The sequence below is a fragment of the Silene latifolia genome, chromosome 6 (assembly GCF_048544455.1).
Source record: "Silene latifolia isolate original U9 population chromosome 6, ASM4854445v1, whole genome shotgun sequence".
In the NCBI taxonomy this organism is placed as follows: domain Eukaryota; kingdom Viridiplantae; phylum Streptophyta; class Magnoliopsida; order Caryophyllales; family Caryophyllaceae; genus Silene; species Silene latifolia.
Genome location: NC_133531.1, coordinates 4718795 through 4789427, shown reverse-complemented (window position 1 = coordinate 4789427; position 70633 = coordinate 4718795). Strand labels below are relative to the sequence as shown.

Sequence of the window (70633 nt, the reverse complement as noted above, 5' to 3'; positions counted from 1 at the left end):
GTTGGTATGTAGCTCCGGCGTTAATCAATCCGAATGGCATTATCAGATAGCAATATGTTCCCCATTGGGTGACGAATGCGGTCTTGTGCATATCTTCCATGGCCATCTTGATTTGGTTATAACCCGCATATCCATCCATGAAGGATAGTAATGCGTGGTCTGCAGTATTGTCCACCAATATGTCAATGTGAGGTAGAGGGAAGTCATCTTTCGGACTCGCTTTGTTTAAGTCCCTGAAGTCAACACAAACACGGATTCTCCCATCCTTTTTGGGCACGGTACTATGTTAGCTACCCAAATGAGTACTCGAAACTTTGATGAACCCGGCTTTGAATTGCTTATCAACTTCTTCCTTAATCTTTAGAGCCCATTCTGTTCTCATTCGTCGAAGCTTCTGTTTCACAGGTTTGAAACCCGGCTTAATCGGGATCCTATGTTCGGCGATATCCCTGTCGATCCCTGGCATGTCTTTGTAGGACCAAGTGAAAACGTCTTTGAATTCATTTAGGAGGTCTATGAAATCGGCTCTTTCGGTAGAATTCAAGGTAGTCCCTATCCTAAGTTCTTTGGGTTCTAATTCGGTTCCTACGTTGATGGGTTCGGTATCTTCTATTACTGGTCCCCCTTCCCCTTCTTGTAATATTTCTTTGGCTACGTAGGGAGGTATTTCGGTCAAGTCTGGGTCTTGGTCATCCTCGCATCATCGTAAATGTAAATTGCACTCGAAAGAACACAGAGAGTAAGCAGAACCTGATTTATTCATATTAAGATTTGAGTAAAGTTGAAACAAAGAAGCCAACTGATCCATGGTCAGTGGCGGCAAAGGAACAGTAATTGGGGCATTCCCCGAACTACCGTGACTACTCGAGGCTAAGCTAGGAGAAACGAAGGGAGTGGGGATGACAACAGAAGTAGACTCTTGATGAGCGGTATTTTGGTAGCTTTTACCCCGCATTTATACCTGATTCCGACTCGATTTTGCGTGCTTAATTGTCTAATTAGCTCATTTATTTACTAATTTATAATAATTAGTCCTCGTAGTTATATTTAATATTTAGTCGGGTTTTATACAATATTAGTATTATTCTGTCATTATATTAATTATTTTATTAAATTGATATGTAGGTGAGACGGAATGGCAAGGCGGAAACCCGAGGTCAAGACGAAAATCAAGCAAAGAAGCTCAAAGTCAAAGATTGACTTTTATAAATCAGTTGACTTGACCCTCCGATTACCCATCTTCTTCCTTTGTTTCCCATAACTTTCAATCATAACCATTTTCGTCCTTTTTCAAATACCCACAAATCCACCATCATCCAAATTGTAATTTTCCTGCTAACACAAATTCAACCAGCCAGCATCACCTCCATCATCAAGCTGCAACAACCAACGCAGCACATCACCCGCAATTCAAACCCGAAAACCCGACTTCATCCCATACTCACCCGCATTCCATCAACCACCATTTTCATCCTCACCATTAGCACCTCACACCTCAGAGCCCCAACCACCAAGCCTTCAGCTACAACCAGCCCCCTCCTCGAGCCCAGTACAGACCCGTCACCAGCATCAACCCGCACCATCATCGTTTTCAGCAATCATCAATTGGAAACAATGGTTTCCCAGCCGGTCAACCGACCGACGACCCCCTACCGGCTGGGAATACATGTATATTCCCTCCTATTTCCAGAGAAATCCCTGCCGGCAAGCTCACCGGTGGCCGGCCAACCGGCTCGCAACACAATCGCATCAAAAATTCATCCCCAGCCGGGTCACCGACCGCCGACACCCCCACCGGCTGGGAGAACCATTAAATTCACTTGAAGTTTCCAGGGGATTCCCAGACGGTCACTTGACCGGTGGCCGGTGGGCCGGCCCCCAACCCCTCTTTGCGTGTTTCCTTCTTTTAACTTCCTTTTTGTCCTTTTGTTTGAGAATGTGTCGTGCAGTTGGAAATTAGGTGGAGGATTGTTATTTATTATTAATATTAGACTAGTAGTATAAAGAGTCACATTACCACATTAGAGAACATTACACTCATTACACATTACTACCTTAGAATTAAATTAGACTAGTTCATCTTATTCTCTCTCAATATTGTAAAACCCTCATATTTCTTCTCTTATTTTCATTGAATAAAAGGTTATCTTTCTTTAATTATTAGTTTAATTCTTCTTTTGTTCATTCAAGTTCTTCTTTTTTCATTAGTTTAGAATTAGTAATTTTGGGTTGTATTTGGAGAATTGAAGAATCCTTCCATATTTCAATCCAAGTTCCTTTCTTTGCTATTGAGTTGGTATAATTTCTCTTCCTAATCTCATTTGTTTACATTTATTTTTCTTTCAAGTTTAATCTTAATTGTTTTTGTTAGATTGTTGTTATTCTCTCTCTTGTTCATCTTTTCTCTTCTCACCATTGTTGTTTACAAGATTGAATCTTTGATTTCTCATGTTAAAGATTGAGTCTTTGTGTTTATTGACTTAAAGTTTGTGCCTTTAGTTTAATCTTCATTGTTTCTTGAATTAAATTGTCTTTCCTTATAATTTAAGTTGGATTGTTGCATGATTAGTAATAGAATTTGTACTTCCATCATGATTATGCATAAAGTTTCCATCTTTGTTGTTTCTCTTGCAATTAGGAACATGATTAGTGAGTAGTCTTCCACTAGGACTCGGTTTGACCCAATATGAGTAATTTCACTAATTGAATCTCATAAAGGCTAATTATTTGGGGAAATTGGTGAGGGTAGTTTAGAGGATTGATTTGGGTTTATGGATTGATTTTTGGGTAGTGTCGATTTATGACCCTTGTCCACCAACGAGAGTTGGTTAGGTTGTGATTTGGATACCCTAATTCGACCCTATTGCTAACCTTGGTTGAGACCGAAAGGGAGAACCGGGTAGGGCACCTCTAAATTAGCGTTTGAAATCGACCCTTGAGAGAGGGAGTGGGATGACCCGGATTATGATGAGTACTTAATGACCTTGACCGATTTTTGACCTCCTCGGAAAAGTGCACATTTTGGGGTTGTTGGGTGTTGAGTTAAGGATTCCGACCTTCGAACCCGAGAGGGGGGTTGGTGGGTAGTGCTAGTGTCCTACTTCGAACCCGAGAGGGGGGTCTTAGGCGAATTAGAGCCATCTCCTCCTTACTTGTCTACCCGAGTGATTAGCCTAGGGAATTAGTATGTGGAATTACGAATTGTTGTGGGAGAACCGAGTTCTAGGCCTTTTAATTATTTGAATTACAACTTTAATCCTCTCTTACTCATTTATCATCTTTTGTTAATTTGCATTTTATTTTATTTAGTTTAGTTGTTTAGTTTTAAACCTCATCCAAATATTTCCGACTTAGCTAAGCATAAGAATATAGACAATTAGTAATCACCCATGCTCCCTGTGGATTCGACCTCGACTACCCTACTACATTAGTTGAGTTATTTGTTTGATCGGGGGAGTGCGACAAACCCCGCTTATCAAAATGGCGCCGTTGCCGGGGAGCATTGGCATGATATTAGTTGTCTTGTTCTAGTTTAGACTAAGTCTTAGTTGCTTTGCACACCTTGGTGTGCCGTTTGTCTTTTTAACTCTCTCCTTCAAGTGTATAAGCTTTTTGCATGAGAAGATTGAGTTTGAAATCAATAAGTCCATGAAGTTTTCCTCTATGAGTGACTCTTGTTATAGAGTGGATGTATTGGAGGTTGATATGAAAGAATATTTGAATGAAGATGGTTTGGGGGAAAGTGAGTTTGAACCTCAAATTATGAAGGAAATTGAATTGTATTTGAACTCCTCAAAATCGTTACTTGATGTTGGGTCTTGGTTAGATGACTCTTCAAATGATTCTTGGGAAGCTCAAATTGATGCCTTGGAGGCGGCTCTCAATGGAAATGGTTTGGTTGTAAAGGAGAGTCAAGGAAATTGGGATATGAATAATAGCATTATGAACCTCAATGTTGAGAAATTGACTCCTCCACCTCTTATTCTTTACCATTCTCCTTCCTTTGATGACAATGAGGAAATTTCCTCATTCGATGAGATTTATGAGCTGCCGATCCCTTCACATCCTAGCTACTTCTTCAAGAAGAAGGGTCCAAACCATCAAAAGGACCCAAGAAATGATGCAAAGAAGAGTAAAAGGAAGAATGGCAAGAAGTGTTGGAGAAGAGGTCGGGTGCGGTTTGCTATAGCTTGGCACTACTTGTGTCTAGTTGAAGGTTTTGATAGAGCATTTGACCGTCTCCTCCGTGCCTTGAGTGACATGGATCATGCTACTTGGAGTTTCAAACAACAAAATTTTGCATGAGAGGTTTGGTGGAGTCCCTCAAGAACCACTAAATTGTATATATTCTCTTCCCTTACTTACTTATATTTTACTTGCATTTTATTTCAATATATAAAAACCACTAAAAATTTGAAAAATTCAAAAAATTCAAAAACATGTATTTCATTTCCAAATTTCCTCCACACATTTATTCCCATTTGAAATATGTAAATAAATAAGTGTGGGGAGGAAATTCCATCATTTAAAAATACCAAAAACATGTTATTTATTTTCAAATATTCAAAAAATCAAAAACATGTTCTTACATTTTGGAAAATTCAAAAAAACCAACAAAAATATGTTATTTAATTTTCCATTCTCTCCCTATGCTTTGTTCCATTGAGGACAATGTAAATCTCAAGTGTGGGGAGGGAAATATCCACTTTGTGCATATTGTTTATAATTGTATATATTTGCTTGTTAATTTGAGAAAAATACAAAATGCCTAAAAATTGAAAAAATTGAAAAATTTCAAAAAAATTGCATTGTTTATATTATATTATATATATTGCATTTGTTCTAACCAATTTGATTGACAACACATGCAAGCATCGGAGAAGACGCTTGGTAAAATTCTTCCAATCCTTTCTCCTTTATCCTTCCTTTTCTTTTTGTATATATAAGCATGGAGGAGGACGGGATATGTGATGTGGGTGTTCCTTTTGGGAACCGTTTTGGATATGCGTGTGTTGTTGATGTGTTGTTAGGACTAGAACTTGTATGCATTTAGATTAGACATGAATATATGTGTTCACTTTTGCATTCACGTAGCTTGTTCATATGTTTAGTTACATTTCATACACGTTGCATCTCGTATGTAAATATTTGCATAGAGGAGTCTAAATGTGGAGGGCATATGTTGCCAATGATGATAATTTGTTTTGCCCGTGTCATTTCCCTCTTGATAGCTCGTGCCTTTTGACGTCACATGTTAGGGTTTTTGCTTGCAAAAACCCGGAAGTCTAGCTTAACAACCAAGTAACGACCACCTTGTGAGACCGTATTAGGCCCGAGACTTGACCTTGGTCCGACATAGCTACTAAAATGTGAGGATAGAGCCTCCATATGGCCGGTCCATCAAACCGGTCCTGTTTAGGTTATGAGAGTAGTTCTCCTTACGTGGTATGTCATGTCAAAACGCACAAGTATGGTGCTCATTTCTTACCGTAGAAGTGTCGGTGTGCATATTGAGACAATTTTGTTCAAATAAAGTAGCCTCTCATAGCCAAATAAGCTTATTTTTCACCCATTTGATCATCTTTCCCTTTTGTTTACCCAATTTGTGCCTAAGCCTTGTCATTTCATTTGCCAATAAAATAACTACATTCCATAAACATCTCACCTTTGTTGAGTAGTTCGTCTTTGTGGTTGTTTTAAGGAGTATAATTGGGAAGGAAATATGATTTTTATTGAGGTGAACGGTCCGAATTATCACAAAAGTGAAATGAAGCTTGATGGTTGGCCAATTTTGCAATTGTTTAAGAGGCTTACAAGAAAAAGAAGAAAAGAAAGAAAAAAATGAAAATGAAGGAGAAAAACAAATAGAAAAAGAGAAAAATGAAATGAAAAAGAAAAAGAAAAGAATGTATATTTTGTGTCAAATAAAGGGTTGGTAATTTGCAATTGAGTCTTATTTTGAAAAGAATGAAATGAATGATTTTTGGAAGTGGCACTATTTGCCAAATTTTGTGGAAGAATTCTTTTTGCATTGGTTGAGTTTAGTGAATTGGTTAGATGTGGCGACTACTCGATCTTTAGCCCCACATTTCCTAAAAACGGTGCTTGCACCAATCCCTTTTTACCTAAACCAAGCCCCATTACAACCCGGTTGTCTCTCTTGTATGTGCATCATTTGACATTTCTCTTGCGGATATTGGATATAGTACCATATTAGATTGCGGGCATGCTTCGCAAGTTGAGTTAGGAGAGTGATTTTGGTTACTTTTTATCACAAAAATCACCCCGTTCTTTCATTTGAGTGACTAGTGAAACCCGTGAGAGTCGGGCTTTGGTCTCCGTTTGGTCAAAGGTTTTATATGGAGTCGAATCTTGAGTGTGTCGTGTCATTCTTGGGAGTATAGCGAAGTACTTCCTCTTTCCCGCCTAGAATTTGTTTCTTAGGCACCCCGTGTTGTCAATTTTGGTTACTTGAGCTAGAATTAGGGAGTTGACACCTTGGTAAGACCCGGAGATGACATCCTCCACTAATGACTCTCTTTGTTCGATTTTTGAAAGTAAAACGGCCGCTTAAATGAGGAAAGCGGTTTGACTTTTTGTGATGCATCTTATATGTTGAATCGTGCTTAAATGTTGGATGTATCAAAATTTTCCGCAAGCCCCCACTTGCCTTGCATCGGGATGCATACCTCATTGTGTTTCGTTGTGAGTTGAAGGGACGGAGAAGGCCCGTTAATTGCCTCTCATCGGTTATTAGTAGTTTAGTTAGTCATTTTATATTAAGGGTCTTAGTTTATTTAATGAGCTTACTCGAGGACGAGTAAGGTTTAAGTGTGGGGAGATTTGATGAGCGGTATTTTGGTAGCTTTTACCCCGCATTTATACCTGATTCCGACTCGATTTTGCGTGCTTAATTGTCTAATTAGCTCATTTATTTACTAATTTATAATAATTAGTCCTCGTAGTTATATTTAATATTTAGTCGGGTTTTATACAATATTAGTATTATTCTGTCATTATATTAATTATTTTATTAAATTGATATGTAGGTGAGACGGAATGGCAAGGCGGAAACCCGAGGTCAAGACGAAAATCAAGCAAAGAAGCTCAAAGTCAAAGATTGACTTTTATAAATCAGTTGACTTGACCCTCCGATTACCCATCTTCTTCCTTTGTTTCCCATAACTTTCAATCATAACCATTTTCGTCCTTTTTCAAATACCCACAAATCCACCATCATCCAAATTGTAATTTTCCTGCTAACACAAATTCAACCAGCCAGCATCACCTCCATCATCAAGCTGCAACAACCAACGCAGCACATCACCCGCAATTCAAACCCGAAAACCCGACTTCATCCCATACTCACCCGCATTCCATCAACCACCATTTTCATCCTCACCATTAGCACCTCACACCTCAGAGCCCCAACCACCAAGCCTTCAGCTACAACCAGCCCCCTCCTCGAGCCCAGTACAGACCCGTCACCAGCATCAACCCGCACCATCATCGTTTTCAGCAATCATCAATTGGAAACAATGGTTTCCCAGCCGGTCAACCGACCGACGACCCCCTACCGGCTGGGAATACATGTATATTCCCTCCTATTTCCAGAGAAATCCCTGCCGGCAAGCTCACCGGTGGCCGGCCAACCGGCTCGCAACACAATCGCATCAAAAATTCATCCCCAGCCGGGTCACCGACCGCCGACACCCCCACCGGCTGGGAGAACCATTAAATTCACTTGAAGTTTCCAGGGGATTCCCAGACGGTCACTTGACCGGTGGCCGGTGGGCCGGCCCCCAACCCCTCTTTGCGTGTTTCCTTCTTTTAACTTCCTTTTTGTCCTTTTGTTTGAGAATGTGTCGTGCAGTTGGAAATTAGGTGGAGGATTGTTATTTATTATTAATATTAGACTAGTAGTATAAAGAGTCACATTACCACATTAGAGAACATTACACTCATTACACATTACTACCTTAGAATTAAATTAGACTAGTTCATCTTATTCTCTCTCAATATTGTAAAACCCTCCTCATATTTCTTCTCTTATTTTCATTGAATAAAAGGTTATCTTTCTTTAATTATTAGTTTAATTCTTCTTTTGTTCATTCAAGTTCTTCTTTTTTCATTAGTTTAGAATTAGTAATTTTGGGTTGTATTTGGAGAATTGAAGAATCCTTCCATATTTCAATCCAAGTTCCTTTCTTTGCTATTGAGTTGGTATAATTTCTCTTCCTAATCTCATTTGTTTACATTTATTTTTCTTTCAAGTTTAATCTTAATTGTTTTTGTTAGATTGTTGTTATTCTCTCTTGTTAATCTTTTCTCTTCTCACCATTGTTGTTTACAAGATTGAATCTTTGATTTCTCATGTTAAAGATTGAGTCTTTGTGTTTATTGACTTAAAGTTTGTGCCTTTAGTTTAATCTTCATTGTTTCTTGAATTAAATTGTCTTTCCTTATAATTTAAGTTGGATTGTTGCATGATTAGTAATAGAATTTGTACTTCCATCATGATTATGCATAAAGTTTCCATCTTTGTTGTTTCTCTTGCAATTAGGAACATGATTAGTGAGTAGTCTTCCACTAGGACTCGGTTTGACCCAATATGAGTAATTTCACTAATTGAATCTCATAAAGGCTAATTATTTGGGGAAATTGGTGAGGGTAGTTTAGAGGATTGATTTGGGTTTATGGATTGATTTTTGGGTAGTGTCGATTTATGACCCTTGTCCACCAACGAGAGTTGGTTAGGTTGTGATTTGGATACCCGGAATTCGACCCTATTGCTAACCTTGGTTGAGACCGAAAGGGAGAACCGGGTAGGGCACCTCTAAATTAGCGTTTGAAATCGACCCTTGAGAGAGGGAGTGGGATGACCCGGATTATGATGAGTACTTAATGACCTTGACCGATTTTTGACCTCCTCGGAAAAGTGCACATTTTTGGGGTTGTTGGGTGTTGAGTTAAGGATTCCGACCTTCGAACCCGAGAGGGGGGTTGGTGGGTAGTGCTAGTGTCCTACTTCGAACCCGAGAGGGGGGTCTTAGGCGAATTAGAGCCATCTCCTCCTTACTTGTCTACCCGAGTGATTAGCCTAGGGAATTAGTATGTGGAATTACGAATTGTTGTGGGAGAACCGAGTTCTAGGCCTTTTAATTATTTGAATTACAACTTTAATCCTCTCTTACTCATTTATCATCTTTTGTTAATTTGCATTTTATTTTATTTAGTTTAGTTGTTTAGTTTTAAACCTCATCCAAATATTTCCGACTTAGCTAAGCATAAGAATATAGACAATTAGTAATCACCCATGCTCCCTGTGGATTCGACCTCGACTACCCTACTACATTAGTTGAGTTATTTGTTTGATCGGGGGAGTGCGACAAACCCCGCTTATCAACTCTCTAATAACTTCTCTAGACTCCGACTCTGACTCCGACTCCGACTCCGACTCGAACTCGTCGTCTTCTGGTTCTCCTTTGAACATCTCTCCTTCTCCAGTGGTGAACTTGAAGAGCCTTCCTTGGTTGTTGGTCCATTTGATAGATTTTCTCCATCCTTTCTGCTGCTTTGTGTCGATTTCTGTGATCAACGCGGTGGGGTTGAAGCGATCGTCCTGAAGTATCATAGTAATGATCTCATCCTGCGCGGCCCTAATGAATCGGTCTTCTCCAAACAATAGGCTAACAGCTTGTTCGTCGAAGCAAGGTGCTTGACGGGTTTTGACGGTAGGAACCGTTTCTGGAGGAATGAAGTAGCAATCGTGAAAGATCTCGATTCCGGCTAACTTCCTCTCAAGATAATGCCAAGGTTCGGGAAATCCATGAAAGGGTTCTGAACTTCCTTCTTGAACGAAGTATCCATTTAGAGTGGGGAGATATGGTCTCATTTGGACTCCCACGTGCTTGCGATTTTGGACTTGAGCGAGCATTTCGAGAACTTCTTCTGTTGTGGGTTGGTACCCTAGTCCAAGTGGTATCCTCGTCGAGTTGCCTTTTTTGTATGGTGCGAAGGTGTTCTTCCGAATTGGGTTTAAAGGCATTCCAGGGAAGTATCCCTGGGATTTGAGTATGTGGTTGACCACCAAGTTGGAGTAGGGATTATAGTATAAGGGTGCCAACTCACTTTCTATGACATTCACACTTTGGAAGCCCCCAAGTTCGTATATGGGATCCGCAAGGACTTGATTGTTTGATTGCTTCTCTATTATTGCCTTGATGGGTGACGAAGTGATCGTCACAACTTTGCCGTTTAGTGGGATCTTGATCTTTTGATGAAGGGTGGATGTTACCGCTTTGGAAGCGTGTATCCAAGGCCTTCCCAGAAGTATGTTGAATGAAGCTTCGATGTCCACTATTTGGAAGTTAACTTTTCGTTCGATTGGTCCCGTGGCTATGGTTAGGCTAGCAAGTCCAACCACTTTTCGTCGTGTACCGTCATATGCACGTACACCTTGATTGGTGGGAGTCCAATCCGACTCTTTCATGCCTAGTTTGTATGCCGTTTTGAGAGGTATGACGTTGATCATGAGCCATCATCTACCAAAGTCATTGGCACATTCTTCTTTTTAGATAAAAATGACAAGGTGATGTATAGAGTAAGGTTGTGACTAGCGCCAAAAGGTGGCAAGTCTTCATCTGAGAAAGTAATAGAATTACTTAGCCTCGGTGATTCTTGGAAGACCAAGTTGACTACATCTTCGGGAGTAGAGTTATGCGCTACATTCAATTTGGCCAAAGCTTGCAGTAAAGCTTGGCGATGCGGAAATGAGCTTGCCACTAGTTGCCAGACTGAAAGATTAGCCTTGGTTTTCTGTAATTGCTTGAGCAAATGATCAGTGGGGTCATCTTCGTTGTCATTTGGTGTGATGACGTTGGTTGGACCGTTTTGAGTAGTGCTTTGATATGGGCGACCTGAACGAGTTAGGTGATCCACATCTTGGTCTTCACCATTTTGGACTATTTCCTTGACTAAGGAGTTTTCAATGAGATATTCGTCTTCATCATCATCGGCCCAAACCCCATTGATTGCAGCTAGTTCCTTCATTCTCATGATATCACTTTCTAGTTGTATGATTTGATCGACTAGTTTATCAACCACGGCGACTACTTCTTGCATAGTGGCATTTTGAGAGAAGATCAATGGTACGCGTTCTTTAGGCATTGCATTGGGATGGCTCAAGGCCGTTACCATGTTTTCTAGTTCCCACACTTGTCTATCTACACTCCTTGCCCATGCGATGAAGTCGGAAATGGTAGGGGAGATGGTAGAGTAGAGCCTTTCTTTCTCAATTGCATGAATTTCATTTTCGGTGGGAGAAATGAGGTGTGAGCAATCTAAGGTAGATTCGTCATTTGTAATCACTAGAACTCCAAGAGGATTCTGAGTGTTGTTGGGCTTACCTCCTGGTGGAATTGGAAGTCGACCATCTTCAATCATATCTTGAAGCACGTGTTTCAACTTGTAGCATTTTTCTGTGTCGTGCCCTTTGCCCCTATGGTATTCACGAGTGGAGTTTTCATCCCGAAATTTGGACTTCTTTTCGGGTTCGGGAGTAGGTCCAATGGGTTGGAGTTTACCTTGCTTCATTAGCCTTTTTAGAGCGTTGGAGTACGTATCCCCAAGGTTTGTGAACTTCCTTGGTGGGCTAGTTTTCTTGGATGGCTCGAGAAGGTTAACTTCATCGGTCTTGCTAGTAGAGCCGTATGAACGACTTGTGGACCCTTGATATCCTCTACCTACCGTTTTGGACAAGAGTCCTTTACGGATGTCATCTTCAATTCGCGTCCCTAGTACGGTTAAGTCTTTGAAAGTCTTGATGTTTTGATATCTCAAATGGTTGGCATATATGGGCTTGAGATTATCCACGAACTTTTCCACGAGAGTAGCCTCATCCGGGCGTTCAACTAGTTGAGTACTAGTCTTCCTCCATCTACTTAGGAAGTCGGTGAATCCTTCTTTGTCATTTTGGGTAAGAACCTCTAGAGTACGCATGTTGACTTGGATTTCGGCATTATCCGCATATTGTTTCGAGAACTCGATTGCGGCGTCCTCCCAAGTAGCGACCTTTTTGTGATCTAAAGTGTAGAACCATTGCTTTGGGATGGTGTCGAGAGATGAAGGAAAGATCCTTAAGAACATCTCGGGTTTGATGCCTTTGATAGACATGTAGTCTTTGAAGGCACGGATGTGGTTCAAAGGGTTCTCATGTCCTTTGAACTTAGGGATATCCGTCATGCTAAAGTTAGTTGGTAATTTGGAATTGACGGCTTCATATTTGCGATTGTTTTCCCTATAAATGTCATCCCCCTTAAGGTACATCAATTGCTCCTCTAGGTATTGAAGTCTCTTCTCAGCTGCGGTTGTCCCTAAGACAGGATTCTCATCTTTAGACTCGTCATCGGAAAATTGTAGTACTTCACCTTTAGGGGGAGGCAACTTCCCCTCTACATCAAAGATACGGCCTTCGATAAGTTCAAGGCGGTCATAGGTTTGTTCTTGAGTGATTTGCATTTGGGTTATCGCGGCTAGGATTCGATCATTACTTTCTTGAATTTGCTGGAGGTTTGTTTCATCACTTGATCCGGGCATCTTGAAATCGGATAAGAGATCGGCGACGAATCAAAACACGATCGACCATTCTATCACACTTGCTAAAAGAGGAAAAGTTTTGACTCGTGAAGTGGGTGTGTGCCACTTGTGTTGAGTGAGTTTTGAAGAAAGACAAGGTCTTTGAAAATGTGTGTCCTAGTCAACTGTAGTTGCAGGAGTGGACTCGAAGTGAGGTTTTGAAATGGGCTTGTGGCCCGAATTTTGACGCGACAAACGGACGGAGTTTTGACCGGACTTTGCGCTAATTAAAGGCCTATTTCGAAATTCTTGTTTGAAAATAAGGATTTTGATTTTTGAAAATTCGTCATGGTTTTGTTTAGAAACGGTGATCACGTAGGGTTTACACATTTATACAAGCATTATAACGGGATGCTGAGTGCATTTAAAAGGGTCTTGGTTTAAAGGGTGGGTTGCCATACCGAACCATCAAACCCGAAGTCTGTGGAGAGGCTCGTGCCAAACAAGAGTAAAGCCGATTCCTAGTCCATTTCCTCAAGTAGTGAAGGCCCTTGATACAAACAAGAGTAAGCATCATGGTATGGATGACGTCAATCGCTATCCATCCTTAGGCCCAAATAAGAATTAGGACCATTTAGACGGGACGATTGGTCGAATGGGTTGGGTTGGGCCTAGGAAGGCCGAATAAACGATCTAGGAAGACCGAGTTATGAAAACCGACAATTGTCTTGTACAAACTTATTCCCTAACCTTGTTCAAGTTTCACCCTTGCTACACGTAAGTGTATTTTCCCCAGCGGAGTCGCCAAACTATGGACAGCGGGCCGCCCACGGGGGCGCTTGGTAAGAAACGGGGACAAGCGTTTACATTTTGTATGGAGTCGCCACCAATTTTTATGGGAAATTGGAACCGTTCGAATACCTCGTGTCATGTCAAGACACAAAGTAGTGACATGAACACTAAGCAATCGTTACCCTTAGCATTCTATGTCTAGAATGACTCTCGTGGATGCCAATGAACACGGGTGCTCACGGAGATCTGGAGTAAGGGGTGAGGGTACGTATTAGGAAGCTCTTTTGATCAAACACCTAATCCCGCCCGCCTCGATAGCGGCCTCTACTAATGATTAGGGAAGTTATTCGTACTTGATATATCGTCGGCTATATGCATGCAATGCAACATCCATAGATTAATCCTAGCATGTGAGAATTAACTAAGTCGGTGAACAATTAATTAGCAAACAATTGGGTCGAAGTTGGAGTTAATATTGATTACATGTGAAAACATACAAACAATAAAAGAAATACAATAATTATAAATACAATAATGAAAATTACAATAATTACAACGGAATAGGCGATTTATGTCGAAAAATACCTTTAAAACGGATAATTTGATAAAAAAAGGAATAAAAGAATAAAAATTAAAAGAATCAAATAAATTACGAACAGGAATTAGCGATATTACGGATAATAGTAGATTAATATGTAAACTAATTAACTATGTCAAGGCGAAAATGAGAATTCGGGGACAAAATCATCTCGAACAGCGCAGCAGAGATCGCGCCCTCTGAAGAGGCGCGGCGATTCTTTGCGTCTGTTCCAAGGGTGAGTTCTGGCCGTAGTTTAATCGCAAGTCGTTAATGTCGATTGATAAATTTAATGAAGGATTAAAATATTTACTCGGATGGAAGTGATTAACAGATTAATTATATGTGAATGATGGTTATAAAGGCGATAAACATGAATGAGATGGAATTAAATGAATTAATTACATGATGAAGGAACGATGTTAATGAATGAGTCCTCTGTCGAAATAAATTAACTAGTCTAAACATGATGAATATACAACGAATATACGACAAACATGTGAGTAAACAAACGAAAACTATATCAATGACGAATCTCAGAAACCCAATATGAACAAAATGAATCTCTGAAATCCGGGTTTGAATTTAATGACGAAAACCCGCAAATATGAGATTACTTGGGATTTAAGTCGGATTTATGATGATTAAAACAAGTTAATGATGATTAAAATATACATGTGAATTATTAAACTACTGTGATGAACGAATTAAAGAACAAACATATGAAAACGAATAAGAACAAGAACGAATTGCGAGAGGGATTTAAGAAGAAGAAAAGAAGCGAGAATCTGCGGCCCTCACGAAGAGGCGCAGGCAGAATCGCGCTCCTTCAAGAGGCGCAGCGATTCTTTGCGTCTTTTCTCGACGTCCTCTTCATCGGAAATCCGCAAAAAAACAGTTTTAACAAAGGGTTTTAGAAATCGATTTTAACGGTATATTCGACATAAATCTTACAATGGTGATTACAATAAGATAAAATACAATAAATAAAAGGAATTATACACCCTCAGACTTACATGTTGACGAAACGAGAAGGACTAAGATATCGACTAGTGAATGCTCGACGCGAATGCAAAGAGAGTGCCCTCGTAAGAGGAAAACGATTGATTAATTAAGGTTGATTGAGTGTAGTTGGTCAAATTGGTCGGTCATGCAACGGAGAGGCTGGTACCCGAAAAGATCCGAGCTTACGTGGTCGGAAGTCCAAGCACGTAGGCGCCAATTAGTAAGAACGGAGTCTAGAATGCAAAGGGAGAAGAGAAGGGCGGACGCTCGCGTGAGAAATATGAGGAACGAAAGCTCCTATTTATACTAATCACGTGAAGGAATTAGGGTTTCGGAGACTCTTTGGAAGTGAATCTCGGAAAGATATGAAAAAGATACGTAAATCATGCAAATAAGGGCACGGGAAGAGGCGCGGCCCATGCGTCCCTTGGAAGAGGCGCGGCGCTGCTTTGCGTCTATTCCCGGAGGTTTCCTCTGGCGAGAAAGATTTCCGCGTTTGAGTTATGGTAGGACGGAAATAATTCGATTATCTTATGAATATTACGGGATATTATTTGTCAAAAGATAAAATTTATAAAACATGAAATAGAAATATCCGGAACATTCCAGAACATTTCGACTCGGGATTTAACAGTTATCAGAAAATGGGGACGGTTTTTGACCCGGACTCCGAATGTACTCTAATTACTGCCAAAACGACCGTATCAAGACGTAGATGACAACTAAGAGGTTGACATTAATATTTGAGCAAACACTTGACGATAATCTTACGAATTGTCACAAATCGTTCCGCGAATCAAACATGCGGCCCAATCATCACCGGGTGGTTTGCGGGAGGTGCAGAAATGAGGTGTCTACACCAACACGAAAAAAAGGAATGCGAAAGAGGATCAGGAAAAGAAGGGGTTGAAGCAGCCTCGCCGGCGACCTAAAGAGGCGACGGGGAAGTCGCCGGCGAGGAAAAATCGATTTGGGGATTTTTTGTTTTTAGGGTTTTTTTGGACTTTCTCTCTCCTCTGAATCTTTCTGTGAGTATTACTTTTAGGGTTATTTGATGTGAATAATCCCAACTATACATGTTCTGCCGAAAATAATCCCAACTTTACAATAACCTAGAAAAATCCCAACTATGCCATCATTTAACTCTAATTGCTATCCTCCTTCAACTTACCTATTGTCATCGGTAAGTCTAATTTTTTAGCAGGTTATCTTTTCTGTGTTCTTATAATCTTCATCTCTTTCCTTCGTTCTTAGAATCTTCCACCATTTCTATTCCTCTAAATTCTTGCTCCATTTCATTCCTCCAATTTTCACCCCTTAACTCCTCCAATAGTACAATCATCCATCACCAACCAGTCACCAAGCACCAAAACCACCCCACCAAGCTCCTGCCACCACCATACCACTACCAACGCCAACATTTCACTCTAATCAGCATATTTGCTTCCTCACAAATTTTCAATGATTCCTCATATATGTTCCCTCACAAAGTAATCGATTTGAACAGTAGAAAATCGTTGGAGATCTGGGTATGTTGTAAAATTGGGGATGATGAACCCTAATTCTGGAATTTGGGGGATTTTGATTGTTAGCAAAATTGGGGATGTTTGAACAGTAGAAAATATTTGTAAATATTTTTGATTTTGATTTTTATTTTTTAAAGGATGAAGAATTGGGGATGTTTGAACAGTAGCAAAATTGGAGATTTTTGGAGATCTGAGTATGTTGTAATCATGGATGAATCTTGATTATTAATTGCAAAGAGAAAGGAGGATAAATTGTATGTTCTATTGGGGTTAGAATGCTGAATTAGGCATTAGGCGAAAAAGGGCCACATGAACTTCCGTCATGAATGGGATATTTAAGTTGCTGACATTTGTGAGGAGCAATGTGTGTTTCCTTAGCCACTGAAGAACTTCCTCCAGCTTCAGTGTGTCTCGCATGTAGTGGAGACATGTTGTTGATTGTATTTGATGTATTTGTATCAACCGTAATTCCCTTTTGTTTTCTTGATTCCTTATTTATATGAAGAATGAGGTAGAAGGAGGTTGATGATGAAAAAAAATGAAGGGTGGTGAAGAAGATGGATGAATTATTAATGGAGGTAATGACCAAGGAAGGAGATGAAGATTGTTATTAGAAAATAAAGGGAAATAAGTAAACGGAGGTAATTTAGGTAATCTAAGGTGTTTAATCTAACTTAAGTTGAAGGAGTGACCTGTTGAACAGGTTGCCCTTCACTTAAGGCACTAAGAGTTAAATGATGGCATAATTGAGATTTTTCTGGGTTATTGCAAAGTTGGGATTACTTTGAGCAGGACGGGCATAGTTGGGATTATTCCCATCAAATAACCCTTACTTTTAAATGTTTTGGCTTTGATTGAAACTTAAGGTCATGTATTTTCCGGCTTAGTTTTAGCACTCATTCAACCCACTTCAGCTCAACTCAGTTCATCTCAATTTATTTTAGCTCTATTCACCCCTGTTAAATTTCAATCAGTTCAGCTTACTTTATCTCATTTCAGTTCACTTTAGCTCAATTCATTTCAGTTCAGTTTCATTCAGCCCAAAACAACTGAGCCTAAACTATGTCAGTTGTGCATTTGTGTTGCCTGCCCTCGTTTTTTAAATTGAAACTTTCTAAATTAAACTAATAAAAATAAAAATGAAATAAAACAATTTTTTAGATATTCGATCAAAATAAATTGAACTTAACTAAACTAAAAATCAACTAACTGAACTAATAATGAACACAAACACAAACCCAACAACAAAGCAATAGGTCTTCCTTAAGCCTATCTTAAGACAAAACGAATTAAATAATACCCAATTGGTGTAGATGAGAGTATGAAACACACCTTTTGCTACTTAATTTTATCTTTTTATATATTACAATTGAGAATTTGTGATAACAAAAACATGTCAAAAATTGAGAAAACCTCAATCCAATCAAAATATACCTCACACGATCAACAATCAACATTAGTAGATCACCAACTCATACACGATACACATACATCCATCAAAGATCCTTTCATTACCCTCACAAATCCAACATAATTACACCTCATACCCCTGCATACTTTGCTGTCAAATCTGTCATCTTTACTGGACGAAAAAGTCAAAAAAGTAAATTAACCCCACACTTTCTCTCTCTATCTCTATCTTTTTCACCCTTTCAAGTTTCAACAAACAAAATTCCTTGAAATCATCGCAATCTACCAAAATTCCCCTCAATGAAGCGAAAAACAACCTCTGTGTTTTTTCCCTGCAAAATTTCTGTGTGTCTTGTCTTTTTACAGAGGTAATAAAAACATTAAAAAAACATAAAAATAATCATAAAGTTTGTAACTTTGATGATGATTCATGGTGGGTTCACTGTAATTTCACATCCCAAGTAAAAAAGAAGTGATTTTTTTTAGGTTGGTCATTGACGATTTTAAAAGATGATTCATATCCGTTAATAAATAATATTGCGTTTGTATTGCTATCATGGTCGATATTAAGTTATTTTGAGATTAAGACCCTGATGGTTGCGGAAAATTCCACTTTTTTGCTAATGTGATTACATTTACCTTCTGTTGTGTAACAGGCCGTGACGGTTTCAAAGAGTGTTTCATACCCGTCATATTAAGCTATTTCGAGAGTAAGGCTTTGATGTCGAGAAAAATTCCGCTTTTTTGCTGATTAGATTACATATATCTTTTGTCGTGTAACGGGTCAATGACGGATTTTAAACGGTATTTTAGTTACTCGTATTATTTTGGGATTAAGGCTCTGATATCGTCTAAAACTTCCACATCACTTCTCTTCTGATTTGATTAGATTTTTAAGTGGAGGGACCCATATGTTAACAAAACATATAACCAGCTATGCCAAACATTTGTCAAGTTTTCACCTTTCTTCATTTTTTCCCATCAAATTTATACCTCTCTCATCTGTTTTTTCCACTATAATCAGACTTTAATGGTAGCTATCCACATGGGATTTTGCAACATTGCAAAAAATAATAAAACCCTTCACACTATTATTTGGGATTGTGACCTCTTTATGGTCTGTTTAGTTTAAGAATAAAGTGAAAGTTATTTGCAGAAATTCTTACAGCAATGATTACAGTCTGGAATTCCTTTTTTGTTTGAAAGGTGGTGGTAGTGATTTGTTTATAATTGTGGAAATAAATGTTGGAATTTTGAGGAATTCCCTTTATTTGTAGATTATAATTGATCAATTTTGTTGGGATTTGGATGTTTAATCCTAAATATTGATTGATTTGGTTTGGTAGAATTATTAAGCAAGATTTAATTTTGGGAGTTTTTTTCCCCAATTTTTTATTATTTTGGTTGAATGTGTCTTTTTTCTTGGTGGGGTTGAAGATATAAAGTGGAAATTGAAAGAATTGGGTAGTCTGGATTCGAGTCGGGTAGGACCATCAAGGCAGTAATTGGGAAAGTTTGGAGTGAATAATATTGCAAGAAAGCTGAAATCTTTTTGTGTAAGTGAAGATCAGATTGCCCAATTATAGGGTTTGGCATCGTTTTTTTTTTTTGGAGTATGAAAGTACACAAGGGTGAAGGTGGAAGTTGTGATTCCTTAGCATCCAGGCAATAAAGATTAAAGAACAGCTAGCTCTTGGAAGAGGTTTTGTGATTACATTAATGGTGGAATTTTATAATCATTAAAATTCAGAGATATTTGGAAATTAATTAGGTAATGTTACTTCCTGTATATCTGGCTGTGTTTTAATTTTTATTGTTCTTAATTCCTGAATCAAATCAGATATTTTGGTTCCATTGTGTGTGTATTACTCATAGTGGGAAGGTGAGGGGGGCAGGTAAGTTTTTTTTTTGTCTTTTTTGGGTGTTTTCTGTTTTGATCTAAGAGCATAGATTTTCTTTTTTTGTGACGGTTTCAAAGGATGATTCATGTCGGCCGACTCCAAAGTATTTGATTTAAGACTCTGATGTGGTTGTTGTTGCTGATATAAAATTAATTTGTGCTTTTACTTTAATTCACTGAAATTCTACAGTGGTAATTACTTTGTTTTGCTCCTCAAATGAAGAACTTAAGATGCATGTGATGTTTCAAGTGATATGCTTGAAGGACATGCTCTTAGTGAATATTAACATCTTCAAGTCGAAATCGTCTGCCTCAATTTACTTTTGTTGTTGATTTCATCGATCTGCTGATATTTTTTACTGATTTTGTTTGCAATGAGGTATCATTTCTTGATTTTTTTCAAAAACATTGTCAAAATTTTGAGTCATTGCCTTCTGTGCTATACATGCAGTATCCAATTAGTCTACAAAGTAATTTCAAGTCTACTTTTCTTAAATTTTTCCTGAAGATTTGTTTTGATAGTTTTATCTTTATTGATTGAAGGTTTGGGCTTTGAAGATATACTCTACATGATATATTAGTTGGTCAACAATGGCAAAGAAATCAAAAAAGCGAGTTGGCCGACATGATAAAGATCAGGCAGGATGTATGTGGAGTTTGATGAACATCTTTGATTTTCGTCATGTTCGCTCTTCTCAGAAACTGCTTCTAGATCGGAAGCGTGGGAGTAAGCGTTTAGATGGTAAGATATCTATCTGCTTATGTTTAGTTCTGTTAGTTATAATTAATTAGCACGAATGACGTGTTCTAAATTTTTCCGTTTGGAAATTATATAGTACAGTTATGTTTTGTAAATGTACAAACAAATTCAGGTTGTTAGAAGTTCTTTTTTGTGGAATCTAAGTTCTACCTTGTCATCTGTGAGATCTATGCAATTCGCTATCTAAATCCGTTAGCTATGACAGGGAAACAAGTTTGGGAACTGCATTTGAATGGATCATTTTGTTTTGGATTTAGTCATGTTTGTATGATTTTTATATGATTTAAGCTGGCCTTTATTCTCATGAATGAGTGTTTCATGGCTGTTTACGTTTACGTTTCAGGAGCTGTGTTGGCTAACATTGAGCTAGAATCGTTGAGTGATTCTTGTCATGTCTGTAATGAAAGCAAAGTAAGCTTTTTTTGCCTTGTCTCTTTTTCCTGTTACATTTCTGATGAATTTTGTTCTCTTTGAGACGAAGATGTTACTTTCATTACATGAGAATATGAGATGTTATGCAGAGTGGACTATATGGATCTGCCTTCTCATGTCATGCTTTATTAAAAAATTGCATCTTCGCTTGCCTATTTTATTAGCTGCAATTTACAATCTAGGTTTCTTTTGAAGTGTCCGGTAAATAATAATTTTGCTAATTTCTGGGAAAGGTTGAGGTTCAGGAGATGGCTGTTAGCAATTTTATAATGTACAAAAGTATGATGCAGCCAGTACGGCCAGAGTCAGTAACTGCTGCATGGTTCCTTGTTTGAGCCTGCTTAATCACGGAGTCAGCATCATGTGCTGTTTTTTTTTTTTTCCATCTGTAACTCATTTTTTTCTTTTTGGTTCACTAAATTGGCTGCGTCTTTTTTCTGTTCTTGTGAAAATGCAATTCTCGACACATTTTTCATCATGGGTCATCTGGAAGTAGTCTTTGTGTGTCGGTTGTTGTTGCTGTCTACCGTTATTCTTTTCATTGTCTGGTCTAAGGTGCTACCCGTGCTAGTGGTGCTGGTTAGGCTTATGATTTGAATTCTCTTTTCAGGAAACCGTGCAAAATGAAACATCCCCCATTGACACTAGTAAGATGAGTGTGAAAGAGTTAATGATGGAAGAGATGTGTGGTGAGCAGGATAAAGAACAAGAAGGGACAATTTCTAGTGAATGCGAGAAACTAAATGTCGTAGATGATAAGCGCCCTATAAAAAAGAACCGCAGATGGACAAGAAGCAAGATGTCGCTTGATCTAGAAGCCGATGGGTTTGTTGTAGCTGGGGACTTGGTTGAAATTGAAAGACCTATCCACAGAAAACACAAGTCTTGTAGTAGTGTTGATTTAAACGAAGTAGTCGAAGAACTCTGCAGCCAAATACAGCAGAAAGATAGAGAAATTTCTGTCAAGCAGGTTGGAGATTCTCCTGTGGTGGAAAAACAATTGGCAGAGGCAGCAAAGGTGTTAGTAAAGCATTTCACTAACGGCAGAACCGGCACTAATGAAAGGAAAGTTCAACCGTCAAAAGAACTGACGGATGCACTTCAGATGCTTAACTCTAACAAAGAAGTGTTTTTGAAACTACTTCAGGATCCAAACTCGCAGTTGGTAAAACACTTGCAAAATTTGCAGGATATTCATGTCGAGGAAGGTAAATTTAAAGTTCTAACCGGGTCTGACTTGTTAGACCAAGATATTGGCACTGCAAAACAACCCAACTTTTTCTGGAGAAATTTTAAGGGTTCGGAGAGAAATTCGTCAAGAAAAAGTGATACTACACCTGTAGATTTAAGTAGAATTGTTCTTCTCAAACCAGGGACACCTAGCACAAAAAATTTAGACATGGCCAGCAACCGTAGTTCATTGCCAGAATCTCCAAAAACCGTCAAAGAAAAAGATGAAATTCAAAAGCCTTCTTTTCCATTTACATTTGCCGAGTTTATGAGAAAGTTAAAGCATGTTATGAGAAAAGAGCAGCGTGCGATGTCGCATCAGCCTTCGGAGATGCAATCCAATCTAGGAAATCGAGACACTAAAGTTGGTGGAGAACCTATTGCAATGGCTTCACCAAGCAGAGATCATTTCTTTATTGAAAGAATTCCAAGATCTTCAGTTAGCTTTAGGAACATGGACAAGACGGGGAAGGTGAAAGACAGTAAAATACAGATGGAGCATGAGCAGGGACTTACTCCCGAGCAAAGGGTGTCTAACATCTATATTGAGGCTAAAAGGCATCTTGCTGAGATAGTCGGGAACAATGATGTGGATGTAGTAGACACTCATGGCAGAAAGGTACCCAAGTCCCTTGGGGGAATTCTGTCATATGCGGGTTATAATTCTCCTACCATCTGCAGTCCTAGACCATGTGTCGATGAGAAATCATCTTCCGATATGCAACAAATTAATGATGCCCATCCAAACCAGTTGAAGCAGGAGCCCGAAAATGAGCCATGCGTACCTTCTGACAAACCTGTTTTTGAAGAAGAGATCCCGACAATGGAATCTTGTACTGATAGTCTTCGGCGCCAAAGTGATGTTGATATACCTATTCATAAATCTGAGCTTCCTTGTCCCGAAGGTATTTTTTTTGTTTTTAAGATGCTCATACTTCATAGTGATGCTTTTCCACTGTTAGGAAACTTTATATCAAATCTCAAATTTCTTATTTGTTTCAGATATCACGAGAGTATTGGATGTTGCATCTCAAAAAGAGAGCAACTTGCTGGAAGTTTCAGTTGAATCATGTTCCGTGCATGACATTATCAAGACTGAGCATGTTGATTGTTGTGTATGTTCTGAGGAGAACACTCACCAGGTGAATCCTTGTTTTCAGAGTGCACCTTGTCGCTGTAGTCTGTACTGCAGCATAATCTGGAAACATCATCTTTTTTACGCTTTGCTGATAAAATATAGCACAAAAACATGTTCTAGACAAAATGAAAGACAGGGTTACTTGTTGAAATATGAATCCGTGACGGGTACCACAATGGTTGACATTTTTAGACATTGTTTTTGTATTGCAGTACACAAGCGAGGAGTACGAACATTCATCATGTCCAGATTCATCGACACTTAATTGTTCTTTCAGTGGGAAGATAGATGACCTAGACGCCATAAGCGATGCAACAAGCAGACCTAGTCCCATATCTGTGCTTGAGCCGTTATTCAACGAAGATGACATCAGCCCTCCTGGCATTAAAAACTTCACTGGTAAGATTACATCATGACTCCTGAGTATTATCTTACTACAGCTCTGTTAATTTTCATTAAATATGTGTTCACTCATTGTCTACTTTACCCTCAAAAAAATTGCAGCTACTGAGCCTATTCGGCCAAGACAAATAAAATTTGAAGAAAAAATTTCAGCGCCTATTGGAAGAGTTCCTAGCAGTATATCTAGTGTTGATTTTGACAAGTATACGCTTGAATTCGTGAGAGATGTTGTTCAAATGTCGGGATTAAGCTGGGATGAGCTTCTTACGAGGTCTATTTTCTCAGACCACTTTATAAACCCATCGTTGATTGATGAAGTTGACTTTCTCCCTGATAACCTTCCGTGTGACTTCAATCTCCTGTTCGAGATAATCAATGAAGTTGTTATAGAGCTTTGTTGGTTGAATTGTGGTTGCATGCTATCACTTGCAATACCATTTGCTCAGCTAAGTCCAAAGGGAAAACCCATCTTTGACGAGGTTTGGAAAGTAGTTAGTTGGTACTTGGCGTTTGAGGGACCTACAAGGACATTAGACCAAATTATTGGTAAAGACTTTGCGAATCCTGTTGTATGGGGTGATTCACGGCTTGACTGTGAAAATATCGGGATTCAGATTCAAGAGGCCATTCTCGACGAGTTAGTGGAAGATACCATTTCCGACTGTTTCCTAGGGAGCCTAGAGGAAGAGGTAATCGTCGAATCATAAGACTATTGCAAGTCTCAATGGCAGAAGTGTAGTCTTAGACTTCCAAGGGAAGATATGCTGCAGTACCGAGTGGAACCCGAGCTTGGCCTGTTCAGTGTTGACATTGACTTCGAAATTTGGTAATATGGAGCCTAAACTAACACGGGGTTAATGGTAACATCAGTTTATGTAACACAGGCACTATAGGAAGGTATAGCATCTCACTGAAAATCTGACGCGACAAGTTTCCGAAACTTAACAAGGGCAACACGCTTGAGGTACACGACTTTTTTTTTTCCTAATTATTTGGGATGTTTCTTAGAGTTTGGTGTGTGTATTAGGATGGTGATAGAAGGTGGTGTGGTTTTCGGTTTGGTGTGTGTAAATTTTACTTGTGGGTACTATCAGGATGATTGATATTTAGGGTTTTGGTCCTCCACTTTCGGTAGCTGGAGTGACTAATGAATGTATGAACAGTTCTTGAATTAGTGAATAAATTTGACAGGAGAATCATACATGTAAACATCTCCATCTGTTTGCCCTGCCATTCTTCTACTTTGATAATGCTTGTTGATACGGCGTCTGAATGTAATGGTGCATCTGTATTCTCTAGCAAAAGAGAGAAGACTATATACAGTTCAGGGTAACTTTCTGATTCTGTAAAGTGCTTACTCGAATCCTGAATGTCTGCGTACTGCGTAGATTTTCTTTCCGGATGAGCTTCTGGTTTCTGCCCGTGATTGGCTGTTATGTAACGGAAGTCCAAGCTGGTTCGGAAAGAATCAGGATGAATGCTGCATCAGAAACTCAAATTGAATACGCTATCTCGGATTTGCTCCTTCTAGCCAGCCATCGACTGGGGTCTTTAATTCATTCTTTCGCCGAATCTCCTGATCTTAAAAATTTCGAAACTTTAAAAGTAAATTAAAAAATCGACCAAAACCTTTTCTTTTCTAAGCAAAGTCACATATCAAACGAGGATGTTGGCCTGTTCTTTTAGACTAAAACTTCTAAAGCTAAATTGAAATTACGCAAAATAGAACATTATCCACATTTAATACTGTATGACTGTATCGGTTCAATATATAAACATTTTTAGTAATTAATCGAGTGCAATCCTCATTTTGACAATTTCTGTCCATTACAATGCCGAAAAAAAAGTAAAAAATAAATTTCCTCCTCACACCAACGAGGAAGTCTCCTGTGAGATTCTTTCATAAAAAAAAAAAAAAAAAAAAAAAAAAAAATCTCCTGTAAGACAGTCTCAAATACTGCAATCTCAAATACGGTTATTGTGAGACCGTCTCATAGGAGAATTTGTGTGACACACCTACTCTCAAATTTCAGTTACACTTTAGTCCTATAGTCTTCTGTAGTCCTATATACATGCAACTGTAACATTCGTTCAATCATCAACCAGTCTTCCCCCATCAAATTTTATATTCCATAAATAAATCACCTTTTTCCACCAAAATTCAAGAAATACCCAATTGATTAAATTAACGAAATTAATAATTAATTTGATTCAAAAAGATATGAACTTCACAATTACCCAAATTTCTGGGAATACAGAGGGTAAACTTCCTGAAGAATCAAAATCAATTTTTTCACCAAATGATGCAGAAATTTTAAGGAAATGTCTGGAATTAAACAATGGTGATAAAACCAAATGTAATTCAATTGTTCAAGCTTTTAAATCATCATCATCTGCTGCTTCTTCATCTCCTAATTCACCTAAATCAATCCCTTCTTCAAGGATTCTTAGGGCTGGTGCAATTACTGATGTTTGAAAAGATTCTAACTTTGATCAATTTTTAGGGTTTTAATTCATAATTTAGTTTAGAATTTGGTATAGTTTTAATGTTGTTCTGGGTATATCCGACCCCTTCTTACCTCGCAATTGGCGGGAACAATTGAGGCACTGGGGTAATGTTAAATTTGAAGATTTCCCATTTATAAAAAAATTAGGGTTTAATGCATGATTTAGCTTAGAATTTGGTATTATTGTTGATTAATGATTATACTTGAATTTAAAGCTTACCCATGTATTGGTATTGTATATATTTGTGAGGGTTTGGTGACTTTCTTGATTTTAGGGCAAAATTTAGAGTTTTTAGGGTTTGTCAATTGGTATCATCATGGGTTTTCAATTGGATTGTGCCTTGTTATTGGTTGATTATTGATGGTAGGGTAATTGCATTGCTAGGGTAGTTGCCCTTTCTCGAAAATTCGAGTCTTGAAGTAGAATTGACGTTGTTGGTAGTAGAAGGTAGTCGGAATGGAGATGGAACACAGAATGCGACAGATGATCTGCACTGTAGCAGAGTGCATTAAGTTGTTGGAAAAATTCAGTCCAAGTTCATTTGGGGTTATGACTGATGAATAATGGATTAAAGCTCGAGTTTTGTATTAAAATATGGTTTGATTTTGATTACGAGTATATTTTAGTGTTGCGAATGAGGATCTAGTGCCACTGAAAATGACGACGGCTTTTGAAGCTTGAGTATGAATGAATATCTTGAAACTGTAAATGGTCAGATTGGAATACGAAGGATGGCATCATTTTGACCTCGATGATCCATGATACCATCCTTAATGTCTATATTATAACTTACGGATTACAAGTTTACAACTGCATTGTATTCAACTGAACGATCTCAGACGAGAAGCAAACACGCGGAAAGGATATCATATGAATGAGGGGATCTTATACATTGGATCCATTTTATGTTCCTGAGTGTTCTTGGTTTTTCATCAGCTTGTCTGCAGACATTACATCGTTAATCCAAGAAACAAGATTGTATGCCAGGCCTTCCAGAACCCTCGAGTAGCTTTCTAATATTGCTTGGCCTACATCCTGCAAGTAGGTCGGGTAATCTGGTCATTAGGTCGGGTTAGTTTTGCCAGGTCTAATTGAATTGGTCATGAAGCGGAGAAAACTTACCCTGTTGTATTGGATCTTACACGTGTCAAGTGTCGTCTGTGAAAGTCCAGGGAACCTGTGCTTTAAAGAGAACAGCAATGTTTCAGCTCTATCGGCCAGGATGTAATTCTTGTCACCCCTGTCTACGTCAGACGTTAGATCCTTCATCACTTGCCATGATTTCGAATGGGTTATTCCAGACTTCCGCTTCCATGTATACAAGGAAGCTTCAACTTTATCAGCTAGCTCAAGGGCTTCGCGTTCTGAGGTAACTTTTAATGTATCAAGAAGGTGGTCAGGGGAGAACACTTCTGCATTGTACATGTATTTATATAATGCATCTCCCAAGCATGATTTTCCGCTCTGAAACAACGTTGTAATAGCTCGTGTCAGATACAGATGTATAATCAATCTTAGAAAGGAAGGATAAACTGTGATACCTTGGGAAGTCCTGTAATATACGATTCAGGTACTTCCATCTCATTGAGAGTATTATTGTTGATAGCCATGGCAGCCTTATGAATTTGACTGGCGCAATCACGCTGGTGTCTCAAATGTTTCTTTGCAGTGTCTGAGACTCCACCAGATGGTATACAAGGAACTGGCAGCCACCATTTTTCATCTTTACGCGATACTTCATTTCTGAACGAGGTTGCTCTTGATGAATTCCTCGACATTTTGCCTTGTTCTGCATACCAAAATTCCGTGTTCTGAAAACTATCCAGTATATCCTGCAGGAAAGCATCACTACAGTCTGTCATTCACATTCGTTCAGAATCTCAGGGAATAACCTTGACGATGTTGCCGAACTTACCAAGAGCATTCCATCAAGTTTCTTCAGTGCAGGGAGATTCATTTGAATATCTGTCCTTTGGTTTGTACACATTACCTGCATAATCATCAGTGTACATACATTTGAGTATAAATTTGGCTAAATCAGTCCATCAAACGGATCTGCAGCGATTTTAAGACAACTGTCTCACCCGAAACTTGTGCTTACTGCTTAGTGTTGGGTTTGTGCCTTGATTTTGTTAGTCGCCGTTTCGAACGACTATGCACTTAAACGGTTACCGTATGTTATTGGGCTAGGTCTGTTTTGGGCCTTATTAGGTCTTAGAGAGTATTATATAAACTCTCTAAGCCTCTACCTAGTAGTCATGCTTATCATACCGTCTAAATCTGTAATCTGAAAACTCCTCACATATCAATAAAACTCTATTTTATCTGTAACCATGTAAATTTGTGCGTTTGTTGTTCTTTATTTGTTCTTTCTTGCTTCTGTTATAACACTTAGTCTATTTACCTCAACACCATTTTCGTCTTGAGGAAGAAAATCGACAATGGAGTCGCATACAGAAAGAAGGCACTCCATTTCTCTTTTCCACATAGTCTTCTTCTCTGGTTTAAGAGGTTCTAACTTCAAAGCATTCCCAAAAATGGTAGCTGTACAAATTTACGCCCTTGATTAGCAACAACAACAACAACAACATCAGAGCCTTAATCCCAAAATGATTTGGGGTCGGCTGGCATGAATCATCCTTTAGAACCGCCCTTGATTAGCAAACAATCCGAAAAATGGGATCATTTCAGTGAGGCTTTAGATTATTACCATAGAGGTTAGTAATGGCATTCGAGATTGTCATCGCTGTACTCACGCCTTTCCCGCCTCCTGACATGTCTTCACCCAACAGAAGCTTTGAAAACCTCTCTTTCATCATTTCCAGCTCTTGATATAATTTCAAGGAAACAAACATCACATGTCAGCCATAAAGCAAAAGAAAAATCGGGATTCTGATAACAATGAGGATATACCTATATCTGCAGTGTCAACTTCCTCATATCTATCAATAATGTTTTTGATAGACCGTCTTAATCCGAGCCTAGATTGGGACGCCAGTGGAGGAGTCCCAGACCTAGGCGGAACACCCAAACCTACAGGTGACGCTCCATCGGAGCAGCTGTCAGCAGGGTCAGAGAAGGTTGACAGCTCTGAATTAGTCCTGCAGTAAGAGACAGAGCTACTTGTCGGCGATGCTGTTGACTGATCATTTACGTCATAGCTTTCGTCTGTCGTTGATCCTTCCATGATCTCTTTTGTTAGGCTTCCTTGGAAACAAAAGTACCTATATAAACATTCTGTGTCACACACTATTTTGACAATCAGTTGGTCTCTCTTCTGACGGGTCACAAATTGATGTGAAGTATATTTTATCATAAAAATAGTCACATTTTTCGGTCACAGTTTGTGACGCGTCACAAATGAGAATTTGTGTTTGACAATAGCATAGAAATGTTGTAAGAAACGGTCATATATATTATTATAGGCTTATTTCCATCAAGATAAACGAAAATGAATCATGATATGTCATGTTTTGCGTTTGATACTGACGAGATTTGAACCAGGCAACCAGCTAAATTAGCTACGATGCAGCTTGATATTATATATTGGTTGCCAAATTTACGAAATCAAATAATACAAAATGTGGGTTTGAAACAATTCTTGTGTACAACCGTTTTTCCCGTGCTTTTTGATAAAATGTGACCACTTTCTGATAAATCGTGACTGTTTAGGGTAGATAGTGACCAAAAAAATGGTCATTTTTTAATCATAAAAATTAGTTACTATTTATCAAAAAGTGGTCACATTATTATTCTCGCTGCATGTATAGTAACATTTGCATAAAACATTACATTACATAATTTTTTGGGTACCTTAGTTTTCCTGAAAAAGAAGATCTTCTAAGTAAGCTCATCTCATTCTCAATGCATCAACCATTGATCACCCACCTAGTATGATTAGGAACTACAGACGATTTCGACCGTAATTTAGTGAAGAACAACAAAAAGTCTAGCTGCTGATAGAATTTGTGGAAGAATGTGTGATTTTGAAAAAAATTGAGGGAGAAAATTAGAAGAATCAAAAGATTAGACTGGTTTAGTGCTAGATTTGTTTTCTTTACGTTGAATGAGTATTTAGAGAACATGCAGAGTACTACTTTTACTATAATTTGAGAAGATTGTGCGATAGCGAAACTATACGTGACATGAACTATTTATGAAGGCGGATTTGGCAATAAATCGTTTTACAAATACTTGAAGATAATATACTCATTTATATGCTAAATTGCCAAGCATAGAGTCCTGAATATATATAAAATGTCGTTTTCGATAAGTATTTTATTAAGGCCAAATAATGTAGAAATTGTCAAATAACATAAAACATCAGAAACCAACCTGGCAAAATCTATCATTTATAATTGAAAATGGTTTGTGTCACATTTCCTATTAGGACAAATATTAAAAAAAATAAAAAAATTAGTACAATTTCGACCGATGATATAGATAGCTGGTAAAATTGTTGAACAACATCGTCATCAAAATTGTTTTTATGGCTCGTATTGGACCAATCGATAACTCTACCATTAAATTTCATTTTAAAGAAACATTTTTTTTCGCCTTCTGAAGTGTAACATATGATCTAAATTAAACTTACAGACGAGAATTAAATGCTGACTATATAATCTATGCTTGTATAAAGCTGCCTTATATAAGTATTGTGATTTGTTTTGATGTAGACCATTCGATTTAGTCTGGATTTAAGCCGGGGGGCCCAAGTATGATCATTAGGACTTCAAAGTTGATCATATGGAAAAAGGACTCTCCACCATGAAGACAATCTCAAAAATCTCCATAAATTTTTATACAAATCACATCTTGATCTCATAATCTGAATTCTACGTTCTTCAGTCTCTTTATTCTCTTCTTTCTACACATAATAATAAAAAATAAATCATAATTATTTGGTTTTGTTATTTGCAAAAAATCAATTGAAAATACATTTTTCAGCTAAAATAAATTCTCACATTAACTCGAAATTTCAAACCAATCTTGATTTCACCTTTGTAGGTTGTGTCTTCGAGCACTACATTATAACGAGACGGATGTAATTCAATGTACCCTTTGTCGTTACCTTCCGTTACAATTCCTCCTAGGAAAATTCTGTATCATACAATCAATCACGTAAAAATTCTTTAGTTATGATGTACAGTGACATGGTATACCTGATATAACTTAAAAAAATTTCGATAAGCTATGGTTTTTTATATGTAAATTAAAAACTTACACGGCTCGTCCAACAAATCCTCCATCTTTTGTAAAATATTCTTCATCCATTATATTAATTTTAAGATGAGTTAAGTTCTTCCATTCACACAATGGAAACTCGAACTCGAATACTTGATTCCAAATTGCTTTATAATCATACCCTGAATTTTTCAAATTCAAGTTTATAATAAGATTGATAATAAAAATTTATTTTCTTTTAATCATGTTATATTATACACACCTTTAGTTGTCTTGCTCTTTCTTTCTTCACTTCCACATTGTAACAATGCATAATAGGATGGTTTACCTAAGAAAATACAACAATATTAATCACTATTGTTATTAACGGTTAGAATATAAAACCGATCTTGTGACTTTAACCATCAGCTTAAGCTGATGGTTGGAGTCCCAAAATAGGTTTTATACTCTAACACAAGCTGGTGGTTAGAGTTTCAAAATCGGTTTTATATTCTTATTAACTGTGCATATAAAAAGAAACCTCTTTGACATGCACACGAGTATTTATAACAATAATAAAAAGAACGGGGTATGTATATAAGTATCTCATCTTAATCACTTGGTTAATACTTTCATAGTTTAAATCGAAATAATAATGTTTATTTTTGAACAGGAATACTCGCAGTTGTTACCTTTTTATTAGGTGCATAAAAAAAATACTTACGAATCAAGTGGGTGCGTTTTATGCCTCGTGCATTTACAAGAAGTACTTCAAGGATACCTTTTTCCATTATATTCGAAATTTACTAGCATGAACATCTAAGATATATATATAAGGAGTATATATTTTGTATTTGATGGTAGAGTTACAAGGTGTAAGGCTAAGAACATAAATTTAATTAAGATAAATAAACGACGAATTAACTAGCTAATTAAGTAAAATTATAACAAACATCTTTATTTAATACGACATTAATCGGTATAATTAAGCTCTTCTGTTACCTTATGCCTAGAACGATAGATGAACAAAGCATGTGAAACTCCCGTTATGTCTCATCATAGCCATTCATAGGGAAAATTTAATTTTTTTTTTTTTTGGCAGCTGTAAAATGAAGGGAAAAATTAATTGAAGTAACATAAACATAAAAAATATTAAAAACATTTGAAATAAAAAATGGACGCATAAATGATATTGGGCCAAGTGAAGGGGTTGTGGCGCAATAACTAAGACGGAGATCTTATGAACGATAGATTGAATAATAAAAACCGCGGTCTATGTATTATACATTTATACCGACTTTGTGTCACCTCCTAAAAAAAAAAGATATTGGGCTGGGCCCAATTTCTATTGAATCAGTAATCTCACGGTTTAGGCAATACATTTTGAGTTTTGATCCAGTCAATAAAACTTGTAGTGCCCGATCCATAACCGATAAGGATGACCCAAAGCCGACCCAAAGCCGGCCCAGACTTCAGTTGCTCTAAATCAAAGTGGCCCACGAGAGCAATTACCTCTCAATCTCTTTCATATTTTTATCAATTAAGTTACGTAGTTGCTCTTTCATGGACGGGTTTTACTTAATCATAGACATTTTTCCATATTTTTTCCATTCATTACCCTTTTCATAAAAAAGTGAAATAAAAATTCTCTCTTTTTTCTTTTCTCCTTTCATAATGAATAATCAAATTGATCCAAATTCTTCAATGAAGAATCTTAATCCACCCATCAAATAAGTCAATATTCGATTTTGTTGGACAAATTACATGAATTATTGTTTCTATTGACTCGATTAAATATATGTATTGAAGTGAGAATTTGGATCATCTAATTCCGTGCAATTTCTTCGATTTGTTTACAATTTACATCCAATTTTGATAATTTTAGTTTAGCGGCAGTAGTAGTTTGCCATTAGAACTTTGCCGTCATTAGTTTTGATTTGATTTCGTGCAATTTCCTCGATTTGTTTACAATTTTTTTCAATTGTGATAAATTTAGTTTCACGGTATGTAGTAGTCTTTTGCGATTAGAACTGAGTAGTTTTGAATTTATTGTGCAGTTTCTTGGATTTGTTTACAATTTTTTCTTCAATTTTGATAATTTTAGTTTTGACGTGGCGGTGATGGGTGGGGAAAGGGCAGATCTAGGTGGCTGGGGTAGAGGTGGTGGCTGGGTTGTGGGTTGGTGGGAGCAGGAGGTAATTAGGGAATTAGGGATGGAGGGAGTAAGTGAGAAGGGTAAATTAGTCATTTACGTCCATAAAAGAGTAAATTCCGTCCATGAATGAGCACCACCCTTAAGTTATTGTTCGTGTTAGTCACCCAAAATAATTCCAATTCATATAAATGTGAAATTGGGCTGGTAATATAAGAAAAAAATAATGTTATATACGAAAATCTGCATTTTTTCCTATATACGTGACGGCCGACGGGTTATGTTAGTTGAAGCAATTATTTTCATTTTAAAGTTAGCATTATATATGTGAAATTTGGTTGGTGTTTAAGTAATTCGGTTTTATAGAAGAATTTGTGTTTCCTCACCTATGTGGTGGACGGTTAATGGCGTTGTTTGGTAAACAGCATATTAGGTGAAATTGGTAGATTCCGGCATAAATAGCAGATTGACCAATTAATCTACTATAAATAGCAGATTGACCAATTAATCTACTAATTTTATGTGTTTGGTTAATGGCATATTCGGATAGCATATTGGTCGGAATCTACTATTTTTGAATATGCTGCTAATAGCAGCATATTCTGCTAATAGCAGCATAGTAATAGAATATTCATTTTATACATGAAAATGGTAGATTTATCCTATAATCTGCTTACCAAACACGTTTTCTTAATTCTGCTAATTTATCTCGATGGTCAAACCTGCTGCTAAAATCTGCCAAACCGTATTCGGCTAACGTTATCTGCTATTATAAATATGCTTCTGCCGTTTGCCAAACAGGACCATATCAACCGCTTTAGAATTATTTCCGAATTAAGGTTTTTTCGTAGTCGTTATATAAGAGGGTTACTTTGTACTTGGTCTACTTGTAACATAGAATTTAGAAGACAGGGTGTCTCATGATTAGAGTGGAGAACTGGACGGAGATGCATGACAAATCATTGATGAAAGTCAATCTACATTGATTCAAATTGCACAAATTAAATGAGTTCTTGAAATTTAATCTACTTTTTTTATTATAATCTTGAGAATCTTATTAAACTCTTTTTTCCTTACTTTGCAACCATTTTTTTGAATCTAATCTGAACTCACATTGTCTGCTTTCCTATTGCAAAACATAATCTTCTAGGATAAAATCTGATATGTTCACAATTGGGATTTGCTTGAACTCTTGAAGTGTCTATTTTACCAACCAGAATCTATAATTATATCTTCTATACTTGTTAATTAATGTTAAATATCGCTTTCAATCGTGATCATAAAATCGTTTGCTTATCCTTATTCTTAGTCGTAATAGTAACTTTCAAAACCTTTACAAAAACGCGGCTTAAGTGTCTCATTTACAGTACTGTATATACTTGACATGTTTTGTCATCAATACCCTTGGAGAAATAAAAAGAAGTCAGCTGTAAACAGACCACTTCTCGTGAATTAATTTTTTATTATTATTTTCAATCGTGATCATAGAATCGTTTGCTTATCCTTGTTTCTAGTCTCTGTGGTAACCTTTAAAACCTTTACAAAGACACAGATGAGGTATCTCTTAGCTTATACGGAGTAATATCAAATGTATTCTAGACATGTTTCCTTGTCTATACCCTTTGTGAGATAAAGGAGTCAGATGTAAACAGACCTCTTCTCGTGGATCATTAATTCTATAAAGTTCTTGTACAATAAGTAGACAATGACAATATGAATAACTAGTAATTATAATATACATAAACATCAATTTGATTACAATAAGAGGTACAAGTAGTGTAATTAGTCAAATGTTTAATTAAAGCCTAGTGTCAATTTATATATCCAAGACTTTGCAATCAAATTGATGTACTCCTATATAATAACTAGTACTACATCATATTGTCATTGTCAACTTATTGCACAAAAACTATATAAAATCCAACAATTAACAAGGTCCATATGTGTCTTGGAATTTAGCAAATTCTTCATATGTAATTAATTATTAATTATTAATGATTTATACAACCTTTTAATTAACATTCTCTTTGCCTTACAATCTCTAAAGCTAAGACATAACATTATTAGTTGGCAAGACACCCTTATGTCCTTTCCTAGAATAGAATGTCTCAAAGTTCCCAAACTCTTCTAAAACTTCCAATCTTAGACATCTCAAAAACACCATGTCCCTCTTCTTTGCCTTCTCTTTTAGAAGCTTGTAAAGAATGGGGATTCTTCCATATCATTAACCATGGTGTTTCTAATGAGCTTTACACCAAATTATCGTCGTTTTCGAAACAAATTTTTAGTCTTCCTTTAGATACTAAGCTTAATCTTGGACCTTCATCTTCTAACAAAAGTTATACTCCTCAGTTTATAGCTTCTCCTTTCTATGAAGGTCTTAAGGTTTCGGGACCCGATTTGTTTTCTTCTGCTGAATGTTCTTCTAATGTTCTCTTTGGCCAAAACAATCATGAATTCAGGTACATATATATTTACTCTTATAATTCTTTTGACTTTCATGTAGATTATAACAATTCAACAAACATATTACTCATTACTCCAATGTCTCAAAAGTTTCCGCCTATGTGTGAATAAGCAAGCAATGACGGAGTCAGAATTCCTAGAGTCTATAGCCATTTTTGCTTTTGTTTGTTTTATTACTAGTATAGACCCCGTGCAATGTATGCACGGTATTTATAAAATTTTACTTTTCAATGTATTATTTGTGAAATTTAAATTGACAATTTATCTATTTTTCATGTTTCTCATCATTTTATTTTGATTTGAGAAATAAAAAATTAAATCGTAAGAAAGTCATGAAATGAGTGTTTTTTTTGAATTTTTTTTTACCGAGAAATTAATGACGTTACTTTATAAATATTTACTAATAACATTTTTTTAGCGGCAACTTTTTATCATAAATAATTAATGGATTTTTATCATAAAGTTCTTAAGAAAAGAATAAATAATTTCTTTATCATAGAAAGACCGGAGATAAATTTATGCAGAATGTGAAATATTGAATGTTATAAATATTCAAATTTAAAAGATTATGCCCATTTATAACCCGTCATGTAAATACCTATAGTATATGCTAAAAATACAAAACCATATTCTAGGAAACATGTTTTAAGCGGGAAAAATTTAGAGTTTCGCCTATTCATTTAGTAAATAAGGGGATAAGGTATACTACTATGTGGACAGGACACACCACTGGGAATATATAAACCGTCAGATGCATGCAGTCTTACTCTTACCTATGTATGAATAATTAAAAGCGCAAAGTTTAACGAGTCATTCCAATTTAGTTTACTCCCTCTAATTCATCAAATTCTTTGCATTTTTCGTTTCTGATATGTTCAATAGATTCTTTACGTTCTTTTTTTTTTGAGTCTATTTAATTTGTAGGGTTAAAACAACATAACTATTCTTAAAAAGTCACATGCGCATATGAGAATCAGCATCAGAAACAAATGTAAAGAATTTGATGAAATACTTCTGTATCGAAAATTTACTAGCATTTTCTTAACTATCTCCACATTTTCACTTTAGTTTACTCCCTCTCATTCATCAGATTCTTTGCATTTTCTGTTTTTGATATGTTCAATAGATTCTTTACATTCTTTTTTAAAGTCTATTTGTAGGGTTAAAACAACATAACTATCCTTAAAAAGTCACATGCATACGAGGCCTTAAAAATCAGCAGCAGAAGCAAATGTAAAGAATTTGATGAACTACTTTTTGATCGAAGATTTACTGCCATTTTCTCATTTATCTCCACATATTTTGACAGTGAAACAGTGCAAGAGTACGGTGACAAAATGACATACTTGGCTAACCAGATTATAAAGACGTTACTAACGATCTTAGGAGACGACTTCGAAAACAAGTTCTATAAACCAGAATTCAGCAAATGCTATGGATACCTAAGAATAATACAATACACTTCACCAAAACCATCACAAGAACAAGTAGAAGGACTTGGAAAACACACTGATATGTGTTGTCTAACAATTCTATATTCGGACGATTCGAGTAGTCTTCAAGTAAGATCAAAAGAAGGTGAATGGATGAATATAGAGCCTTGTGAAGGTAGTCTTGTGGTGAACTTAGGTGATATGTTTGAAGCTTGGAGTAATGGAATGTTAAGATCTTCGGAACATCGAGTTATGTTAAGTAAACGAAGAAATCGATTGTGTTTGGCTTTTTTTTGGAGTTTTGAAGATGATAAGGTGATTTTTGCACCTCAAGAAGTTGTAGGAGATGGAAATAGTAGGGAGTTTAGGGCATTTGTTTGTTCTGATTATGTGAGGTTTAGAGAGTTTGATGATAAGGAAAAGTATGAGAAAGTAGGTCATACTGTTAGAGATTTTGCTGGTGTTGGTGTTTAATTAGATGTTGTGTTACTCCGACTCGCCGACATCGACACTGACACGATGTATGTCCTGTCTCGGGGAGTGTTGGATACGACTATTTCATGTGAAATTTTCAATTGTTTGGTCTAAAGTGAAATATCGAAGTGTCGTGTCATGTCAGACACGCGACACGGTAATTAAGTGCAGTGTTGGAGTAACATAGATTAGATGTGAATTTGTGAGTATGATTCTTTAGAATAAAAAGAAACTATAACATCTTGTTTGTTGAGATGTGTATTGTATTAAAAAGGTTAATTTTTTTTTTGTCATAATGTGAATATGTGATTATTGTTAATAAATAATTGTTATCGAATTCGCTATGAAAATTTCTCAGAGATCTAATTCTGTAAGAATGTGTGTTACTTGTATTTTTAGTAAGCAACAAGATAGAATTTGTTTTGAACTATCCGCTATAGATTGGTAGAGTACCCGAGTGAATCCAGTAACCCTGACTAGAGATCTTTGTATATAACATTTCTTACACAATAATGACATAAAAATGATTCATTTTACCCAATATTTGTATTAAATTTAAACAATAACGAATGTAACCGCCATCAAAGATCGGATTGAATCTTTTTAATATACCGTGTATGTAATGCACTAATGGAGGTCATACTTAAAGAGTTATCGACTCAATTTTCATCGCAAGTCATGTAAATCAACTATTTAGTTCTCCTTGCCACGATACGAGTAGAAGATGTGTTGATATAGTGTGTTTCTAGATATACAACCCTAAATTTAAGGAGCATTATAACTTTGAATATTTAACCCTAAATTTAAGGAGTATGACCCTGAAATTGTCTGTCTAATTGCATGATTATTATTATCAAATAAAATTCTAACGTATAGATTTCTTTCCACACCAAAACATGTGTTATTAAACAATGTAATATCACTATAAACATCGCTAAAAGTTAAAATTTACGTTTTTTTTTCAAACAGCTGGTTATACTTCGATTGTAAGGACCATTACATTATTTAGGGCTTATACGTCGACTTGACATGTTCCATGTATGTGGCTTATAACTTGTTGCTATTGTTTATGGACTTACGTTAGTCTTAATTACGCAGTTGATTACCAATTAAGTTCAAAAGGTTCTAAGAGTCGGGTCTTAAATTTATATAGCTAAAATCTATCAAAATAAGTACGGAGTAATAATAAAGAAATTTTGAGGTCGAAATACAGCATATAGTCAAATTTGATTTTCTTATTATTTAGGACCCCGGTCAAACTTATTTAACGGTTAAAATTAAACATAATTATTCAACATAGTGTTTTAGGAAACTCTACAAGAGTTCATAATGGAAAATTATTTTTTATTTTTTATTTTTTTTTGTGTGCAAGGTAAAGTTGTTTTGTTATGAGCAAAAAATTGTGAATTTATTAACATTCTTGTTATATAAGCTCTCACATTAAAAGAAAACATTTTAGCATGAATAGCAGCTAAATACTTAAGGTATTTCAAAGCTGATAATTAAAGGTGATAATTTATGTATTATTAACTCAATTTTAGTAGTACTTGTTATTTATACCGTGAGTATTACAAACGATTATACGAGTACAATAACTCTAATATATATAAAATCGTTTTATACCGTGATGTTATGTAAAGCTAAGTGATATTTAATTTTACTTAAATAACCCTACTGAAATAATTCCCACCAACACCATTTTTCATAATAAGGGCATCAAAGTCTTTAATATGCGGCTTTACGTTGCTTATTGTAAAACCATTTTACACTTTTACATGAGACTTACTCATTCGAGTAACTCGTATAGTCATATAGATATTAACTGTCAGAGTAACATAATTTATAGTCGGAGTTTTGTTCTCGAAAAATAGTCTTACGGTTTTCAGTTGATTGCACGTAAGCCATAGAAAGAACATTCAATATTTTAGAACAACCATACAATTTAACAGTTATATAAGTGTGAATGATTGGATCAACGGCGTAAATTTAATGAAATAATATGAAGGCATGAAGCATTACTCAATGAAGCAAATGATCCCTTTTTAATAATCCCTTAAACATTCAGTATCCAGCTGGTTATTTGATTATTAAAAATAATATGGAAAATGACACCTAGACCTAGCTACTCTAACCTTTCTCTTTCTTACGGATTATGCAACTCATTAAAAGACCAGCTAGCCTCACTATAGACAGACCCGTCTACAGTTAGTATTGCTGAAGACGGGTCGGAGCAAGTGACGGGTAATGTCACTCACAAAACGGATAGGGGGACAAGGTGGGGGCACCCCCATGTGATTCCCTCTCTCCTCTATTTGGGTCATTTGTGAGAGGAAATGGTATCCGTCACTCCAAAGTGACGGATACGTGCCGTCTTCAATGAGATTTAGTGATCCGTCTAAAGTAAAAGACCGGTCAAATATACAAGTGGTGATATTTTTGGGCCCCACAATATAACTTGTTACTTATTTTATGCTTTAAGTGGATTGATATTTGGTCCGTCTATAACTATAAACGAATATCTTCCGTCTATAATGAAAATTTGTGTTAAAAGACATGTATGGCAAACTGTGATGGTTCTAATTTTTTATGTTCATCTAGACTCTTTTAAGACGAATATATTCGTTTAAGGTTAAAACAGATCAAATATATTTCCTCAATAAATTGTATAAGGAATAACAAAATATATGTCCAATCTAAATAAATGGAATATTACTTAACTCGTCATAAACTTAAGACTGATGGCCTTAGGTTCAAATTTGTGATGTTGAATTTAATGTATAGTTTAAGTTTATTGTATCCTTGAGGAAACTAGATATGTGTGTTAAAGTTGTGTGTGGACCGTGTGCATGGTGTATGGACAAAATTAAATTTTAGTCCGTCTTAATTTTTTGTTCATTTTTTATACAAATATATATGACTCAAAAGAAAAAAGCTGAACAAATGAAAAGACAGAAGAAATTTACTCTTGCGTCTTTCTTTCTAACTCGAATAGCCTTATTTACTAAAGAAAATGAGACTAGACGAGTGAAATTATGAATGAAGTGCTCATGTGGTACATTAGCCTTATTTGAGTTTGCTATGTAAGTAACAATTTATGTTGGTAAAACTTACTTATGGAACCATGATTTAAATTTGACGGACAAATTAAAAACTTTAGAAATCCGAACAAAACTCGAAAATTTTCGATTTTTGAATTACTCGTGGTGATTTTGAAGAGCATATTTGTTAGGACATAGGATGATTATAGTCGTACAACCAAGTTGGGTTGTCTTGGAAAGTCAACACAACTTAGTTCATGAATCTATCTATACAAATACTTATTATAAAGAATAAAATAGGTAACCAAACAAATGAACCGGAAGGAGTATTAATTACTGTTGTACTATACTTGTGAAGACTTGAAGCACAGTAGGAGTCTTCAGTTTTTATGCGCAAACTGACCTTAATTTGGTTTAGACAATAACTAATAGTTAGAATTATAAAACATCAAGCCGTCTTAGCTCAGTGGTAGAGCGCGTGGCTTTTAACCACGTGGTCGTGGGTTCGATCCCCACAGACGGCGGTATCAATTTTTTTTTTTTTTTTTTTTTAAAAAAAAAATCTGGTCATCATGAAATGGGAAAAGATTGTCAATTTGTTGTCATCCTTATTTAAAATATTTGTGCGCAATCGAAAAAGGACCTGGGAAAGTACCAACAATTTTAGTGTATCGAAGTTGGATTGCCATTTCAAGCAAGCACATATAGCGTACTGGTATCATACTACCTTCCCATGATACTCGGTACTCGATCAGCAAATGCTGCAATTTTGTAACGAGCCGCTTAACTTTAAATAATAAAAAGTTTACTCAGTGACTAACAATTCTATGGCTCTGCAGGAAGACCCAACACAAGAAGTGACATAATTCTGCAAGATTACAAATCTACAATGGCATCACACAAGAAATGAATTTAGACCAGAACATATCCCAAAATCGGTCAGACAACAATTCTTATATAAACACCTTTAACTCTCTCATTAACGAAATTCCTAATACCGACAACAATGGAGTATATGAATAATCAATGAATGTGGAGGCATATCATATCATCAAGATTGATTTCTATAATTTACTATTCATTTCTTAAATACCATATGTCCAGACTCGTCTTTCTCAAAAAGGCGTCCGATAAAATCATCCCAGCTATCTCTCCATTTAGATGATGCTAATGACCCTTCACCCAATGATCGAGTACTCAATCTAACCCCGGTCTCTACATCGTTGAAAGTGCCATACGGGGAAGGCACATAAGAGTGAGGTACGTCCAAGGCAGCCGCTCTTCTGAGAGCTTCTCTATATTCTTCACTGTGTTCTCTTGCTAGCTTTTCTTGTCGTTCCATCCTTTGATTTGGTGGGATCTCCATCACGCCTTCGTTCTCCATCATGAGCTGCAGTAATCACAAATGACATTAATGTTACCACCTCCGTCCCAAAATTTATCGTCCAATTTGACCATTACTTCGAGATATAGTGTAATATTTGTCGTGTTTCATTTACCAAAACAACTATTTTTACGTTCTCATTTTCAAGAATTTGTAACTACTGCATACTGTGAAAAAATATCGATCAAAGATGAGGACAATATGAATTGGAGGAGTAAATTGAGTGTTCATGTCGAGATTTAGTTCCGATAATTCAAAACTTGTTTTCGACATAATCAAGCCCTAATTTGAACTCAGAATCATGATTCATGAGTGCCACCTCTCGGTGACTTTACCGTCTAGCCTAGCTAACCTCTCCAATGATGCCTCTATAGGGAATGGAAGAACTTACATCAAGAGCGATTTGGGATTCTCTTTCCATCCAAATGATCCCATGATCAGAGATAGCATTGCAGGAAAGTACTATATGCTCAAATCTGCCATCAACTGGAACTGCTGTTCTCACAGACGGAGGTAATCTTTGAAACCTGCAACAACACGAGTTTTAGAGAAACAATGTGAGTCAGAGTACAGACCAAAACAAGTCTCTCTGCTAGTCTTCATCGGTTAAGGCTGTAATACTGGTTGCAGTGACGATGAAAATGCTAATAGTATTCTCAGCTTTTTTTTTCTCACAAGGGCCAAGACCAAGCAACCTCATACGGCTGGATCAGCAACTCGGTAATTTGTTTAGTTAATCAGATTGTCAACTTTGTTCTGAATTTAGAGGTGCTAAGCATCTATTTTGAGACTAGATTGAGCAGACAAATGAGCCTAAGTTGGACATACCTACAGGGTTTTCTTTCCACAATGTGATACAGGCGTCCCGGTGCATAGAGCCGTCTTGGGTCTGTTATCATCTTCTCCTCCATCATACACGTGTCTTTTAAACACATTACGCACAACAAGCACGGTAGACTGTTCAAAAAAACAAGTGAGTTTATTTCATTTATTCACCTAGGGAACAAAATCTATGCTACTCGGAAAAGATAAGCTCTTTATCAACTTTCGAAAACAAGAATGCCAAAATTGTGAATTGGTGATTTGATGCATTACTTAAGCTTCGTACAATTGTAACCGCTAAAAGATGCACTTTCACAATGTCTACAATTCTACATAATTACTGGTACCAGAATTGCTTTCAGGAAAAAACGAAATTACTTGATTTTCTTGTAACTCTAAAACTAGCCGGGAAATATCAGTGACTTGTAACCTCGACAAATAAAGCATAGATACTCATTTTGAAGTCAGATATTTCTAAACTGGAGCTAAACATGCTAATCACTATGAGCACATCGCACTAATTCATTCTACTGCTATCCGTCAAGAACTTCATATATGAAATAACATGCAATATGCAGTCTTACAACACACTAGCTGTTTACCAGATAAGTGACTTGAAAACGGCGTCCAAAGTAGCAGTGGTCCGAGGTAAGAAATCATCCTGTCAATAAAACATGTTTTGTGAAAACAATTAGTCAGGCAACTGTCATGTACTGTCATGTAATACAGAATACAACATTTTACCAGGCAACAAAAAACACCAAAATCTTAGTATGTATACTAGGGTTTGGTAGATAAGACTGATGCGACACAACTACCCTAAGCAGTTGTCGTACCAACAGAAGTCAGACAGATTGTGGCTCTTATCTTAAACATCAAAAAACTCTCATGGTGACAATCGGAATAGGATTGGGGGGAGAGGCAATGGCGCAATGTGTGAGACGGTCTGAACCACAGCTACCATAGACCAAAATCGACCATCATGAACATCGCTTGACAAAAGATATAAGCGAATGCTGGACATACAGCATTACACCAGTCACCAACTACTTTCACTTCTATGCATGCATAAACCCTCGAATTTCATCACACTCAACGAATGTACCTATATCGATAACTTACTTTCATATGAAAGAATAAACAGAGAAAATCAAAACCAATTATCAATAAACCAAAGGTAATAAGTCCCTAATCACAATTCTTTTGAGGTGAAGTGCAAAAGGCAAATGGTCATACCTGAAGAACAACTGAATTGACAACATCAGCATATCGGACAGCTAAATTGAGGGACACACATCTTGGAGGAGCCATAGCATAACACCTGACCTTCTTCCTATCGATATTCCCCAACATCTCTCGATCTTGCAAAGCCACAAGTGTCAACAATGCCACCACACCAGCACCCAAAGAATGACCAGCAAAAGTCAAAGTATAACTCGGATTCTTCTCTAACAAATCCCTAAGCAACTCACGCTCCGCATCAAAAACCCACATAGCAGCCTTTAACAACCCATTATGAACATACCCACCATCAAAAGGTGTCATTCCTAACTTATTATCCAACAAAATCGCGCGATCACTCTCTCTACCCATAGTCAATCCCCTAACTACTAAAACTACATCAGCATTGTCATGATCAAGGTATATAATATAAGGGGTGACCTGACCCCCAGTATCATCATAATCTTTACGCAATACGACCCAATCAGGATTCATTTGGTAACCATCAGGTGGTGCCCAAACCGGGTTTCTAAGATCATCCTCATATACAGACAATATATAACGACAAAGCCGCGGTATAGGCTGAAATTCCTCAGCCCTAGAAAGCCCCCAATTTTGACTCTCATGGCCTGCAGTGTATCTACACCGCTTCCACGCAAACCGAGCACAAGCTAAGCAGTATACACATTCAAGTATAGGCAAACAGCAAGTAATGCAAGACATAATTCATCAATTTTCAAGATGCCATCTTTCTTAAAAACCCTGATACTAATTAATCAAATCAAATAATTTGACCTCAACAGATATACTGTATATACTAATGCTACCACTAATTATCGAAACAAGGTGTGCGACCACTCAGGGACGGTTCCAAAGGATGATTCATGTCAGCAGACCCCAAATCATATTGGGATTAGAATTTTTGATGAATTTCAACTGCCAACCTCAGAATTTTGCTAAAATTGAACTATATAATGAATTGGGTACCTAATTTTCTGCAAAAATAATCAAATTAAGTTGAATGACAGATGAATTAACAGTCAAATAATCAGAAAGTTCTTGACTTTTTGGTGGGATTTTTGAATTGAATATAATACAAGATAATTCAATGAAATTAAAAGGGACAAAAGACAAATTGGGTATGCAATCAATAAATAAAATTAAGAATTGTACCTGGAAATTTCCTACTGAAAAAAATTGATTAAAAGACAAAAAAAGGAGAAAAGTCAAGATTTTTTGCTGAATTAGTGAAGATGAACTATCAAATAACACAAATTATTAACAATTGAATTTAAAAATAGGATTGAATTTGAGAAGACTATAATTTGATCATGGAAGTTGATTATTTATTGTTTTATTTGAAGAAAAAAGATGAAAACTTTGAAGGTGGGTTAATGTAGTGTCTGCCTGTCTAGTCTTTGGGATTGACTGTTAAGTGGGTATTCTGGAACAAGGTAAGATTAAATGATTGCTTTTATGGATTCAACCAAAAATATGATTGCTTTTGTGGTTGAATTTAATTGAGACAGGTTCTTGTTTGTGACGGTAATATCCGTCTTAAAAATTAGAACGAGTAGAATATGGTGTTTGAGTAAGAGTGGATGTTTAGGGATAATAGGATGATTTTGTTAGTGTTTAAGGTATAAAATATGATGTTTTTATGTCTTAAATACTTTCTTGTATGAATACGATTGTCGCATAGTACGATATGTTTAGATTTTGTTATTGATTTTTTAGTACATTGAATATTATGATATCTTATCTAAGCCGGATGTATTTGTTTGGATTTTTTTATCGTGATAAACGATAAAATTTGTTGGTAAAAGAAATAATTTTGGTCTATTTTGTAATATACAAATGAATTTACGGTCTTAAGCAAAACCAAAATTTATAAGACCTTTTTTGTTTTCTTGTTGGCATATTGAGTTGGACTCGATGATTAAATTAGTGTTTTAAGGCGGGCAGCTCAATTTAGGCTTGTGTATTTATTTTAGACTCGGTCAATTAGACTTGACCTAGGCGGGGTTGAAGGGGAAGCGACGCTGCACAGCTCGTGTCAGGATAGGCTAAGCGCGCCACCAAAAACTGGCTTAGTGTGGCGGGCTTAACCGAGTAGGCTTGCCAAATTGGTCACCTACTCACCTCTAATTGTAATGATTTATTTTATGTCAAATTTTTTATTTTTTCTAATTGGTACAAATACACTCGTTTTTTCCAGAATAAATCTTTTAAATAAATACTCGATTTATATTATTTCGCATGAAAATTTCTATGCTTTAATATACTTGGTATATTAGAAAGTTTCTTTTACAAAATAGTTGTGTAACGTCGCTTTTGGTATAAATGATTTTGTTTATGAGAGTACAATGATTTAGTCAAGTGGGGTTTGACAAACAAAAAAAACGTTGAAAGCATTTTTCATTCATTGTTGCAGAGAATCTAGCTGTTTAATCCGCAAGTCTTGCTATAGACGGATATAGCCGTCTATAGCAAGAGATGGGTCAAATACCTTTCACAAATTTTCATTGAAGACATGACATATCCGTCACAAGGTGAAGACGGATACCATTTTACCTCACAATGTACCCACTTTTTCTCTCTCTGCAACACTATTCATGTGGTCCCCTTTCTCCACTAACCCATTTTGTTACCATTTTATCTCACAAAATATCCGTCACAAATGGTAACCCGTCACAAGGGAGACCAATTGAATACCTTTAGAGTGGTAATATTTTTGGGCCCCACCATGCAAGTTGTCGTTTGTCTTATACGTAATGTGGTATGTTACTTGACCCGTCTTTAGTTATAGATGGATAATTGTCGTCTATAATGAGATTTTGTCTTGTTCAATTGACTGCATCGCCATCCAACACCGAATAATTTGTGATCCTAAAAAGATTCCTTTATTGAGGAATTTTGACAGTTATTTGGGAGACCTCCAGATTGGACAACAACAATTTATCATGGACCAATCAGCCCATAATTCCAGGTGTCCTCGCCCTTTTGGGCTAACCTTAACCTTATCCTGGTCCGTGACATTAACCCAAAAACTAAACCCAATCTGATTCAATCCGGTTTTACAAGATATTCTATACAAATTCTTATATACATAAATCATCTGTCCCATTTTTGTGTCCCATTCCGTGTCCCACTCCATACACATCTTGACACATCACTTGTCGTAAATAAAAAATATACAATAAATGTGGTAATGTATTGATGTGTCGGAATGTGTATGGAGTGGGACACGGAATGGGACACAAAAGTGGGACAGAGGATCCTCACTGGTCATTTTAGGTGTTGGAGAATATTACGGTATTATACCGTAATCGTAATAATATAATTACGATATGAATAATATCTCCCAAAGGATTATAGGTCTAGATTTAAGATACTATATAAAGTGTCTCTTATTGTATGTTAGACGAACGAACGATTATCATCAATAATACTATGATTTCCTCTATGCTTTCCCCTCTCTCCGATTCTAATATTAGGCGTTTCATTTTAATGGATCTCCAATTTTCAATGTTTAGCTACATAATTTCTCTCCTATGAGCCAATAGAAAGACTAAACAAATTGCAAGTGGCAGACAATGCCTCGTTTACCATGAGAAAAACAAATTCTCATTATAGACGGACACTATCCGTATGTACCTAAAAGATATTTTAATGGAAATAGTTCCCTATCTAAGATTTGCTTCTAGGTTTTTTTATGATAAAAAATTCATTCTCGGTAAGATAAGTTGTATCTAAAAGAGATGCTATTAAAAAAGTAAAAAAACAATGTTATGAGTATTACTTAAATTGTTTTTTTCCTCTCAAATCAAAATACAATGATGAAAAACGTTAAAAATAATGAATTGTCAATTTACACTCTATAAATATAGTATCATAAAAGGTAAAATTCTATAAACACCGTGCATGCATTGCACGGGGCCTATACTAGTTGACTATTAGTAAAACAAACATTGCTATAATTCTATTAGATTGGTTGAACTTCATTTATATTTCCAACCTCTATTAATTTTATACAAATACTCTTGGACTTATATAAGATGGTTTTGCACAAATATATCGTAAAATGATATTTCTTAATACTACAATTTTCCACTAATAAAGTTATTTTTCCGTTTTACAACTGTATTCAGTTTATCGTACATCATAACCTCAAAATCACACTCGTAAGGCCTAATTGAAAACTTGAGAAACAATACACTCCACTCCGGTAAGTACATTATACATCCGATGTACTATCACAAGTTGTATAGTTTCTGAGCATTATAATAAAGTTTTTGAGTTTTGTTTTTAAAATTATAAGTTTTACTGTAAAATTTTTGAGTTCATTCACTTAAACATTAAGTTCGAAAAATTACAATAAAACTCAAAAACATGACATATAAGCTTAGTTAAATTTGAGTTTTGACGAGAAAAAAAAATTAAAATCTAACTTTAAAACTAATAAGCTCAGAAAAAAAAAATACACATATGCTAAAAAACAAATACACGTCAAAAACAAATACGGAAAATGCATGTGGAGCTCTTGAGGGTTGACATTTTTGTGCAAAATACCCAGTTTTTCGATCCGGAAAACTTTAGAGGCCATAACTCGTGTTTACGAGTTCAGAAAGTGATAATATTTTTTTTCAAATCGATCATATTTCCGAGAGCTACAATTTGAAGAAAAAAAATTGTCGTATTTAGATCTCGTGGCTAGGAGTTTGTATGTTAAAGTTTTTTGACCGAACACACTTTGAGTGACAATATCTCTTGGTCACGAATTCCAAACTCGACAAATTTTTTTTTCAAGTCGTAGTTTTCCCAAAGAATAAAGATGATCAATTTGAAAAAAAAAAAATCGTCATTTTATGAGCTCGAAAAAAAAAAAAATTAGCCAATTATGATGCATTTTTTGAAACAAATAAAATCTCTGAAATAGCTAGTGCATCTCCTGGCTTTTTTTCCGGACTCCTAGTCCCACTACAAAAATCACAAATTCTCATATTTCACCAAAATTTATTGTTAAAAAAAAGGCGTAGAAAAAAACTCAATTTTCCCAAATAATACACGGACTACATTCCGTATTACGTTTATATTCCCATTTATTTATTTTTTCTATTTGTTGTAGACTTGTAGGCCATATTCTTAAACAATTTTTTTTTTTATTTTTTAATTCTTGTTCCCAGATTTGTGTGATTGTGTCAGATTTTGAAGATGAACGCTGAATTAGGTAACTAAGTTTCCAATTAAATTAATTTAGCTCAAATGGGTATCAATCTTTTTAATTTTTAATATCTTGTATATATGATGATTAATTTTGTTTAGTAATTATAGTTGCAGAATTTTTAGGAGGAGTTCCATTGCTTCAGAGATTACCCAGTTCATCACTCAGGAAAATTGCTCAAGTTATTAAAGTTGAACATTATGGTAATTAATTAATTATACTATTCAGTCTCAGTCATTTGTTTAACTTCTATATTCATTGTGGGTCGAATTTTAATCAAAGGTAAACAAATGATTTAGACTGAGGGAGTATTTCTTAATGAAGTTCCTTGTTTTAATTGTTTTGAATATAATTTGTTTAGTTTAGTTTTTGATTTTGTGGGTTTTAAATTGTAATGAAAAAGATGATGGCTTTACTTCTTAGTTCTTACTGTGATGTGATCATGGTATTGATAGTTTCTTCATAGAGTGAATCTTAGGTTGGGGAATCAGAAAAGGGTAATTTTTTTCTCTGATTTTGGAATTTGTGCAACTGTGGAGTTTAGTTGGTCTCGCTTAAGACGGTTTTATGGGTAATTAATGTGAAATAAGGCATCTTGTGTAATTAAATGGTAAACTTGTTTGGTATGAGATGGTTCGGGTCCGTTTCACAATTGAGAATCATACAACAGTCTTAGCTGCTTTACCTAGGAAATGCGCTTCCATAGGAATTTGTACGTGTTACGTTTAGTTTAAAAAAGCGCGCCTTGAGTACGCCTAAGGCGCGCCACGCCTTGGATGAGGCACTAGCCAAAACGCCTTGGTCCATTTTAGGTGCGCCTTTTAGATACGGCTCACCTAACAAGGCTAACTAGTACGCACTTTCCATGTCTAAACTAGTACGCACTTTCCATATCTTTTAGACAAGGCTCACCATTATTCCTAACTTCGCTCCTTATCATGTTAGCCAACTTGAAAACTCCTAAAAAGGCTATTGTTGCGAAAATTTTATTTAGAAATTACAAATTTGATATAAAAAACAGGCGCCTCGCGTCAAATAGGCGCGCGCCTTTGCCTTGCGCTTTGCGCCTCGTCGCCTCGGCCCCTTAGCGCCTCGGTGTGCCTTGCGCATTTTTAAACAAGGTGTTATGTAGAATTAGAAAAACTTGTTTGGTTGCAGGTAGGAACCGTAGTTCCATGGGAATTTCCATTTACAGTGATTTACCAAGGGGAGTTAGGTAACAACGTCCTCCATTATAGAGGAACTGGAATTCACGGAAGTCTTAATTCATGTGAATTATGAGGCAACCAAACAACTCATTTTTGCAATTCACGTGAATTAGAGTTCCTATGTTAATTAAACGGCAATCAAACAACTTCGTAGTTGTAGATTTGATGGCTGTATCTTTTGTTGTTTAATCATAGACGCACCTTCTTAATCTGTATGGTTTAAATTTGCTTGATTTGATTGCTCTCATGAATGCTATTTGATAGTATTTTGTCAAAGGTGTTTGATATGTTAATGCCGGATCTTTGTGTGAAAATGGTAACTCTGGCTGGTATATTTTTTGCATTCTTGTCAAAGGACGACTAATTGACTATTATCAGCTGTGACCTTCCGCTGTAGATGAGGGAGAACATGTTATTCGTAATGGAGACAGCAAAGGAGTTTATTTTATTTTTGAAGGGGAGGTAAGCTGTTATTCTATGATTAACATTGTGGAGTGTTCAGTCACTTCTTGGTAATCCATGTCCCTGAAATGTTAATACACATTCTTACTCTTAAATATTGTTTAGGCTGAAGTTTGTGGAAATTCAGAAGAGGACATTCGCCCAGAGTTCATATTGAAACGCTATGACTATTTTGGCGATGGTGAGATTATAGCTCTAAATCTCTTTAGTAATATAGCTTTCGAGGTAAATATAAATTCAAGATAGGTGTCGTAGCTTAGCTTTATCTAACTCAATGATTGTATTCTATAGTCTTCCTTAGCTCATTAGCTGTCTTAAAATTTTGTAAAAATTGGAATGGGAGGTAGTAAACTCAATCATCTTTATACTTTGGTCTTTGGTGGTTTTGGTCATAGTGTATACAATGCTAAATTTGTTGCTTGGCAGACGGCTATAGAAAAAAGCATGACCCTTTGGGGTTAATGTTTGCATTTTTGGTATATGCAGTCGTAACATATATTTCCAATACATTTTGAAGGTTGATTAAACTGTTTGTAGGTGCTCCAACATCTGAGCAACAAGCAGATGTGATAGCATCATCGAAGGTACTCACTTCACCTTTTAATGTTCAATAACAAAAACAACCACAATAACAAAGAATCAGTCACTTTGAATTACTGCACATTAAAAATAATAGCCTAGAAGAGCCTAGAAGGGTACTAGGGTCGCCGTCATTAGCAAGTTGGCTGTTATCCACTTTTTATTATAGTTACAATATAATGATTAAAGCAATCATTTGTATGGGCTATATGGAAATAGCCTCACTGTGTTTTTCTAACATTGGAGTAAGGTTACGTGCATCCAGTGAGTCCTATGTTACTCCGACACTTCACTTAGCTGCTGTATCCCATGTCCGACACCGACACGATACTTCGACGCTTCATTTTAGACCAAAAAATTGAAAAATTCTCACGACACGTGTCAGACACGACACCCGTGTCGGAGAGTCGGGGTAACTATTCCAGTCCCTACTTACCCAGCCTTTGGCGGAATTGGGGTTAAGTAGGTGTTCTATGAAGCACAACGTCATGTGTGCGCCTTAGGAACCCAATTTTCATTTCTTAATAAAAGGTTCAGTTGTAGAAAAATGGAAATCCTTATATCTCTCCAAGAAACATTGTTGTTACGGAAAAAAACTGTGCTTCTCACTTTTGAAATGCTTATTCTACACTCTTTGCGACAGTTGACCTGCTTTGTGCTGCCTTCGGAACATTGCTACTTGCTGCAGCCAAAATCTATTTGGAATGCAGATGAGAGACAAGAGACCTGTGCCCCTGTTGAAACCATATTACATTTGGATCCAATCGAAGTACGTGTTCCTTGACCAATTACGAGGCTTCTCTCTAACTTTTGTTGTGCTTTATTGTCGATTCAGTGCACAGTGAACTTTCAGTGATCTCTTCAGACATCTGGAGTTATATTATTATTTGGTTAGTTTCACCTAGTCCCAAAAATTGCTTCTACAGCGTAGTAATCTGTCTCGACTCTTGTCTGCCCTGTTATGTCAGATATCCGGGTACTTGCAATGTAGATTTTAGGTAAAATAGTTGAGTATTTCTTTCGTGAAACTGGTGCTACTGTGTATTCCATACCTGGAACTGGTAGTATTGACAATTTTTTCGATGAACCAGTTTTCTATGATGGATTTTTCTATGTTATCTTTTGTTGGTTATAATACTACCGGAGCAGAATAATTGTATCTACTGACTCCGTGCAGGTCAACCTATTTCAAGGCATCACCTTGCCATCTGCTCCAAAGTTTGGGAAGGTTTTTGGTGGACAATTTATCGGTCATGTAAGATTTGTAGCCATGCTTGTGTTCAATATACTAAACTATATGTATTTATACTTGGGGATTGTTTGTTTTGCAATTTTGACAAATGCAACCAATTTTTTATTTATTATACAACGCAGGCACTAGCTGCAGCATCAAAAACTGTTGATTGTTTAAAGATCGTCCATCATTTGCAAGCTTATTTTCTCCTCGTTGGGGATATTGATAGTGAGTAAATTTCTCAGCCTTTTTAGGCGGCATTCACCAATTTTTGTGAAGTGTAAAATTGCAATGATATTTTTTTTCTTTTTTATGTTCTGTTCACGGAAACTGTGCACACTAAATGTTCAGTTTTTGTTGAAGTATAACGGTCATATTAGGGTATTGTTTCAAATGGTTCGAAATTCGATTTCTTATCGAATGTGTGGGTAGATTGTTTACTCTAGCAACTGGGACAATTATCTCGAGTTCAATTTCTGCTTAGGTTAAATTGTTTCGAGTAGGTCGTATTACGATTATTATGCTCTAGGTCTCTCTCATAATATTAATATATGGTGCTATAATGACCAAGTTTTTTAAAATTAAATCATTGACTCATTTTATTTACTTTTTTTACACACTTTTCTCATTAAAATTATGGTAAGACATTGGACCTCTTTTTGTATTTGGCAGTTCCTATCTTATATGAAGTTCATCGCCTTCGTGATGGCAAGAGCTTTTCGACTAGAAGAGTAGATGCAAAACAAAAAGGAAACATTGTATTTACATTGCTGGCATCATTTCAGGTAATTGCCTTTTGCCCTGTTTCTTCTGAGCCATAATCCTGTCACTGTAGTGTAATGTAACTGGCGACATCACCAGTTGTGACTGAAATTAATCGCAGAAGAAATGATAGATCTGTTTTTCTGTCGGTCAGTGTTGTTACAAATAACATATTGATTGAGTTAATGACTACTACCTTTTTGTATTTGAATAGTTCCATCAGTGTCTCATATCAGGAAATTATGAATGCATTTATAATATACCTCTTCGTTTTTCACATTGATGGTGAGTTGGTGACACTGATTGATGCGATTGCGGAAGCGTAGAATAGTGTTTGGGTCTCAGTTTTTGTGCTCGTATCACTGATGTGATCTATTTACCACACGAGCTACACAGTGATTATTACCTTAGATTTTGGGTGCATTTGCCATTGTGTAGGAGCTTTCTGTATGGGTTAGTTTTATCTAAGTCTTGCCGTTCCCTTCCTAAGAAACAGAAGAAGATGTATTTCTACCATATCAATCATGACACTGTTAAACATGTTTCTGTGACCATATCATTAAAGTTGTTTAGACATGAGATAAAGCTCAAATCTCAGCATGCCCATGTCTTTGCAACTTGAGTTACTGAAGTTCAATAGTATCCAATTGGAATGAGGTTTAGTGTGACTTATGGCCGGGATTATTCCCTAGCAATTGAAGTACCTTAGTTTAAGAAAAAAGTGATAAAGTCACGACATCACGCTTTGACTAAAGTCAAGGACACAAATCGGGAGAATATAACTGAGACGATATATTAGTATTTAACTAAGGGCAGTATGGAATGTGCACTATTTTATTTTACTAGACTAAGAAAGAGACGATTATTTTGGGATAATCCCAAAAGGAAATTAAGACGATATAATTGGGATGGACGGAATTTAAACCATTCTGCAGAAAGAAGAGAAGGGCTTTGAACACCAAGAAGCAGTAATGCCATCTGCTCCAGCTCCAGACACGGTATTCATTTATCTTGTATGAGCTTTCTTTGGTCAACCGGAATTGGACAAGTTCATACTTGTAATGTAATTTGTTATGCAGTTACTATCACTAGAAGAGCTACGCGAAAGACGTATTATTGATCCCCGGCTTCCGAGGTGTATCGTATAACTCTGAGTTCTTGATCTTTTTCCTCCTCTCGTGTTAAACATTCAGCTGACATGAATGTCATATGGTGTTCAGGACTTATCGAAACAAGGTGGTCGCGGCAAAGTATGACACTTGGCCCATTGATATACGATTTGTTGATCCAATCAGTTCCACAAACCAGACCAAGTCCCCTGCAAGGTTATACATGTTTCTTCCCTGTGAGGAACTGAATTAAATGTAGGAGTTGTGCTTTGTTGGACGTTTGAGTAATTAAATTTATTTGCAGGCTAAAGTACTGGCTCAGGGCCAAAGGAAAATTAACAGATGATCAGGCTTTGCATAGGTAAGTCTTTGGGCAAATCGTTTGAGCTGTTCAATCTGTCTAGGCTTTGATGTTCAAAGTTCAAACTATGGTATAATTCAATCAAGCACTACTTTTGTATGTACTAGTTTCTAAATGTGTTTTTTTTTTTGCCTTTTTGATTTTTCTTTTATTTTCTTTTATTTTTTCTTTTATTTTATTTTTTCTGTTTTTGTCTATCTTTTTTTATTGTCAATGCCCTCAAGGCCTCAAATGATGGATTCATGTTGGCCGATCCTGAATCACTTGGGAGAAATAACACTTTGTCGGTATTGTTGTTCTTTCTGTATGAGTTCCCAAATCTGTAAATCAATTGCTTGCCTACATTCACGCATATCTTGAGAGTTTAATTAATTTTATCCTTGTTAATATTTTAAATCCCTGTCAGAATTCTGTGCAAGTGTGTCCATGTCGATGAATAGGCTGATAAATCATACTGTTTCGAGTTATATTCTGGATGGAAAATGTTTAGATTCATTAGAATTAAGTAGTATTCCTTAGATATCAATAATTTAGCCTCATTCTGTGAAGAGGAAAGAGTCAAACGGGGACAGTGAAATGGAGGGAGTAGGATAGGAGTTTATTCCTTCAGCTGCTATGGTGATAAAGGACCGACGTTAACTCCCAAATCTGTTTTTTTGTTCCACAGATGTGTGGTGGCTTATGCTTCAGATCTTATGTTCATTGGCGTAAGTGCAAATCCTCACCGTCAAAGAGATCTGAAAATCAATGTCCTTAGTTTGAATCACACGTGAGTGCCTTCCACCTTGCAGTTATTTGTTGCATGCTTCTCTTGTATGTCATATCGCTATGAACTGGGCCTGCAAATAGTTAGTATTCTCAAAGTTTGGTTAGACTTTCGAGCATAATACTATATGACTATATCTGGGTTTGAGACTAGTTCTCATATAGTCGCGGCCTTACCTGGGTCGTTTTGCCAATAAATACGACCGAGTCTACCCCAAAATGCTGTCGTGGTAGCCATCAAAGCTGTTTGATTTGGTTGTGATGCCTGGGCCACAGCCCAACTTTAATCCCATTGTTTGAGCACTCGGTTATGTGGTGGCCACCGGGGGTATGTACCGTGTGTTATGGTTTATACCGGCCTTTCATATTTTTTAGTCATCTTTCCTATTTTCACTGCAATTTCTGAGTTTTAAGCTGTCTGCATTTCTCGTTCAAAACAAATTTGTTGCATCAGTAGTGACGAATCCTTGGAAAAATACTTAAATAGCGGATTAATGATTTGTAGTTATGCTTGATCTTTAATTGTCAGGATGTGGTTTCATAGGCCCCTCAAAGCTGACGATTGGTTACTATTCGTGGTAAGAATGCTGTAACTCGTGGTTTTGTTCACTTTGGTTCCTGCGCACACGCACAAATGCCCTAATGTACATCTTGAAATGCAGATTGAAAGTCCGTCTTCTTCCGCAACTCGTGGTTTGGTTACAGGTCAAATGTTCAACCAAAAAGGGGAGGTACATTCCACTGACTACACTAATACTCCGTATTACCGTACTAAATTTTGCTCTGCTTTTTTTTTTGGACTAGTAACCAGTTTCTTAAACCATTGGTCGGATTTGTGTCAGCTTGTTGTAACACTGGTGCAAGAGGGTCTACTTAGGGTGGTGAAATCGCCTCCGTCAGCCATCCGGGCTAAAATATGAAGTAAGACAGATTCAAGCTGAAGATAATAATAAGGTTTTTCAGAATAATCCAGCAGAAGTGCAGAACAAACCAAAACAGTGACAGCAAGACTCTATAGTACACATACAGCTTCCCCGGCTTCTTATCTAGTACTGATTCTTTTTATCAATACCCAAAAATTTACGAGTAATTAATCATCTGTATCGGTGTTATTGTGATGTATTTTTTGAAATTAAGATTTTATAAACGATATAAAATTATAGTTTTTGTCTTTTTTTGTTGTTTGATGGTGCTTGATGTATATTTGTGATTCATGTATATGAAGGTTTCCATTTGGTTCAAGATAAATTATCATAACGAAAGGTTAATGACTTTCAAAAGTCACCGTTTTTTCAGATAGCAACGCAAAGAGGATGTTTCTCATCAGTTCAAAATGAAATTTGCATAAAGTGATGACTGATGAGTATGAGCTTCATCCTTAAGTTAACTAACTATATTTAGTTCGGAGCAGTCCAACTCCGCACTTAGTTTAACCACGGTTAATACTTTTTTATACATCAAACGAGAAAGTGCTCCTTTCAACCTGTCATCGATTGCACCAAGCGATATATTAATGTTAAGACATCTCTTGCTAAACAAGAGATTGAAAAGGAACACTAGGTACTCTCACTTCGAAATCACCACACTTCATAACAATTACTCAATTAAGAAAACAGATAGGGACCTGTTTTTTTCTGGCTTAATTTCAGCTCATTCAGTTCAGCTAAGTTCTATTCAGTTCAATACTTCAGCTTTGTTAAGCTTCAGGTTTCAGCCAGTTCTGTTTAGCTCATCTTTTTACAAAATTAACTCTTACTTCCATTCAGTTCATCTCAGCTCCATCCAGTTCGGTTCAGCTCAACTTCGTTTAATTGAGTTTAACTTGTTTCAGCCGAAAAGAAAAGGTGTACACCCGTTTTAAATGAGACCAACTCAAAATAATTTCCTCATTTAAAAAAGCAAGTAAAAGAAAATGCGGGAAATAATTAGTTTCTATTATGTTCATGTTGTGATTAAAACAAGCTATTTGACTCGTTTAGAGTTTAAGACGGGTACTTAAAAACAACAAAACAAGTCACATGTTGGCGCTTTTATTGCAAGTTAAAGCTAGCAATGCCGTGAAATCAACCTCTTTCTCCGCCATTTCCACAGCCGTCGGATCAGATCACCACCACCAATCTTAACGGTCAGTATTTCTGCTCATCATCGTTCCTCTTCTCTTAATCAATTTAATCAATTAATTTTACTAATCACGCGATTAGTTATTTCTCATCTTTGTTTTCGCCGATCGATCATCGCAATCTCTATAATCTCCCAAATTTTTAGGTTTTTTGATTGATTGATTGATTGATCAATCTTCATAATGCGCGAATTTTACAATGCATTGATGTTTGATCGCAATTTTGTTGATTGAGTTGTAAATTAGGGTTTTTTTTCCTGTTAATTTTAGTATTTGTTTAAAATTCTAATGTAAAACCGTCTTAAGCTATATTTCGATGTTATGTGGTTCATTTAATGCTAACTACGATGATTATGTCGTAAAAAAGCCTAATTCTTATTGTTGATATTATCAAGATCATGGAGTCATACAATGACCAAGAATCAAGCCATTGTTCATTGATTCATGGACTTCCGGACGACATTGCGTTGTTTTGCTTGGCTAGGGTTCCTAGGAAGTATCATACAGCTCTTAAATGTGTATCAAAGAGATGGAGGGATTTGATTTGTAGCGACGAGTGGCGGGATCATCGCCGTAAGAATAATCTTGGCGAAAGTTGGATATATGCTTTGTGCAGAGATAAAAATAGTGATCAGTTGTGTTGTTATAGTTTAGATCCTAGTTGTACTAGGCAAGGGTGTTGGAAATCGGTTTCTAGTTTTCCGCCTCGTTGTTTGAAGAGAAAGGGAATGGGGTTTGAAGTTATTGGGAAGAAGTTGTATCTGTTGGGGGGTTGTGGTTGGTCTGAAGACGCCATTGATGAAGTTTATTGCTATGATGTGGCTGCGAATACTTGGAGTGAAGCTGCTTCGATGCCTACTGCTAGGTATTTCTTCTGTGTTCTGTCAGCTTGCAGTTTCGTTTGTTTTGATTATGCTTTATGAAGTTGCACAGGATGTAGTTTAGTCGACATGCCAATGTTTTTCAATAGAATGTACTGCGAGTGTATCTTTGCCTGGAACTGGCATGGAGTATTAAGTTTGCCGATGTCATATTAGGGGACATTTTTTCTATTATCCCTGGAAAACAACTGTGCTGTACTTTAGTAGCTTCGGCACATGTTAAGTAGAGCACATCTACTTTGGTTATACAAATTCTCATATGAGACGTTCTCATGATGATATTATCATGAGAGTAGCCCTTATAAGAATTTAATTGCCATGATTAATCTTTGACATAGTGAGTTAATGAGTATCACAAATTCTCATTGAAAACGGGAATATCCGTCACAAGCTGAAGAGGGTATTACTTGACCCGTCTTCAGCTTGTGACGGATATGCCCGTCTTCAATGAGACTTGCTGAATGAGTATAGGGTTGGGTGGAGTTTATAGTTAATGGGTTGGTCTGACATTTTATAAACGTGAGACCGCCCAAGAGAGTCGTTATAAGCGTCACACGCCGCATCTCATGTGTTTACCTCACTCATTTGTTCATTCTTTTAGGTGCTATTTTGGTTGTAGCACTCTGGACGGGAAGATCTATGCCATAGGTGGTTACGGTTTGAAGACAAGCATCCAACACTCGTGGGACACTTACAATTCTCATTCTAATACCTGGGACTCTCACTCAGACTCAAATATCATCCTCGACATAGAAGATTCCATAGTGATGGATGGGGAAATCTACGTAAGATCTCGCACTTCAGCCATTCCTCCACACGTGTCTATGGCTACCTATAATCCATCAAATGCCAGATGGCAACGCACTGATGGTGACATGGCACTAGGGTGGCAAGGTCCCGCAGTTGTAGTCGAAGATAACCTTTACGTCTTGGACCAAAGCTCGGGAACCAAGTTAACAATGTGGGTTAAGGAGACCAGGGAATGGGTTACTGTGTGTAGGCTCTCGTCTCTCCTAACTAGACCACCTTGCCAAATGGTGGCCGCAGGAAGAAAAATCTTCATTGTCGGTCGAGGATTGAGCACAGTTGTGTTGGATGTTGGTAATGTCGGTAATACTGACAGGGTGGTCGCAAGTTCATCTATACCCGTTACTACGGACAATTATGATGTTATTAGCTGTAAATGTGTATCCATTTGAATTCAATTGTACTGCTCTGTTAAGCTGTGGCTTATGTAATTATGTACTCTTACTGTATTGCTATACCTGATTTATAATTCTTCCATTCTTTTTGCAGCTGTTGCACTTCCGCCAAAAAATCGGTTTTATAACATAGAACTGTGTTCATTTTTGCAGCAAAATCTAGCACGATCGTAGCCTTGAAAGACACGTTGCCACCAATTATCAGCGAAAACTTGTGGTGATCAATTTTTGTTTTTGGCAACAGTTGTAGGAGCAGTTTTGATGCTGATACGCTCAAACACAGTTTATGGCTCGAACACAGTTTACGGAGATTATCCCTTGTGACTTTAACACCTTAACTAGCTTAAGAGAAATATATGTAAAAGATGTCAGATGTTGGGATCAGTAGCAATCGGTCTGTATTTCTCATCACCACATTCAATAATCAACACGGATAATTAAAACACTCATTGTACACATGACCTAGGTTCAAATTGCATCAACTGCAAAACTATTCTTGTCGCTTCCTCTATCTAGAAAGAAGTGAATCTACCTGAAATGCTGATTCAAGACAAGTATCAGCAAACTCCTTACTTCTTTAACGAGCTACATATGCCCACATACACTGCTTTAGCGCGCTATCTAATGCCAGAATTGAACACCATCACTAAGTTAATCTGCAACAAGAAATATTCTTATTTAGGCACGGCTTTGAAGGGAAAGATAAGTAGATAACAACTGACTGCCAGAAACAAAAGGAGGCTCCAAAAAAGGTTACGAGAAAATACCTAAATATCATAATTATCTTGAATCGGCATACATCTTTCTTCTGTGGAACATTTTGCTGGATCAGTACATCAGTTGATGACTTGCAGTGAACATACTGGTGCGAAAGCAAGAAAGCGGAGCACAAACAATGAAAGCGGAGCACAAACATGCCTATCGAAACATCACCTCCTGGAATCTTCAACACACTCATTTACAAAGGACTAATAATTTTTAAATAAACCGGGTTAGCTGGTGATTCAAGTTATAGTGGAGATACAGTTGAGTTATACAGCCCAAGTCAGTGAACCACAACCGCCTAGCGTCATAAATCATTGCACTCAAATCTCAATTACATTTTCTAATCACTAATTCACTATGATCGACTCCTAACAAAAAAAAAAAAGCAAAGTAGAATGACCTAATATATCAACTCTTTTTCCTCTTGTATGCGGGATGAATAGTTTCATTAGAAGAAATAAGTTTGTCAAGTCTAGAAATGCATTCATTCATCCTTTTTAAAACCTTAGGCATTGCGGAGATGTTATTAGAGATCTTTTCATTAAGCAATTTGATTTCTTCAGCAGTTTTTTCACCATCACCAGCTGCTAATTCTTTGTTGGGGTTTTCAGAGCAAGATTCTGGACCTGTGAATCACAGAAAGGAGATAAATACACAACGTAATCCAAATTGCCAACAGTTTTTCTTTATTCTTAAAGCTGCATCGAATTAGGTCGTACAATGGTAAAATAAGATTGGCAGCAAAGCTATTACTTAACATGACTTCGCATTCATAAACCAGAAGTCCAATATATTACATACTACAAGTAGGAATATATAGTTTCATACAGAAATGGATCCTCTCCATTTCCTTTCTCTCCATTTCCTCTCACAATCTCTTTAAATAATAATTTTCCCTTTCACCCTCATTTTCCTTTATCTTTATGCGTAAATTTAGAACCGTTAGATGTTGTCCAAATGTAATCCGGACCATTGATAGGAACTTGTCTCTCCATTTCTTTTTAGGAAATGGAGAGAAAATGGCTCCGTTTCATACTGTATCAAATAAAAACTATTCAAATCTGAATAATCTAACATTTGATTATGTTCCACCATTAATTCCACTCACATGGCATTAAGTGGAAAGGATCAGGAGCCAAACAAGGCAAAAAGCGAAATGGTGAAAGATCTACCACTCCAACGAGAATAAGAAGCTAAATGGCCGCAACTAACTCAGATAGTTAAATTCACCATCAAAAAAACTGTGATGAAGATAAACAGTGAAGGAAGATCAGAAAAGAGTCTAAAATTAGCAAATTCACCATCAAAAAAACTGTGATGAAGATAAACAGTGAAGGAAGATCAGAAAAGAGTCTAAAATTAGCAAAAGAAGTTAACATATTGCAAACAAGAGCACCACCCACACAAAAAACTTGCTTTTGTCGGACGGTGAAAGAAGTTAGTGTATTAAGAAACTATGAAATTAACGAGGCAGTAAGATTCTGTGCTAAATAGACTTGTAACACTAATTTATCACTGATTCACTGCTATGGATTCTCAACAATACCTCAAGAAAAATATATCAGAGACAGTCACCCCAACCTAGTAAGAACAGGCTACAACATAAACAGTAAATACCAACCACAAAAGGTTAGCGGATAAAGACAATATGAATGCATTAGATCTTTCAAGAATCTTCTTCGAGTTGGTAAGTCATAAAATCTACTAGATCGACTTTCTTCAACACTTTTCGTTATCTAAAATTAAATCTTAATCAAATCAACTAAGTTGGAAAAAATGCAATTAGCTCTCACCAAGACACCAACATCAGCACCATATAAATTCCATGAGATGAGACAATGTCAATACTTCAACCGCAATAAAATTGCTCATTTTCCTTAATAACCTCAACATTGATACATTTAGTTGTGAAAATTCACGTTCAAGTCTACCACCATTTGTTTATATAAGGTTTCCCCAAATTGCTCCACGCGTACTATGCCTCAATCAAATTATCACATTGACTGACTCTATTTGCCTAAACAACTTACATCAATTCCTTCCCCTGGTACCTTGTCCAACTGCCTCCAAATTTTATGTTGCCTCAAATCACAAAAATATAAACAGAAACAAGTCAATAACAACGCCTCAAAGAACTCAGAATTTCACGAAAAATCACTTTTTTGTATCAGTTTCCACCCATCACTCCACACTAACTCATCCCAAAAATCAACCCCATGCCTAAAACTACATTTATATCCATTCAAATTACACCGTTAATACCATTGGAAGTTTGCCACGATACCTACGCTAAAGCACCAAAACACAACTTTCACCGACTCAACTCTCTTCCTCCCACTCCAATCCCCACTCATACCATCACCAAATTGATAAGGATCATCATAATCAAAGCGAATCCATCAAATTATTCCGTAAATATTGTACCATATACTCAAATAGTCAAATTCAATTCTTCCAATATCCCTAAATAGTCAAAGCGAGAGGGACTAGCGGGACGGTTTATTAGGAGTTAATAGGAATTATGGCACTTTAGTATAGTAAAGGCTTTGTGTTAAATAAGTGGCTCTTGATATACCATAGGTTATGAAATTATCTTGTATAAATACCGCTTGGTAGAGGAATGAAATAACCAAAGCAATTACAAAAGCAATAGTATAATCCCTCCATCCCAATAATTTATTTACCATTTTTATTCTTTGTGAGGCGTATTTTAATCAAAGGTAAACAAACGATTGACATGGAGAGAGTAAACTCTCTACTAACATGAAACATACGAAATTTTCACTTGCTCCAATTTAAATGCTTTCTCAATTGCATTACTAATATCTACTCAACAAAATCAATAACATACTCCATCCGTTCCAATCATTTATTAACTTTATTATTTTTTGTGAGGCGTAGTTTAATCAAAGGTAAACAAACGATTGGGATGGAGAGAGTAAACTCTCTACTAACATGAAATATGCGAAATTTTCACTTAAAGTGCTCCAATTTAAGTGCTTTCTCAATTGCATTACTAATATCTACTCAACAAAATCAATAACATACTCCATCCGTTCCAATCATTTATTAACTTCTTTATTCTTTGTGAGGCGTAGTTTAATCAAAGGTAAACAAACGATTGGGACGGAGAGAGTAACTCTCTATAATCTAACACGAAATATGCGAAATTTTCACTTAAAATGCTTCAATTTAAGTGCTTTCTGAATTGCATTACTAATATCTACTCAATCTAACCCTAACAACTCCGAAAACTCAATCAAATCCACAACCACAGCCAATTCCACAACAAATCAACACAATTCATAACCGGAACACGAAACCGAAAGCGTAACGGAGAAGAAAAGAGTAAAGAAGCTCGCTAACCTGGAAGAAGGTGGGGCCCAGGGGAAGCACCGGAGGAAGACGCGTGAGAGGAGAGAGATAACGGAGGACGTTGAGAAGCGAGAAGAGAAGAAAGAGTAGATTTAAGTTGTTCTGGTAAAGTAGATCTGTATTGCTGCAGTTTCTTCGCCATTTCTGCAACTTCTTCTTGCAGCTTTTCTTCATCTTCATCTTCTTCGTCTTCGTCGTCGTCTTCTCTGACTTGTTCCTCAACATTTTCCTCTTCTGCTGCTTGTTTTTCGGGAATGGCGGTGGTTGAGCGAGTTGACTCAGTGAGTCCCCGACGAGTTGTCGTCATTAAAACGGTCGGATCACTCGCGCGCTATCTATCTCTCTTACTCTCTCCTCCTGTTGCTGGTTTTTTGAATTATTTTTGGGTTTTTGATTTTTGATTTTTTGGGTGATACCGCCTCTTTGTTCAGCTCATTTAATTCGTCACAAAAGCAATTAACAGCATAGATGTGAAGCTTATATTATAGTATAAAAATGTAAAAAAAGAGTACAACAAGGTCTGGGTGGTGTAGTCGGTTATCACGCTAGTCTCACACACTAGAGGTCCCCGGTTCGAACCCGGGCTCAGACAATAAATTTAATTTCTCTTTTTTAAGCATTTTGCATACACTTTTTAAACAAAAATAGTAGGAGTACTCAGTTTTTGTTTCTTTTTTAAAGCATTTGGATGCTTCAAATATAGCTTTGGGAATTTTAGTTGGTGATGTAATTATGTATATGCAAGTTATTCAAGGCTAAATAACTTATTAAATGTATTAAAGTTGTGATAACTTATGTTACTCTGACTCGATTACAAGTGGTGGATATGATATAGTGTCGAAGTATTAGACATAAGTATTATTCACAAAACTTTTTTTTTTAAAAAAAAAAATCCAAAAGGGTACTAATTCATTACTTGTAAATCTGGAATCACAGTAGCAGCTAAAGACGGTAGCAAGTTCGACCACACATGTTTACCTATAGAGTACGGTGTTGCATGAGCTAGATTATGCGCCACCGTATTACTCGACCTACGGATAAAAGACCAAATAATTGCAGCAAAACTATTACAAATAAACCGAATATCATCCAAAACAAGAAAATAGTTGCTCCGTCCCTGCTTGTTGCTTCTTAGATCGTCAATAAGTTGGAGATAATCACTCTCAACAATGACATGAAGATGATTCCGCTCCACACCATACCCAGACCAACACCCGTATTTTCCTTCACCGCCGCATCCATATTTAGCTTAACAAAGCCAATTGGAGATGGTTTCCAGCTCTCTCGCTTCGCCCTACCCGCAGCCCCACCACGCCTGCCTCCCCCATATTATCCAGCTCCATAATGACCTCCCTCACCCTCCGCTGCAACCTCTCTGCCTCAACGACCACCCAATCAAAAACCAACTTATTACGTCCTTCCCAGATTGCCAAATAGCCAACAACAAAGCCGACATCCTCCTTCTCTCCAACCTCCCTCAACCTCGCCTCCACCCACTCCCTCACCCTCTCAATCCCACCATGTTCTCCCTCCTCCATTCCCAAACCCTCTCTGCCCACCCACACTCCCGAAACAAACAAATAGAGGTTTCAAAACTTTCAATCGTACCTTGGCATATAGGGCATAACACATCGTTGCGTCCTCCTTGAGTCATTAAATTCGCTTTCGTCGCCAGGGCATCATTGCATAGTTGCCAGGAAAAAAATCTTAATACGGGGCCAAACTGGAATCTTCCATATTCTATCCGTTAGTATTGGCCACACGATACGCCACTAAAATAAGGTGTCGTAGTGTAACTTATGTGACTACTGACTATTGATAAGTGATAAGTGCTCTCATATCTGAAGCAAGTGACTATAAATTCGATTCCGTAATGAAAAAACAATCAAACTTGAAAACGGCCTATCGCTTAAGTAATTAAAGTTGTCTTCGTATTCCAAATAAAATTGTCCCAACTATCGAAGTCCATCACCACCACTACCACCACCACTAGTGTATCATATTGCAGCCGAGACATCCACCACCAGCCTACAATCTGATAGAAATAAAAATCACATTTTTTAATCACTCGACTAGCTTACTAATTCCATCTTATATCGCCTCAGAAAGCAGCACATCTCTTCAATCTTCTCACCATTGTTGCTCAAAATGCTTCATGAATCTCTTTCAAACTCAATCACCAGACTCAATCCCCAATTTTTCCCACCATCCCACCCAAAATCTCTAGCAATTCACAAATTCCTTTCTGGGTCTTGTAATTCACCCAATTGGGTCACCAATTCACACAAAAAGTTCCCAACTTTTCAAAAAATACAAATTGATTGTAGTTCAAGATTCAATCTTGGGTTATGTAGTGTAGGCAAAAGTGTATCTTGGGAATGTTTTAGTTTGAAAAATGGTGATGAAAATGGAGATTATGATGATGCGTATTATATGAGAAAGGGTTTAGAATTGGCAAGAAATGCAGCAGGGTGTACTAGTCCTAATCCTATGGTTGGGTGTGTTATTGTTAAAGATGGTATGATTGTTGGTCAAGGGTTTCACCCGAAAGCCGGTCAGCCTCATGCTGAGGTGGCAAATTCACTAGCTTTTGATTAATGTTTTTGTAATTTGTGGAAGTTATTGTTTTGTAATGTGGTTTGAGTTTGATGTGAAACATGTATATATGATGCTTTTAGGCCTTGTTCTTTCCGGCTTAATTTCAGCCAACTTCAGCTCTATTAAGTTTCTTCAGTTTAGTTTAGCTCCATTCAGTTCGCTCACTTCAGCTAAGCTTTACTCAAGTTAACTCTTAGTTTAACTCCGCTTAGTTCAGTTCAACTCCTTTTAGTTCAGTTCAGGGCCTAGTCTTTATTAAGTAGCATTATGTGTTGGATAGAGGTAAGGTTGCGTATATTTGAGCTTTCTGGTGCGATAATTGGTCTAGGTATTCGTAGGGTTGTTGCTGTATTTGTTGATATGTTGCTAGTGTAATGGAGGCAGTTGTTTGTTGTGCAAAACAGCATAAGTATGTATGTCATTTGGGTTTTTTGTGTGGTGAATTGCGCTTTCTAAGAGTATAAATAAGACTGAATGGAGCTAAAAAGTTTTAAATTTAGAATATTTGGTTTAAACTGCCTTTACTGGCTTGATAGAGGTAACGCTGAGTCGCTGCGTACATGTGGACTTTCACATATTGTGATTTGGCAGGTTGTTTACAGGCTTGTTGCTGTTTTCCTGATATGCTGCTAGTGTAATGGGAGAAAATGTGTGGTGAATTGCGTTTTTTAGGAGTAGAAATAAGACTGGGTGGAGATTAGTATTCGGTATGCACTGAGCAGACTTAAAAAAATTTGTCCATTGAAATTTTTAGCGAGATTTTGTGTATAGAAGTTAGAAAATTAGAATAATACAAAAATTGGGCAAAATGCACAAAAGTAAATTTGAGTGTGAGTATTCTCGTGTGCATTCCTGAAGTGCTTTTTTCGGGTATTTTCTTAGTGATCATAGCTTACCAATGAGAATTATGTTTCTTGTCTTGTCGTCATAGGAAATGTGCTTATATGTCTGCTGATCTGTAGGTGTACTTTGTAGGTCTTTGCGTTGAGAGACGCTGGGGAATTGGCGGAGAATGCAACGGCATATGTTACCTTGGAACCCTGCAACCATTATGGTAAAACTCCTCCTTGCAGTGAAGCTTTGATCAAAGCCAAAGTGAAGAAAGTAGTAGTTGGTATGGTGGATCCCAACCCCATTGTTTCTTCGAGGGGGATCGACAGACTTCGAGAGGCTGGCATTGAAGTAGTTGTTGGAGTTGAGGAAGACTCTTGCAAGAAGCTCAATGAAGCATTCATCCATAAAATGCTTTACGGGAAACCTTTTGTAACTCTTAGGTAAAGCCTATTCTTTGTCCCACACTAGGTATTACTAGTATTCATCGGGTGGATACTTTGATGCACATTTGTTATTACTTTTTTTAAAATTGATCTTACGCGGGTGAAAATTTGGTGTTGGCATTGTTCTTCCTGGTGTTCACTGCTCAGTGCTCAGTATGTCATGAATGGATATGTGGAGCATATACTGCACTGACCTGCCAAAACAGACCTGGCTATGGATCAAATATAATAACCCGTAATGACCCCGTTCCACATTAGCTACCCAAACTTTGTTGGATCCACAATTGATCCGACAAAAAATCACCCAACCGGAAACAACCTGATCTGCAGTTACACCTAAGCGGCTAAGCTTATCTACACAGCAAATTACAATACCTTCAATAGACATGACTCAAATGTCCCGACACATGCCCGCCCAATTTAATTGACCCGTTCAAATTTAAAGTCATACCCAAACTGGTCCTGTGCCCTGTCCATACGGCCATACCACAGCCAAATGAGCCATTAGCAAGGTGTCCTCTTTGGCGTTCTTTTTGTAATTATGTTTGTATTTGAGCTGATTAGGGACTAACTGGCTACTGGCCTGCAGATACTCCATCTCCATAAATGGCGTAATCGCAGAAGAGCTTGGGGATAATGTCACTGACTGTGGGGGGTATTACTCAAAATTGCTTCAAGAATACGATGCAGTGATACATTCATCTACGTCAGTTACTCAAGAAATCTCTGTTCTTTCATCACGAGAACCTAACGCTCGTCAACCTCTTCATATATTCATAGCTAAGGACCATGACTCTCTCAGTCACATTCTCAATTTACCCGAGGAAGGTGATTTCAAGGCAATCGTGTTTGCTGATAAAGAACTACCTCTCGAACCACAGATATCCCAAAAGGGGATTGAAACTGTTGTTATGGATCACATTAGTATGGATCCTATTCTGGATTATTGTGGTAAACAAGGATTTTGCAATGTGTTTGTTGATTTAAGAGGGAAGCTTGATTGTTTTAACGAAATTTTGAAAGACGGTCTTGAGACAAGTTCGGTGCAGAAGGTTGTGGTGGAGGTTTTACCTCTCTGGGTTAACAATGAAGTCGATTCTTCATTGGCTAAAATGAGTCTGACCCAAAGGAAAAGGTTGCAGAACTTATCAACGAGTATCTCAGGCGACAGTGTCGTGTTGGAGGGATATTTATGATATTTGGAGGTATATTAACAGATGCTAGTTGAACATCAGTGCACTACCTGCTTTATGCTATTCCGACTCTTCATATGACCTTGCTTACCTTTGTCCGAAACTTAGTATTGAACGTAGTTATTACTGTTTTCGTTTCTCAACAGTCAGTGGCATTTGTGATGGGTAGACTTTGGAGAAGGCGCCTTGCAACGCTGCGTGTGTGCCAGTATCCCCCCAATGTTTAATTTGTACCATGTTTCTATATTTGATGTACATCAAACAGAGTTCCTCGAGTGAAATCGGAAAAAGGCTCACAGAGTGATGCATTCTAGAGTTATTAATGTAAACTGTATTTTTTTTTTTTTTTTTTTTAATAAATACAGTTTAAACAGATTGTAATTCAGGTGATCTCCATTCCCTTCTTGTAAACCAAATTGCAACTGTTGAATGGTAATGGAATGTGCTGTCACAGTATAAATTAGCAAATGTTGTTTGTTGATTTCCCTCCTTTCCATCCATGCCAAGATTCTCTCATTCTTGACTATTCTGTATTCTGGCCGATACTTGCTGACCACGCGTGATGCAGGAGCATATCTAATTCGTCCAAGTTATTTTACATCAACGCGACTCATTCTCGAATAATGCAATGTACTTTCGTATTTCCGTCTCGATTATAGTGCCAAATTGGGTTTTCCGCGTATCAATCTTTTATCTCGTTGTTCTTTCATTCACTAACATCGTTGCATTCATTCCATCGTTGGCCATAGATCAATCATTATAACTCAGTAATTAAATTAATCATTCGGTAACTCACAATTCTATCATTATTATTCAGCATACAATTCTTCTAGTTGTAATTTTATTTTTATTAACCTCCTTGTAATGCATTGCAGAAAAGTTAAAAGATCCGTTGCTGAACCTCTTTAACATTGATCACACACATAAATATGAATATATCCATACTAAAGTAAAGCATAGGACAAGCACGTGACTTACCTAAAATAGGAATGTAGAAGAGTCCCTGAATTACCATTTCTTATTTCGGTATAAAACCAGAACCAGGTATTGGCATGCAAGTGGTCCCTTCAATTCAATCAGTTAATGTATTATACAACTGGTTGTATATAC

General features: G+C 36.7%; 7 protein-coding genes, 2 non-coding genes and 1 pseudogene across 9 annotated transcripts; 7 read left to right on the top strand and 3 right to left on the bottom strand.

Moving 5' to 3' along the window:
- The first annotated feature begins 17897 nt into the window (after positions 1-17897).
- Positions 17898-24957, top strand: LOC141586093 (uncharacterized). The gene is made up of 7 exons (XM_074407217.1): positions 17898-19657; positions 20330-20528; positions 20890-20957; positions 21589-23113; positions 23211-23350; positions 23559-23745; positions 23851-24957. The coding sequence occupies exons 2-7, from the start codon at positions 20378-20380 to the stop codon at positions 24453-24455; spliced, it is 2676 nt and encodes an 891-aa protein (XP_074263318.1). The 5' UTR covers positions 17898-19657; positions 20330-20377; the 3' UTR covers positions 24456-24957.
- A 2202-nt stretch (positions 24958-27159) lies between these two features.
- On the bottom strand, positions 27160-29469 carry LOC141587304 (rop guanine nucleotide exchange factor 4-like; annotated as a pseudogene).
- A 6168-nt stretch (positions 29470-35637) lies between these two features.
- Positions 35638-38143, top strand: LOC141658490 (gibberellin 20-oxidase-like protein). The gene is made up of 2 exons (XM_074465430.1): positions 35638-36033; positions 37347-38143. Exons 1-2 carry the CDS (start codon positions 35675-35677, stop codon positions 37942-37944), a joined length of 957 nt encoding a protein of 318 aa, XP_074321531.1. The 5' UTR covers positions 35638-35674; the 3' UTR covers positions 37945-38143.
- A 3291-nt stretch (positions 38144-41434) lies between these two features.
- On the top strand, positions 41435-41506 carry TRNAK-UUU (transfer RNA lysine (anticodon UUU)). Its single transcript has one exon. It is a non-coding gene; the product is annotated as a tRNA-Lys (tRNA).
- Positions 41507-41911: 405 nt separating this feature from the next.
- Positions 41912-45887, bottom strand: LOC141586092 (uncharacterized). The gene is made up of 5 exons (XM_074407216.1): positions 44425-45887; positions 43791-43849; positions 43195-43323; positions 42758-42893; positions 41912-42372 (listed from the first exon to the last, which is right to left on the bottom strand). The coding sequence occupies exons 1-5, from the start codon at positions 45130-45132 to the stop codon at positions 42061-42063; spliced, it is 1344 nt and encodes a 447-aa protein (XP_074263317.1). The 5' UTR covers positions 45133-45887; the 3' UTR covers positions 41912-42060.
- A 3478-nt stretch (positions 45888-49365) lies between these two features.
- Positions 49366-57393, top strand: LOC141586091 (acyl-CoA hydrolase 2-like). The gene is made up of 17 exons (XM_074407215.1): positions 49366-49639; positions 49744-49836; positions 51239-51303; positions 51409-51484; positions 51841-51887; positions 52526-52651; positions 53060-53137; positions 53257-53344; positions 53789-53901; positions 54814-54876; positions 54958-55013; positions 55099-55203; positions 55292-55348; positions 56016-56117; positions 56643-56691; positions 56776-56844; positions 56956-57393. Exons 1-17 carry the CDS (start codon positions 49624-49626, stop codon positions 57031-57033), a joined length of 1281 nt encoding a protein of 426 aa, XP_074263316.1. The 5' UTR covers positions 49366-49623; the 3' UTR covers positions 57034-57393.
- Positions 57394-58118: 725 nt separating this feature from the next.
- Positions 58119-60444, top strand: LOC141586090 (F-box/kelch-repeat protein SKIP4). The gene is made up of 3 exons (XM_074407214.1): positions 58119-58238; positions 58628-59097; positions 59715-60444. Exons 2-3 carry the CDS (start codon positions 58631-58633, stop codon positions 60310-60312), a joined length of 1065 nt encoding a protein of 354 aa, XP_074263315.1. The 5' UTR covers positions 58119-58238; positions 58628-58630; the 3' UTR covers positions 60313-60444.
- A 244-nt stretch (positions 60445-60688) lies between these two features.
- LOC141586089 (uncharacterized) lies at positions 60689-64867 on the bottom strand. The gene is made up of 3 exons (XM_074407213.1): positions 64447-64867; positions 61083-61706; positions 60689-60971 (listed from the first exon to the last, which is right to left on the bottom strand). Exons 1-2 carry the CDS (start codon positions 64760-64762, stop codon positions 61489-61491), a joined length of 534 nt encoding a protein of 177 aa, XP_074263314.1. The 5' UTR covers positions 64763-64867; the 3' UTR covers positions 60689-60971; positions 61083-61488.
- Positions 64868-64973: 106 nt separating this feature from the next.
- TRNAV-CAC (transfer RNA valine (anticodon CAC)) lies at positions 64974-65047 on the top strand. The gene has a single exon. It is a non-coding gene; the product is annotated as a tRNA-Val (tRNA).
- Positions 65048-66443: 1396 nt separating this feature from the next.
- LOC141586088 (riboflavin biosynthesis protein PYRD, chloroplastic-like) lies at positions 66444-69873 on the top strand. Its single transcript, XM_074407212.1, has 3 exons — positions 66444-67026; positions 68029-68327; positions 68920-69873. Exons 1-3 carry the CDS (start codon positions 66604-66606, stop codon positions 69524-69526), a joined length of 1329 nt encoding a protein of 442 aa, XP_074263313.1. The 5' UTR covers positions 66444-66603; the 3' UTR covers positions 69527-69873.
- The last annotated feature ends 760 nt before the right edge of the window (positions 69874-70633 follow it).

Bases quoted from the DNA above. Each gene is read 5' to 3' on its own strand.
- LOC141586093 (XM_074407217.1), top strand. From the start codon at position 20,378: ATGGCAAAGAAATCAAAAAAGCGAGTTGGCCGACATGATAAAGATCAG. The intron at 23,351-23,558 runs GTGAATCCTTGT...TTTGTATTGCAG, and splicing joins CTGAGGAGAACACTCACCAG to TACACAAGCGAGGAGTACGA. The intron at 23,746-23,850 runs GTAAGATTACAT...AAAAAATTGCAG, and splicing joins TGGCATTAAAAACTTCACTG to CTACTGAGCCTATTCGGCCA.
- LOC141586089 (XM_074407213.1), bottom strand. From the start codon at position 64,762: ATGACGACAACTCGTCGGGGACTCACTGAGTCAACTCGCTCAACCACC. The intron at 61,707-64,446 runs GTTAGCGAGCTT...TGTGATTCACAG, and splicing joins TGGGCCCCACCTTCTTCCAG to GTCCAGAATCTTGCTCTGAA.
- LOC141658490 (XM_074465430.1), top strand. From the start codon at position 35,675: ATGTCTCAAAGTTCCCAAACTCTTCTAAAACTTCCAATCTTAGACATC. The intron at 36,034-37,346 runs GTACATATATAT...ATATTTTGACAG, and splicing joins CAAAACAATCATGAATTCAG to TGAAACAGTGCAAGAGTACG.
- LOC141586088 (XM_074407212.1), top strand. From the start codon at position 66,604: ATGCTTCATGAATCTCTTTCAAACTCAATCACCAGACTCAATCCCCAA. The intron at 67,027-68,028 runs GTGGCAAATTCA...TGTACTTTGTAG, and splicing joins CCGGTCAGCCTCATGCTGAG to GTCTTTGCGTTGAGAGACGC. The intron at 68,328-68,919 runs GTAAAGCCTATT...ACTGGCCTGCAG, and splicing joins AAACCTTTTGTAACTCTTAG to ATACTCCATCTCCATAAATG.
- LOC141586090 (XM_074407214.1), top strand. From the start codon at position 58,631: ATGGAGTCATACAATGACCAAGAATCAAGCCATTGTTCATTGATTCAT. The intron at 59,098-59,714 runs GTATTTCTTCTG...TCATTCTTTTAG, and splicing joins GCTTCGATGCCTACTGCTAG to GTGCTATTTTGGTTGTAGCA.
- LOC141586091 (XM_074407215.1), top strand. The intron at 51,304-51,408 runs GTAAGCTGTTAT...AATATTGTTTAG, and splicing joins ATTTTATTTTTGAAGGGGAG to GCTGAAGTTTGTGGAAATTC. The intron at 56,118-56,642 runs GTGAGTGCCTTC...TTTAATTGTCAG, and splicing joins GTCCTTAGTTTGAATCACAC to GATGTGGTTTCATAGGCCCC.
- LOC141586092 (XM_074407216.1), bottom strand. From the start codon at position 45,132: ATGTCTTGCATTACTTGCTGTTTGCCTATACTTGAATGTGTATACTGC. The intron at 42,894-43,194 runs GTATGTCCAACT...GTGTTGTTGCAG, and splicing joins GTGGAAAGAAAACCCTGTAG to GTTTCAAAGATTACCTCCGT. The intron at 42,373-42,757 runs GTAAGTTCTTCC...TGATTACTGCAG, and splicing joins AATCCCAAATCGCTCTTGAT to CTCATGATGGAGAACGAAGG.